The sequence below is a fragment of the Manis pentadactyla genome, chromosome X, assembly GCF_030020395.1.
Source record: "Manis pentadactyla isolate mManPen7 chromosome X, mManPen7.hap1, whole genome shotgun sequence".
Lineage (NCBI taxonomy): Eukaryota > Metazoa > Chordata > Mammalia > Pholidota > Manidae > Manis > Manis pentadactyla.
Window position 1 is genome coordinate 36,419,110 of NC_080038.1, and position 72,089 is coordinate 36,491,198.

The 72,089-nt window shown below is 37.2% G+C and overlaps 1 long non-coding RNA gene across 1 annotated transcript; it reads left to right on the forward strand.

Annotated features, from left to right (window-relative positions):
* Positions 1-7,567: 7,567 nt before the first annotated feature.
* On the forward strand, positions 7,568-37,398 carry LOC118917491 (uncharacterized). Its single transcript, XR_005026819.2, has 4 exons — positions 7,568-7,821; positions 24,218-24,450; positions 36,123-36,476; positions 37,110-37,398. It is a non-coding gene; the product is annotated as an uncharacterized LOC118917491 (long non-coding RNA).
* Positions 37,399-72,089: the final 34,691 nt, after the last annotated feature.

Below are 72,089 nucleotides of genomic sequence, written 5' to 3' on the forward strand. Positions count from 1 at the left end.
CCAGGCCAGGGTGTACCCCAGAACTCTAGTGCTCTGTGGAGCACATTTTGACCAGTCATTACTGGTTCCCAAGCCCCCAACTGGCTGGGTCAGTAAAGTTTGGAGAACACTGAACACAATTTGAATTTTTTAGTAAGGGCAGAGTCAGGGTCTTAGCAGGAAACAAGTGGCGCTCTTAGAGGGGTTTAACTGGAAGAGCTTATCTGGGTGGCAGTGGAAATGAGGCAACTGAAGGAGCAGGGAGCCACAAGCTGTCACTGCCCTGAGACTTCCCACTTTAAAGCGAATTCATCATTTTTCATGAAAATAGAATTAAACAACAAGGTTTCAAATGACACATTTGAAAGCTATACTAAAGTCAGGAACAATTCTGAGTTTCTTGAAAGGAACCAGGTCCAAAGGACAAATTTGAAAGTAAGCCTCCATGTTATCGTAGGCAAAGGAAATAATAATTATAAATAATTAACTATAGGCATGCATAGGCCAGCTTTAGAGAACAGAGAGAACCTTGTGGAAGTTTAACTATGTATGACTTTTTACCCTCATTCAATTCAGTCTTCATCTTGGGCAATAGAAACAACAAAGGGGAAAAGGAATTTCACAAGGATAGCCTGAGGGATCTAGATAAGTAGATCTAAGAGTCTGTACAAATTGAGGCCCTATCATTAATTGTAAGGTTCAAAGCAAGTAATGTGTTACTAATACTTAAAATGTAAATGTTTTGAGAATTATTTACTTGTGACTTTAAAACAGATTAAGGACATTCTTGTATTCTGATATGTTTTTTGAGTGAGAGAGACTGGATGTGAAAGAGCAGCTAGTTCAGGTCAGGAATGCAGTGCTCATGTGATCAGAATTCCATAAGGGTGCAGCTAGCTGCATGGATTTTTAAAATTAAACAGCAACAGTGAAGCACAGATTCATAGCTATATAAAAATGTGGATTCTGATATAAACACAAAAGCAGTCCAGAAGTAGTTTAATCAACTTTATTCATACACATTCATACATTTCTAGGTCAAGTGCTGGTCATTAATCAATTTTTGAGAAAGTTGATGTGAATCTTGACATTTTACAGATTGAATAGGATCTACATTTCTTTAGGAGAGCTTAATTAAAGTGCTTTCAGACTCATCTGTCACTTCTAGACGGTTGCTCCCTCCCCATCTCTTTTGAGGGTATATTATCCTCTCCTTTTTCCCTTGGAATCATCTGTTAACATTCTGTGTATCCTCTTCCTTATTTATTAAAGATGGTAGCCACTATGTCACAGTTCTCATCTCCAGTATTCTGTGGGTAAATGGAATGTCTCCTGGGGGACCCATTCAACACCCTGGCCATTCAGTTCTTTTACTTCTTCATATTCAATGACCTTGTCACACCCTCCCCTCAGCCACCTGATGCCACACACCATCATCATTGAAAACTACACCATGTCTATGTTTCCTCTTTGAATGTCTTGCTCGATTCACCACTTCCTCTTTCCAACTGATTGCTCAAATACATCCACTATAACAGTTCTTTAAGGTCCCTCAATCTGTTGACCTCTCCACTTTTCCCCCTCCGCCCAGTCTCACTTCCCTTGTTATCTAGTATAGATCAGCTAGTTCTCATCATCAAAATCATTCCCTTGTAAATACTTGTAAACACCATTTCCCCCTTCTGTCAGTCACCATCACCTGGCAAAACTATTTCCTGGGTGAACCCAATCATTTCCACCTCCATAAGGGTCAGTGTGAAATTCACCATTGTCAGAGCAGTTCCAAAAAAGGCTAAATTATCATGATAAACATGATCACCAGGCCCAACCAGGCCTGCAACACTGCCCAGCAAGCCTACTTGCTCAACTACCACCCTCTGAAATCACTATTTCACACCTTTTCTACTTCCTCAAACTTCTGATCATCTCTTCTACCCCCACTCTGCTGTCATTCTTAGTGGATGACTTTGCTTCCACTTCATATAGAACATGAACACCATTGGAAGGAAACACCCTTAACCTCTGGCCAATGGATTTCAAAATCTACTTGAATCTAACTCATTGCCTACTTTTCTTCCTTTTACAATAAGCAAAGCACTCTTCCTTATAGCAAAAGTCAAACCTCCCACTGTCTTCTGGATTCCATCATCCCTGCTTTCTGGGGGAACCTCATTTCATTATTTTTCTTTTATCTCTCTTCTGTCTTCAGTCTACTACTTCTTGGTCAGATTCTTGAACCTGATTTAGGCAATGCTATCGAAGCACACACAGACACAAAAAGACACATGCATTAAGACACATACCCCCCACCACCTGCCTGGGTGTCATATCCCTGTCTAGCTCTTATCTTACATCTCTGTTTTATAACTAAGCTTTCTAAAATGATGACCTCCACTCACTGTATCTGTTTCCTTATTTCCTATTTATTTTTTGTTGTAGATGTTATTAGAGGTCACTAGTATCTGGTTCTCCTTTTCCTCAGCACATGGAAAGCCTCATTTTCTAGTTTCTTTATAGTATGTGACCACGTGAGTAGTCTGGCCAATTGACCAAAACCTTTAAGAATGAGTATGTGAATCTCCATGCTTTGTTCTCCTGCCACAACTGCTGGGCCAGGTACATTTTATAGATGGTCCAACTTTAGGATGATGGAACCTCTGTCACCTTAGGTAACCTAGTGACTAGCAGAAGCCCCTCCTGATAAACATGTTACATAAGCAAAAAATACTTTTCTCTGTTAAACCAGTGAAATTTTGGAGTTTATTTTTACAACAACAATACTTACCTTAGAATGACTGATTTACTTCTTCAATTCATGCCTCTCTGGCATTTTGCCTGATGACCATCTACCAAAACTGCTTTTGACAAGGTCTCCAAGGTCCTCCATATTGCTAAACACAACAAATACTTTTCAGCCCTAGCAATTTTGACCTCTCAGTTGTATTCAATACAGTTTATCATTCTTCATTCTTGAAATATTCTACTTCCTTGGCTTTTATGATACCTGATTCTCCTTGGCCACTCCATCTTGGTCACTTTTCCTGGCTCTTCCTTTATTTTCCTATCTTTACATTTTGGAGTTCAAAACTCAGCCTTAAAAGTTTTCAGCCATACTGGCCTTTTCTCAGTTCTTTGAAAGAGCCACACTCCTTCTATCTCATGACCTTTGTACTCCTATTTGCCTTAGCAAGGAGCAAGGAGCTGAATGGAAGAGTTAAGGCAGACAGAAGGAAGGAGGAGAGTATTCTAGACAGACTTCTGCTTATACTTCAGATTTTACTTTAACTGCTAGTGTCTCAGGGAGTATGTCCCTCACCTCTCCAGACTAGGTTGGGTTCCCCCAATTATTTTCTGTCATCTTACTCTAGATATTTTCATCATAGCATTTATCATATATGATTGAAACTATAATTACCTGTGCAATTATTAAGTATCTGCCTCCCTTGTTAATATGTAAGCTTCTATGAAAATGGTTGTTTCTATTTCATCTACACCATATTTTCAGTGTAGTAGGTGATCAACAAATTTTTGTTGAATGAATGCATGACTGGTAATTCTCATTTTTGCTGTTATACTTTTATGAAATATAATGCATTTAAAAAAATTTTATGGAGCAAGAGTATGGCCACATGGTCAGAAATTTCAGTTTCATCCTTGAAATAATACATACCTTCAAATTCCAGGGAATGCAGCTCTTCTTAGGGGGCATAGTTCATGTCTAGCCTGCACAGTTCCTCTTGAAACTGAGCCACTCTTATAGGACAGATGCTTAATAATTCAGATACATTGTGAGGCTTGCCTCTCAAAGAAGGCTATAGAAACTTAAAGTATAATCCAAGGCATAAAAGTATATGAACCTCTTCTGAAATTGCTATTTTATTTCTATCTAACAGGTCTATAATTTGTAAAGCCTGCTAAACTACATTGAACTCAATGGCATCTATGCAAAATAAATGCAGTCTTAATGTCAATCTGCTCAATCAGTTTGAATGTAAAAACTTCTACTTCCCTGACTAAACAGCCAAATTAGCCCCCTCTGTACCCACCACTGTAGAACTTTTTGATATGAAAAACCTTATCATGGAATTAATTTGGATGGCTGGGTTATATATGTTTGTTGAAGACATTTGCTGAATGGCATATTTTCACTTATCTGTCAAATAGCTTTTCCATAAGGGCACTGATGTGAATAAATTAATAATTTTGATGAGCTCCTCCATCTTTTATGCAATGAAGTTTATTTGCAAATTTAATAGCATAAATCCTCCTTACAAATGTTGTAGTGGAAGCAGTGCCCAACTACCTTCTCTATTCACTCAAAAGAACAAATAAATAAATTTCCATTCATGTGATTACCTGAATAGATGGAGAAAAAGCATTATAGAATCCAACATCCATTCATGGTAAAAATTCTCAACAAAATGGAAATAGAAGGAAACTTCTTCAGCCAGAGAAAGAGGACATACAAAAACCCTACAGCTAACATCATACTTAATGTTGCAAGACTGAATGATTTCCCCTAAAGACTGGTAACAGGGCAAGTATTTCTTCTTTTACCACTCCTATGCAGCATGTTCTTGAAGTCTTAGTGCACTAAGGCACAAAAAAGAAATAAAAGTCATTCAAGTAGAAAAGGCAGAAGTAAAACTGTCTTATTAGCAGATGGTATGATTTGATATGTAGAAAGTACTAAGATGTTCACAAAAGCTACTGCTAGAACACAGAACTTTCAGCAAGGTCACCGCATATGCCATCAATATGAAAAATTAATTGTATTTTTATTTACTGACAATGAACATTCCACAAAAAAACACAATTAAAAGAACAATCCCATTCACGATAGCATAAAAACAAGAAAATACTGAGAAATAAATTTAACAGAACAAGAATTCTGCACTAAAAACTATAAAATATTGCTGACAGAAATGAAAGAGGATCTTAATAAATGGAGAGGCATTACATGTTTATGGATTGGAAGACTCAATATTATTAAGAAGGCAATTCTCCCCAAACTGAGCTATACATTCAATGCATCCCCATCAAAATTCCAGCTTGCTGAGAAATTGAGAAGCTGATCCAAAAATTTATATGGAAATGCAAGGGGCCTAAACAGGCAAAACACTCTTGAGAAAGAATAGAGTTGGAGAACTTCATAATTTCAAAACTTAGTGCAAAGTTAGAATAACTAAGACAGTACGGCACTGACATAAGGACAGACACAAAGGTCCAAGGAAAGGTATAGAGACAGCTGGATAGCCACATGCAGTAGAATGAATCTAGACCCTACTTCACATCATACATACAAATCAACTCACAGTGGATTGTAGACCTAACTGTAAGAGCTAAATGGATAAAACATCTAAAAGAAAACGTAGAGGAGTAAATATTTCTTTACAGGAGTAAATCTTTATTTAAATCTTCAGGGTGTGGCTTCCTCAAAGTAAAAACTTTTATGCTTTCAAAGACACCATTAAGAAAAATAAAAGGCAAGCAAGAGACTGGGAGACTATTTCTAAATCATATATCTAATAAAGGAATTTTATCTAGAATATATAAAGTACTGTTGCAACTCAATAATAAAAAATAAAAAATCACTCAATTTAAAAATGAGCAATGGATATGAAAAGAGATTTCTCCAAAGAAGTTACATAAATAACCAAGGAGCACATGGAAAACTGCTCATTATGATCAGCTATCAGGAAAACAACCCAAATGTCCATCAGCTGGTGAATGGGTAAATGAATATGCTATATCCATACAGGAGAATACTATGGGGCAATAAAAAGGAATATGTCAACACATGCTTCATCATGACTCAACTTCAAAAACTATGCTAAATGAAAGAAGCCAGATGTAAAAGACCACATAGTGTATGATCCCGTTTATGTGAACTGTCCAGAACTGGCAAATCCACAGAGACAGCAGATTAGGGTTGCCAGGGGTTAGAAGTGGGGTGGGTTGAGGAGTTGGGAGTGACTTCCAATTGGTATAGGGTTTCTTTTAGGATAATGAAATGTTCTGGAATTGGATAGTGCTGTGGGCTCTGCAACTTTGTGAATTTACTGGAAACTTTTGAATTGTACACTAAAAATAAATGAATTCTATGTTATTTATACTTCAATAAAGGCATTTAAAAACAATAAAAATAACATCCTAACAATTCCTTTATAAGTGCCATTTCTGTGGCAAGTGAACTCAGTTTTTCCATATTAGTTCAAACTTTAAAAATTCTTTACCTGTGGAATGTTAGTCTGTTGTTTATGTGAGCAAATTAACTAGGCAATGGCTTTATCTTTCTTGCTTTGCTGGTTATTGTTCCTCTAAAAGCTCAGGAGGAATCCTTTCCCAGGGTCAACTGGATCGCATTTGTCCTGTGATGGTTCAACCCTCAGGCTCTGGGGTTTGAGGAGCCTACCTTCATCACAGCTGTGTTAATTTGGGCCACAATCACTTAAGCTCTCAAATTCTCTCTCATCTTGAAAGTGGAGATAAGAATAGAAATTACTTCATATTTATTGAGAAGCATTAAATAGGCTTTTTACAGTGCCTGGCACAAAGTAAATGTTCAATCAAAATAAATGGATTCTATTCTATGAGGTGAATGCTGGACACTCTGATAAAAACCAATAAGCCACTTAACTAATTACAAGACTTGCTCATATTTTTCTAAGGCTGAGCCAGAACTAAGATAATCTGGCGCATTTATAGGGGCTGCCCTATCTGTTCCTCCTCTCCTCCAACGTGGCCTTGATTTTGAGTTTCCTGGACCTTTTGTGTGTATAAAAATGCCAGTACCAGCTGTTGCTAGCTGGGTGCTCCTCAGAGTCACTATCTTGCATGTCAGAATGTTTCCAAACCCTCAGAGACTCTGGGTGAAGCTAGAGTGGCTTTGCGGTTGGTCTCAGACCTGTGGTGTATATGCAACAGGAAGAGCTTTTGCTTTATTTTGGCAGTATCTGTCAAATTTTTCTTTTTAGGTAGCCATGGTGGGATTTTTCAGAGCTTCAAAATCAGACAGGAACTGTGCTTAAGGAGAAATTTATAGCTTGGGTATAAAATAAAGTGGCTATCAAAGGGGGCCAAGTGTCCTCTAAAAATAATGATATCAGAGGACAGGGAGTAATGGTCTTAGGAGTGACAGCTCTGAGAGATTCGTAACAGAATCCAGCTCATAGTTAAATTAGCAGTTTGTGGAGTAAAAGATCCTGTTCTAGCTATATGTACTTTCAGCATTTTACAAATTAATGTGGACCAGCATCCAGGTTAAAAGCAAACACTGACATTATGAAGGAGAATTTCTGCCACTTCCACCACTTTGGAAAAGAGTTGTTTCAAATATGTCCCCTCAAAAAATGTCAACTCACCCACTACATTTTTGCTGGGTCTTCACATCTTGTATTTCTCCCCACCTCTTCCCCTTCTTTTGGTTTGGTGATTTCTACCCGGCTCTCCTGCTCAACAAGGTAGGGAGTGAGGGGAGCCATGTGAGTGAATGCCGTGTAGCCTGCCTGATGATTTTTCTCAGTCCCAATCTTTTCTTGCTCATTTTAAGAAACAAAAAACCAGAAGCATTTCTTCCACAGTCCCCCCACCCCACAACTTTTGATTCTGCTTTGAAATAGCAGCTGATGTTACTAGGAGATCATTAGTCTTTTTTAACCTCAAGGGCAGGCAATTGAGTTTATCGCTCTTCCCAGTTCCCGGCATCTGTCCTGGTTATTCCTCATTTGCTATGCTGAACTCTTTCCCCAGCCCGCCACTGCATTCCTCCTTCTCTGTCTGCCTTGGGAAGTCAACTGCTGCAGACTCCATTACCCAGGCTCCTTTGCTGCTTGGTTTCTGGTAAGGTTTGCCTAAGGAGAGGCACTGGGAGGAGAATGGGGGTGAGGTGGGAGGGGTTGGGGTGTTTTCCTCTATGTGCTTGCTGCTTTGAGCAATGTCTGGCAATGGTTGCCTCCCTTCTCAATGCAGCACCTTTCTGACAGTGCCTGCATTCCAGCTCCCCTGGAGTTCCCTTGATACCATTTCCTTCCCCTGCTCCTTCAGCCATATGGATGCTAATGGCTTCCTGATACTGCTTTCTGGGGTCAACAGAGTAATGGTCCTCCAAATATGTCCACGTCCTAACCCCTGGAACCTGTGCATATGTTACCTTATGTGGTAAACAGAACTTTACAAAAGTGATTACGGTTATGAAACTTGAGGTGGGGAGACTACCCTAGATGATCTGGGTGGATCCAATCTAATAACATGGGTCCTTAAAAGGTCCTGTGGTCAGAGAGAGATGTGACAATGCAAGCATGGTCAGAAAGATATTAGATGTTGCTGGCTTTAAAGACAGAGAAAGGGGACAATGAGCCAGAGAATGTGGACAGCCTCTAGAAGCTGGAAAAGGCAAGGAAACAAGTTCTCCCCCGATTCTTCCAGAAGGAATGTTGCCCTGCTGACATTTTGATGTTGGCTGTTGAGATCTATGCCAGTCTTCCGACCTACAGAACTGTAAGATATGAAGTTTCTTTTGTTATAAGCCTCTACATTTGTGGTCATTTTTTTTTTCCTTTTAAACACCAACTTGCCCTATTTTTTTTTTGAGGGGGCATCTCTCATATTTATTGATCAAATGGTTGTTAACAACAATAAAATTCTGTATAGGGGACTCATTGCACAATCATTAATCAACCCCAAGCCTAATTCTCAACAGTCTCCAATCTTCTGAAGCATAACGAACAAGTTCTTACATGGTGAACAAATTCTTACATAGTGAATAAGTTCTTACATGGTGAACAGTGCAAGGGCAGTCATCACAGAAACTTTCAGTTTTGATCACGCATCATGAACTATAAACAATCAGGTCAAATGTGAATATTCGTTTGATTTTTATACTTGATTTATATGTGAATCCCACATTTCTCCCTTATTATTATTATTATTTTTAATAAAATGCTGAAGTGGTAGGTAGATGCAAGATAAAGGTATTTTTGTGGTTATTTTTTACAGCAGCAATAGAAAACCAATACACCTTCCCATTCTTTGTCTTTTCCTTCTACCTCCTCACACCATTGTCACTGGTCTCTTCATTAACACCTCTTCATTTAAACATTTGGAATGACGTCTGTTTTCTACCCTTACAAATGAGTTTTCTCTTCCTTCTTTCCTTCTACCATTTATCCTCTATGCCCACACTCATTATTCTCTCCCATTAGGCACCATCTTAAATGTTTAATACATGTCCTTATATATGTAACTAACCTAAAAGACACATGTGAATAGGTACATTTTAAACTTATAGAAACTATCTTCTATAATACATTGATTTTTTTCTTAGTTTTTAGATTTTATCCAATGCTATCCTTTGAAGAATGATCCATATGGTTGGTTTTAATCTAGTTCCTTGCTTTTCATTGTTGCATCCTTGAACCATGAGATCCAGTCATCAAAGGGACCAAGTGAAGCCAGGAGGGGCCTAAAGGATCCTGAGAAGAGAGCAAGGACCTTAGAGGGTGGGGTGAGGACAGACAGCAGGGAAATTGGAGGTGGAAGGAGAGGGAAGGTGAGGAGTTGTGGCTAGAGAGATACCCTTAGAAATCATTCAGTAAAAATTTGTAAAATGAGTGTGAAGGACATAATTTGTCAACAACCAGTAGCTTCCTAGCATGTCCCTTTGACCCAATCTCCCTAAATTCCTGTGCTTTTTTATTGGCTTACCTCAGACATTTCTCTCTGATCCCAGAAAGTAAAGCAAAACATAGTGTGTCTCAGCCAGGTCTTAAATCTTGGAGCTAACCAAGACCTTATTTATTGTTCTGACACCTTTGTGTGAATTTATAACCTCCTGAATTCAGAGCTATATGTAAATTTAACTCATGCAAATGACTTCTTGTTTGACCCAGGGTAGTATTTCTTTCCAAATAATTATATATTTTCTGCTTAGTGGGAGTAATTTTTAAAAAATTTTATTCCTGATTGTAAAGGCAATTCATGATTATTATACAAAAACATTATTATAATACACAAAAGTCTTATTATAATACAGAACAGAATGAAGATATAAACATTACTTATTATCTTATCATCTGATTTTAACATTTTTGGTGTCTCTTATTTCAGCCTTTCTTTCTCATTAATAGCATTCATTCAATAAATACTTACTATGCAATCTACTGTGCTGGAATTCAATGGAGAACAAAAATAGACACAGTTGCTGCCCTCTGGACCTTGTAATCTAGCGTGGGAGAATTATATTTAATTATATGATTATTTAATGTCTGCAATAGTTAGGATGCTTTTACTGATGTGTCAGCCAGCAATCGCCATAAAAATGCTCCATAACAGATTCCCCCAAAACTCAATGGCATCTAACAGAAAACACTTCTGAAGATCTTAGTTCTGCAGGTCAGCTGGGGCAGCTGTACTTTAGACTGTGGGTCCATGAACTGGCAGAGGCAGCTCTGCTTTAGGGTGTGGATTAAGCTTAGGCCTACTTTATACATATGGATTCTGGTACCAAGCTGAAAGGGAAAGCAGCTTCTCATGGTGGATCACTGGGGAGAACAAGAAAGCTGACCAAACCATGTGAATACATACTGTGCCTTTGCTTTCTTCATACCTGCTAACATCCCATTGGTCAAAACAAGTCACATGAACAAGCCCTAAATCAAGGGGCAGGAAAGACCCCTCTTCCCACCATGAGGACATGGCAAGGGTGCGGCTATCTATTACAGAGGAATGAAGAATTGGAATCCGTAATTCAACTTGCCACATAACCACACAACCAGAAGTATTATTTATATTCTCTTCTCATGGTCATAAAAGGTTGAAAGATTCGTAGGCATCATATCTTCTTACGATTGCATCCAAAGACAGGAAGACATGAGTCCTATCTTGTTCTTTCCCAGAAGGCCCACTCCCCATCTCTACATCCTTTTACTTCTCATTAGCAAGGGTTGCTTCACCTGCCCATTTCTGATTCAATGGCTGGTAGGGAGAATAGAATTGACATGATTGACCTATACTAGAAAAGCCACACCTTTGGGTTGGGGAATGGCTCCTGAAACACAGGTGCCCAGCATCTGAACAAAACGGGGTTTGTGTCAACATGAATGATGAGGTGAAATGGCAGTTAGGAAGATACCAATGTCTGTTTCAGTGTCTTACTACCTAAGGGTTCTAAATTATGAGAATTTATACAGGAGAGCTTTGTTTTGGAGAAGGAAGTCAGGGCAATGGGTATTAAGCTGAAATTTAAAGGATGAATAAGAGTTACATGTGCAAAGAGGACAGATAAGAAGAGCATTTTAGGCAGATGGGCATGCATTAAAGTTCTGTAGCAGAGTGAGCTTGGAGGGTGGGTATGAGTCTTGAGAAATGTAGTGACGAGAATGATGAGAAACAAGGCTATAGCGTATGAGAGCCATACCATTCAGGATCTTGCAGATCAAGTTGAAGTTTTATCCTTTAACCTAAGAGCAATGGAAAGCCACTAAAGGGTCTTAAGCACATGAGTAATTTAATGAAAATTGAGTTTAAGGAAGGCCATACTAAGTAGAGTTTGGAGACAAACTGAGGGGATTCAAGAATGTATGTAGGGAGACTGGTTAGGAATTTATTACATAGTTGCATAGTTCAGCTGAGAGCAGTAGTGGTAAAGATAAAAAGATGTGACTAAATTTGAGAAATATTTAGGAGGTAAAGTTAATGGAACTTAATGATGGATTAGATCTGCGGGTGGTGACAAATGAAGGGATCAAGGACTATTTTTAGATTTCAGGATTACATAGTTTAATCAATGTTGGTACCATTCACTGGGACAAGAAATACAGAAAGAGGTCCAGATTTGAGCAGGAAGACCACAAGTAAAGATGTTGAGCTTGAGATGGCTTTGAGATATTTAAAAGGATGGTTTGGATTTCTGGGTCTGAGATATTATGAGTAATCTGCACATAAATAGTAATTGATGCCAAGACATTAATCAGAGAGAATCTAAAGTAGAAGGAGTAAAAGGTCTAGGAATGCCTTGAGGAATGCTGATTGTAATGATTCCTTCCCCTGGATGAAGCTGTGCTTCACAGCCACGCAGACACAAGGGTCCCAGAATACCATGCTCTGTAGACAGGAAGTGTGGTGTGGAGGTTAAAGCAGGGCTCCAGACTGCCTGGGTTTGCATTCCAGTTGTTCTGCTCAGTAGCTCTGTGGCCTTAGGCAAGTTACCTAACCTGTCTATACCTTGGTTTCTTGGTCTGTACAATCAGGATAAGGGTAGTGCCCATTCGCATAAGGGTATGGTGAAGTTTTGGTGACTTAATAGGTTTAAAGCACTTAGAACAGTAACTGATATAGTAAGCAGTGAACAAATGTTATTATTATTATGATCCTGTCTTCCTCTATACAACTTCCCTGTGGCCCTGTGACATTTAGACTATAGTGTTGAATACAGCTATAAAAATGTCTGTAATTTGTCAATTGTCATTATAGAGAGGAAGCCCCAGGATCTCTTAAGGTTTCTTGCTCCAAACTAAATAGAGAAGCAGGATGGAGATGGAAGGTAAAGGAAGTGGAAAGCTTTTAACAGTGCATCAAGTATCAGTGCCAAAATCTCTCTCTCTCTCTAATGAAGAAAGACACTTTTTAATATAGTACACTAGATCTATTCCAGGCATTTGCAAGATAGCATTAAAACCTATTCATGATAACCACTGGATAGTGTGTTATTCAGGTATCTGTTGGCATATTGCTTTGTATAACTGAATAATATAGCATTCATTCAATTTGAAAAATGAAGCACTCATCCAGTTCGATTTGTACCTGCAGAGCAGTGTATTTAGGGATTAGCTTAATGTTTCATCAAGTGTTTCTTACAAAAAGGACAGATAATGGAAAGATTGCCCTGCCGTCTCATAGCAGAAACCTCTCAAGTGATAGCTGAGTGAGATACTAGCTGATCTGGAAATCCAGGTAATCTTCCTCTCCTTCCTTACCTTTCCTTTCTATGAGAATTTCTTCCATTTTCTTTGTGCTAGCTGTGAAGGAGAGGTGCAGAAAATTATCGTTCAGTGTGAAGTTATGATTTCTGGCCTGAATTACAGTCTCTCGAAATTAAACACCAGCCTTTAAGTAGAGAAGCAGCCCTCAGAACATCAAGCACTGACATTGTTCCTGTATCGAAGATGCTTTTCGGTAACACAGTGAGGCTGAAATCTAAAATATAATACAAAATGCTTTCTAATAACCTCAGTACTGAACTGAGAGGGGGAAATTCAAGAGCTGTCTTTTTTTCTTAAGGAAAATGCCAATTTCTTGGTGAATTGAAAAACAACCCTTAGAATTAATTAAGTACATTTTTTCAACTCATTGTACCTCAGATAAAATTTCTTTTGAAGACTCTACTTAGTGAGCATTTAGAACCAGATTTAAAATAGTAATGTCCTAGGATTGTATAGGTTGACCTGGTGTCTATTAGCTTACACCACTTGAGGGAATGTAACCTTATTGGCAAAGGCAGCACCAAATGTCTGAGACATGTAATTACAGGCTGAGTGGTACTCAAGTTCACCTTAATGCAAAGTCATTGCCAAGCCTGGCCTTTTTAACTCAGATGTGAAGAGGAAGATGTGGGCTTCTCTTTATGTTTTGGCTATTCCTTCAAGGGGCCCCTTGAGCATGTGGCCTCTTCCTTAATGGAGAATGAATCTTATCCCCAAATGGTTGTGAGGATAAAATGGACCAATTCGTGTGTGAGCCTATTGTTTACTGCTACACATATGTTAACTTCTCTAGTCACATTCTTCTTTTATTGTGGTAAAATCTACATAACATAAAATTTAGTGTTTTAACCATTTTCGTGTGTATAATTGAGTGATATTGACTATATTCATATTGTTGTGCAACCATCACCACCACCCATCTCAACAACTTTTTAATCATCCAAACAGAAACTCTGTACCCACTGAGCAATCACTCCACATATTCCCCTCTCCTCAGCCCCTGCCAAGCACAATTCTACTTTCTGTCTCTATGAATTTGCCTATTCAAGAAACTCCTGTAAATAGAATTATATAATATCTGTCCTTTTGTGTCTGGCTTCTTTCACTTAAAAATGTTTTCAAGATTCATCCATGTTGTAAACTGTGTCAGGATTTCCTTCCTGTTTAAGGCTATATAATATTCCACTGTCTGTGTACAGTGTATTTTGTTTATCCATTCATCTGTCAATGGGTATTTAGTTTATACTCTTAAAAGATTGCATACAAGTGACTGGGAAGCTTACATTGAGCCCCCAGGAGTAGAGCTCTCAATCTTGGTAGATTGTATTTGCTTACAATTCTTCCTTCCCTTCCTATGTTTATCATGGTACAATTGTGAATGGAGTATATTTCACCACCACATTTATGTTGTGCTAAGCCATGTCACTTGATTTGGCCAAGGAAATGTGGGAAGATGTTTTTAGTATGCCAGTTCTGAGCCAAGGCCTTACAGTTCTGAACTGCATGTTCCTGTTGGACTGTCTTGGGTTTCTGCCATCACCATGAGAAAAACATGATGTGTGTAACCACTGATCCCATAAGTAGGAAACACATGGAACAGACCTGAACCAACTCACAGCCTGGAGCCAAGGCTAGTCAATACCAGCAAAGTCCAACACATCCACAGATAATCCACAGACCTGTAAGTCAGAAATATATGAGTATTGTTTTAAACCACTGAGTCTGGGGTTACTTCTTACATAGCTTTATTTCAGCAGTAGGTGACTAAAACAGGCCTTTATGAGAGGAAGGGAAATCTTATCTCCCATGTTCCAGGGATTAATATAGGTTGTGGATGGGTAGAATTCTCACCAGGAAAATTTCTTACTTGATCTTGACACAGCTCAGGACAACCCTGGTTCTTCTCTGCCCTCAGAGGCAAATGGGACAGTTCAAGCTGAGATGGTACTAGGACCCTAGGTTATTTTCTTGCTGTTTTAATAAATGGAGCCCTAACTGGGGTGTTCTCAATTACTAAGGCTCTGGTGAAGATGATAATTGGTCTATTCAAGATGAGTAAATTTCAGGGAAGACCTTTTCATTTGCTTCCCCTCCTCTAAGTGCTTTACTTCTCCACTTACCTTACACTTCAATACCTTCCTGAAACTGAGTATTCATACCCGAGGCTCCTTCCAGCTTTCTTCTGCATCCTCCACCCTTCAGGTCATGGTCTTCAAGCTTGTCTTTTCTTTAAGGTGACATTGGCGGTGCATTGTTATGAGGCCTTCCCAGATAGGTGTTGGTAGTCCTATGCCATCCAAAGTCTCAACCAGGCCTGTTAAGGTGACCTGGCAGAGGCTGGGGTTGTCTTCTTTAACCATATGCTTTATGACCACTGCTTACATGGGGCTTTGTCATGATTCCCAGTTACGGATTGAACATGGGTGGGCCAAACTCATTGCTTGGAAAATGTTTCAGATAAACTAAACATAGGTAATTCAGAATATGAACTTTTTAGGCTATAGCTTATTTGTTATTACTCTTTTGGAGAAAATGAATTGCTAATACTATTTTTTAAATTGTCAAATATTTTCCTCATTCTTTTCCTAAGGCCTTTTCCTTCCTCTCCTTGCCACTTCTGACTACTTTTCTAGCCACATTGGCATACAGATGTATTGTTCCTGAAATATGGGCCACTGGAGACATGCATTATGATTGATTTGAGCAGTTGACAATATCATATTGAAAAACACAGTCATATATGTTAGCAAAAAGAGACACTGCTTATAACTAAAGAGTTTAGGAGTAAGGGTTGAGTTTTATCATAAATACAATTTCCTTTGGATTTTTACATGAGATTTCAGTTGATCCCTTTTTAACTAAAGTAAAAAGCTATATTTTAACATTGATGTTAGAAATAATCACTATAGTATTGTTTAAAAAAGAGTTGAAAATATGGATAATTTCTCAGGGGAGTAAGGAAGCCTATCCCTGCAAGTTTTATTTTATCCAGGGGTCTAATGACTTTATCTGGCAACTTCAGGTTGGCTAACATTGTATGTATAGAGATTGCCTGTCTGTGTGTTAAGGGTGAATTAAGTCCAATATTAGTATCCATTTTTCTTGACACAAGGGAGAGAAAAGAAAATGACATCACCTTTTGGTAACATCATGCAAAAACCAATCTTCATTTTGAATTGGTTCTTGAAAAAAATCTGCCAAAACTAAGAAGAATCTTTGGAAAAACTATGAGTAACGTATATAAAGCGGACTGAGAAATTCAGAATCAGAATCCCATGTTGCTCAATGTGCAAATGTAGTTTGTTTATAGGACTCTGCTATTTAGGAAACACACACACACACACACACACACACACACACACACACACACACACAGCACTGAGCTGCAATGTGTATGCTGCCTTCAGTATTTTGCAGCTTCTGACAGTTGATGCCTCAATTTTGCTGGAACTTCCAAGGGTTTAGTTTGGGGTAAATAATAATCATTTAGTACATTAATCTTATAATTTCAAAAATGTCATTTTGTTTCCTTAGGACCAGGATGTCAAATCAAATTTACTCATGGATCAATTTTCCCTTGTGAAAATCCTGATGGGCTGAACTAATATCTCTCACACACACACACACAAAATATGCCAACTGAAATAAAGTTGTTTACAATGAAGTTGTGCCATTGAATGATGACCTTCTGTAGGCTGGAGCTGGCCCACAGGCTCAGTGTTTGACATTTATACTCCAGGATATTTCAGGTTTACTTCTCCTAATAATCAAGGTAATGCTGTTTCAGAGGCTTTTAGGTATGGAAGGGATTTTGAGAGTTCATTTGTTGATGTAGGACTGAATCCCTTTCTCTTCAGTAGTACCTTTTGTGCATATGTGATGCAGATGACAATATGTATCCTGTTTGGCAACACTTTTGGAGAAATAGCAAGAGGAAATAAGTTTAAAGTGGAGAATAAGAAATTTAAGTTGGATACAAAGAGAGTTCCTGATAGAATAAGCAAAACACGTAAGAAAAAGCTGGCAATGCTGGCTCATGAATCTCTCATTTTGTGGTTGAATACATGTAGATAGTGTGTTAATGCATATTACACAATCATTTTTTTCTTATTATTCAGATTAAGTCAATTCATGGTGCCCTAGACTGAGGAGGCCTTAATGTTGATTAGAAACCGAACTTGGGGGAATGTAACTTGTTCCAGTGACTGGGTTTATCCCTTAGCCTTCTCAGCCAAGGTTTTAATACAAAAGAGTTGATTAAAAGTAAAGAAATGACAAGAGACAGTTGTATAATTGGAGTTCCAGTGTATTACATTCCAGTGGGAAATATTCCTCTGTGGTGAGCAGAATGATCCTATTCTCTACCCAAGGGGCCTACCTCCCAGAATCTGAAATGTTGGTCATCATCTTGGCATCCACCCTCTCCTTCTCAATTCCTAAATAAATCTCCATTTATCCAGGTGTCATTCACTCTCACACAAACCCATACACTTCAGGGGAATATGGTTGACCCCAGACTTTGGGGTTCTGATTAGTCTCATCTAATCATTTCTGCCCTAGTTTGCAGATAATCTGGCCTGAATTAATTTGGTCCAATGAGAAACAAAAAGAACTTTTCTGAGAGTCTTTGGAAATGCAACTTTCTTGTTATAAAGCATAGCTATAGGAAGTTGGCCTCTCAGTGGATATGAATGTGTAGCCATTAGCACCACCCAATGATGGCCCATCATCTTCAACACATGTAAATAATCCAGACGTGAACTGTAAAATAAGACATAGTTGTGTAAAATATTTGAAGCTTATTTATTAATATTCTGATAACTCTGGTGGGTTGGATTACTGTTTCCAACTTTTTGTTCCTACTCTGTAATCAAATGATACATTCATTTGCTTTGCCATATGATTTGTGGTACTCTCCATTTTAATATGCGGAGTGTGCTTTTCCCCACACTGTTGATTTTTGGACTTCACTGTGTGATTTGCTTTGACCAGTAGAAAGTTAGTAGATGTGGCATTATAGTGGGTTAAATAGTGTTTCCCCCAAATTCATGTCTACTTGGAACCTGCAAATATGACCTTATTGGAAGTAGGATCTTTGCAATGTAATCAAGTTAAGATGAGGTAAAAAAAAATTAGGGTGGGCCCTAAATACAATGACTGATGTCTTTACAAGAGAAAGGAGAAGGAGATTTGGCTATAGAAACACACACAAGGAAGAGGGCCATGTGATGATGGAGGCAGAGATTGGAGTGGTGTAGCTACCAGGCAAAGAACACCAAGCAGTGCTGGGAGCCACCAGAAACTGGAAGAAGATTGCAAGGATTCTTTCCTAGAGCCTTCAGAGGAAACTTGCCCTGCCAGCACCTTGATTTTGGACTTCTAGCCTCAAGAACTAAGAGAGAATATATTTCTGTTGTTTTAAGTCACTTAGTTTGTGGTATTTTATTATGGCAGCCCAAACAAGCTAATACATACATGCACAGAAACTTGAAATGTGCTTGTGTGTTTGGCTTGGTCTCTTACATTTCTGCCATCTGCCATAAGAAGAACAATGATTTGAGTAGGCGCTGCTCCTAGAATGAGGAGACTAGAAGAGTGTACCCAAACCCAACTCACAGTTTGGAGAAAAGCCCAGAAAATCCCATCTTATCCTAGCTGAGCCGTAGCCCACCCACAGATGGTGAGCAAGATATAAATGCATGTGGATTTATTGTATTTGGGGCTTGTTTGTTACACAGAATTATTGTAGCCTTAGCTGACTCATATAGTGCTGGATTGGCAATGAAAGCTGAAGGACAGGAAGCAGTTTGTTAGAACCTTAAAAAGTTACAGATTACCCCCATCTGATTCATTATCTCTAGGAATGCATGCAGTCCCAGTACACTGGGGCAGTCGGGGGAGAAAGCATGTTTCAATTTCAGAGAGTGTTTTCCTTTTTGAGGAGAAGGAGAAAATATGACTACTTTGGAGTCACCTATCAAGTTTTCTAGATATCCATTTGGATGAACAAGCAATGAGATAGATAGAGTGGAAGGAAGAGAAGGAAAAACTGGGGAGGCCCCTGAGCTCTTTCTGTCTTTGCTAAAGGAGCTAACAACCCAAACAGGAAGGAGTCATCTTTAGAAATGACATATGGTTAGGTAAGTTTTGAAAAATTAAAAATGTAAAAGAGTTTCCAGTGTTTTTAGCTTATTAAGGCATAAAAATGAGAACCAGTTTGCAAAGATGTAGGCAGCAGCAGAATGAATAGTGGAGGTTGATTAGGTATGTTTGCCTGGGGCAACTCATTAAAAAAAGCACCCTCCTATAGTGCTGAACCCCTATAATTTCCACTGCCTCCTTCCATTACCACTTTATAAGCTTCAGAAGGAAAGTAAGTTTATTCTTCAAAAAGTCCCACTCTTGAAATGTGTTTGCTCTCAAAGGCCTTCTCTTTCTTATAGAAACACACTGGAATCATTCAATTGTCCTTGGATGGAGGTGCACGGCAATACCTCTCCTTATCATTGAGGCAAGAGATTAAAGATTGACATTGTGCTTCTGTTTCTGATACTTTGCCTTCATCTCTCTTCTAGTCAACATCCTACCATTACAAACAAAGTAAGATACCATGTGCTAATTCTCTGTGTGCATTTAAAATGTGGATTCAGCAAGTTCATCTCTTCTCTTTGTTTTGACAGTGCAGAAGGGAAGGCTGCTTTGATCTTTGAAAATTATGACTATAAATAATGCCTATCCCAATATTGGCTCAAGATTAAAACAGTGATTGCTTTTGAGTTGATTTTAGAATCTTTCACTTCTAAAACTCCCTTTCCTCCTTTGGTGTGCTAGACGCTGATCAAATTCAGATTTCTACATTACATCTATGTATTTGAAGTGTATTTAACACACAACTGCTGTACTGCATTTCACATAAATATTTTATGTCTTAGGCTTTTTTCTTATCAGGAAAGGAATGCATGCTCATTATAAAGGCGTACTGTATACAGCAAAAGTAAATAAGGAAAAAATTAAAAACCTGTAAACACACCACTAAGAAATACTGCTAACATCTATATTTTCATAAGCATGTGTATATGTAAATCTTATGTATGTATATGTTTTCCTTATAAATTATTCATAATATTGGTTATATAGTTTTGAATTTTCCTCTTTTTAATAAGCTGTCATCCTGTGAACTAGATAGTTCTCAACTCAGTGTATCTGTAGTATTTGTGGTGAGATTTTTTATTTTTCCTATTGGTACTTTGTTTAGGTAACTTTTAACAGTCTGATATTTTCACCCTGGTTTCACAGTGTGTGGAGACAGACTGTCCCAGGTGCATGAGTAAAGATCTTTCGTTTGCTACTCTTTCCAGAGGGAATGGTGAATCTCTTTTGTGGTTTTAGATTTAACTCCAAGATTGCTATGTATTGGCCATAAACTTAAATGCTAAGTAGTCAGGCTTCCAACATGTATTAATCCCATGCCACACGCAGAATATAACGCTAATTGTTTTAGAGCTTCTTGTGGATGTAGGGAGACATCAGTCCTCAAGTGACCGACAGTTCATGAGATAATTGCTGAAGAGAGAATGGGTTCTGGTGGAGTTTGGCACTGACTGGTTTTGTGAGGAGGTGAATGGAATGGATTGGCCAAACCCTAGGGTTCACCCCTAGAACAAGAAATGCTAAACCCATACACCAGAGGAAGAAAAAGTCTTTGCAAATATAAAGAATGGCAAACAGCTTAGCTCGGCAACAGCTAAGCTAACAGAGGAACCATGCAGGGAAGAATAGACTGAAGGATGATTTGTTTGGCGGGGGGGCCTGGATACAGGGTAGGCAAGCCTGAATTCAACAACAAAGATGGGAAGGATCCCAAGTAGGTGTCTCAGCAGGTGGTGACATAAAGACAAGAACATTCAAAGCAGATTATTTTATTGCCTGTGTATCTGCAGCTCCCATTATGTAGTGTGATAATTCTAAGTGCATGCCTGCTAGGCTTCTGCCCCGTGGGACTCTGGCCACTGCAGTTGTATGCAGCTTGTGCAGCTAGTATCACTTCCTGTCCCACTGGGAAGGTGTGAGGTGGGCCAATTCCGGCCCCTTGAAATAATTAGTTCCCATTGCTCTCTGTGTACAGGAGCAATTTATTGGCATTGTGGGTAATTCCCAGAGACTGCCAACAGGAAGTATTAAGCTAACTGGATTGTAGGAGAGGACAAGGAAGATTATTTTCTGACTATAAACCTAATTTGAGAGGGAGAACTTGTTTTCCTTTGATCTCTAAAATTAGCACAAATTTTACCACACAAAGCACATGCTCTTGCTCTCATACATTGCTGGTGGAGATGCAAAATGTACCTGTGAAGGCGAATTTGGTCATTTCTAACAAAATGACATGTGCGTTTACCCTTTGAATTACTAATCCCACTTTACAAATCCATCCCCAAAATATAATGGTAAAAGCTATAGGAAGACATATATGTAAGGTTATTTATTATAATACATTACAGCAGAAGACTGGAAGCAACCCAAGTTCCATCAATGGGAGACTGAAAAATTGTGATATGCTTACACCACAGAGTGCTATGTAGCTATAGTAAGGAAAGAGTTCCATCTCTATATACTTTTAGGAGTGGTTTCCAGCATATATTTTCACGTGGGAAAAGCAAGGTGTACAGAAGTGTATATGTTATCATTTATTTAAGAAAGGGGGTTATGAATATACATATTCATATATGTATATTTACTTCCATTAAAAAGGAAGGATAAGCCTAAAGCTAAAAATTCTAAGAAAGATTATCAATGGGAAAGGGGAGCAGGAAACAAGACAACAAGATAACAGGGGAGGGGTAGAAGTAGGGCTTCTATGAATATACCTTGTTTTATAGATATGAATCTGGAAGCATGTAATTGTTTCACATAATTATAATGCAAAATTAAATTTAAAAAGCAATCCCTAAAAATAAAAAGGCAATGTGAAACAGCTGAACCAAACTATGTAACAAGTTTTTGGCATAACTGTACAGAGAGGAACTGTTCCATATGATTGCAATTAAACATGATAATTTGACTTTCCATTCCTAGAGGGATAGATGCTAAGGACAGAAAGAACTGTAAAAATATCTTGGTCGTGTTGGGTTGTAATTTTGGTGATGTTGTGTGTGAGTGTGAGATGAAGCAAATGAGTATTTATGTTGATGGTGTTTGAAATCAGGATTTTTGGCATGGAAAAAAGGAGATATAATATAGATGAGGTTAAGTAAAAACCTTGTATTCTTGAATTTGAAATGGAAATATCAGCAAAAACCCTTGCTGTTTTTCATTTTGAAAAAAACACACAACTATTTTCTAGCTTTGAAGACTGAAAAGATCTAAAAAGCATTGATCAACCCAGTAATGTTGAACATCCCTGATGTTCAGGTTGTGGTCTTCAAGCACCATTTTCCATTAAAAGGAACCTGAGCTTCTTAGGAAAATAGCCCACATCAGAGCTCAGGCAGCATATGTACAAAATAAGCCTGCAACATCCTTTTATACTAGGAATCAAGGAAGCTTTCAGACTACTATGAGCTTCTCTAAAGGAAACAAATGTCTCTTGAGGAGGGACAATTTGATCATGAATAAGAACAATTGCAATGGATCAAACATTTTTATATATTTAATCCATATGATCATTCTGACTTAAAAAAATAAAGCTGATTGGTCACCCTCAGATCTCTTTTAGATGTATTAGAGAACCAACAGATGTTCTGAAAACTAAAATATAATGGGGAAAAATCCTGTTTTTGTCTTGTCTTTTCTACATGAAAGGCACATCATGTTAATCAAATAATTGATAAGGGGAAGCTCCTCCTTGGAGAAGTGTATTAGGTAGTAACTGAAAGAGGGATGTTAGAATTATAACACTACTATTTTGCAACCTCTAATGAAATACTGGGTCCTGACAATGACCATCAGTGACTACTTACAACACAAAAAGAGAGAGCACCAGTCCTTTTTGTCTTCTAATGGATGCTCACCACCACCTATCAGGAATTTTTGCCCAAATTTTCAAACTGAGTATGATCAAAATTTTAGCTTTAATTACCAATTTACAGGAAACACAGGGGACAGTTAAATAGCTTCATGAGATACAGTTAGCAAAATCTCAACTGTGGACAATATTGTGGAACATACAGTCTAGGTTGCTCAACAAAAAATTGCAAGATAAAAAGACACAGGGGATCTCAAAGATTTAAAATAAGTAAACCAATTGCTGCATATTGATCTTACTTGGATTCTGATTCAATAAACATACTGCAAAAATACAAATAGGAGACAATCAGGGAAGTTTGAATATATTTGATGATGCTAAGAAATTATTGTGTCTTTTTATACATAATATTGGTATTGTCATTAATTTTTGAGGTGAACACTTAGATATTTGCAGATGGCATGATAAAAAATCTTGGATTTGCTTCTAAATCAAAGAGTAGCATGGGATGGGGGAGCACAGTAAGGCAGTGCATGAAATAAGAGTGGCCACGAATTATTAGTTGAAGCTGGGTGCTGTGATGACTACAGGCATCACCAAATTGTGATAAGAAGGCTTAATTCTTCAAACAAACATGAGGAATAGAACACAGAGGAAAAACACAATGTCTTCATTTCTTCAAAGTTTACCAACTTGCTTCCAAGTTCATGAGTAATATTTAAGGATTCTAAGACTGTATTAATGATTTTTTAAAATACAGTTTATTTCATTTCTTAACTCTCAAAATCATCAATTAGGATTGAGGACATCTATACAAATTCAAATTTTAACTCAGTATTTAGTGATGAATTATGCAATCCTAAATGTATGGGTTTGTTACAAAAGGTGACATTTCCAATTGTAATATTTATGCATGAGTCATATCTCATATTAGAGTTCACTGTGGATAGTAGCCTAGGCTTTAGATCAGTTGTACATGTTGCAGACTGTGTGCTTTATTTCTTGGTAAGTCTGGATGGGTGTTAGTACAAACATCACTCATTTGTCTTTTACTAAGCAAAATTTTGCTGTGCAGATGGCACACAAGGCTACTGTTTTACCCCTGACCTTCCTGGGATCTCTGTCCCCACCAGCAATCTCTTCCTTGATTGTCTCACTGTCATCTCAAACAGAATCTACCAGTCCCCTTATTTCTAAAGTGCCTCTCTCTTGACAAAGCCTAGCTTGACAAAGGACTAGATGATTCCAGTCCCAGGAAATGCTCTTTGTGTTTGTCTTTCTTTGCCCATGACTGCAGGTCATCTGGGGGACATTTACAGTTTCAAATATCACCAGCTACTACTGAAAAGGAAGAAAAGTAAAACTCTCTTGCATTTGAACTCTGTGGAGAGGCAGATATTTTAAACTCTGGAAGGGAGGGCCTCATGGAAACCTTTACCTTCACTGTCACAAGGATTTCTACTCTACTCCTTGTTTCTGGGTGGCCACTGAGTTGATTTCAGTGGTGTCCAATTAGGAATATATTTTCTGGTAAGTACTAAGTGTATGACTTCTTTTTAGAATTTTATTAAAAGGATGACTAAAAATCACCAAAGCATATTGAGGGGTTAGATAGTTTTGAATTCAATGTGATAATTTATGCAATCAATAGATAAATCTGTGCCACCCTCCCAACAGTGATTAACTGAATTAATTTAGGTAACCTTATTGCTCAGACTTCTCTTCATTATGTGCAGGCATATTAATAATAGACATTAATAATGCCTTGGATTTGTAAAGCATTACTGTATTCAAACAGTTTACAATGGTGTTATCTCGTCTTCTAAGGTAGGCAAAGAATGTATTTGAGAAATTAAGAAATTTTGATCCAAGGATGTCAGAAGATTTACCAAAGTCTTGACAGAAACCAGAGTCAAGGAATACTCTTTTTACATCTCCCTCCCTCTCCATTTCTACCTCTGCCCCCTCCCCACAAAACAGTGTATAGGGCTTGGTCCCCACCTCACTTTTTAAAGAATCAGCTCTTGGTTTCATTGATTGTTTTGGCTTAGGAAAACACCTGTTTATTTAATCTCAGTGTATTCGGAGTCTGGGCAAACTTGACTGAACACTCTGCTTCACAAGGCTGCAATCAAGGGGTCAGCTGGCGCTGTGGTCTTATCTGGTGCTTGGGAATCTGTTACAAGCTCACTCAAGCTTACAGACAGAATTTAGTTCCTTGCAGCTGTAGAACTCATGGAAGCTTTCATCTTCTTGGAGGCCAGTAGGAGTCTTTCTCTGTGGTACATCATCCTCTTTTACTATCTCCCCTAATGTAGTCAGGCCCACCCAAAATAATCTCCCTGTTTATTAATTCTAAATCAGCTGATTAGTAATCTACTTCAGGAGTGAAATCCCATATTCAAAGGGAAGGCCTGTATACCAGGAAGTGCTTTTTCTGGGGCCATCTCAGAACTCTGCCGAGTACAGCCTCTACACTGAAAACATCAAAACATTGCTGTGCGAAACTAAAGAACTAAATAAATGGAGACACATACCGTGTTCTTGGGTTGGAAGGCTCGATATTGGTAAGATATCAATTCTTTCCAAATTGATTTACAGATTTAATGCAATCCAAATTAAATTTTAGGCTTTTTGTATAAGATGATTCTCAAATTCAAACAGAAAAGGAAAGGACCTAGAATAACCAAAAGAGCTTTGCAAAAGATCAAAGTTGGAGCACTAACACTACCTAATAATTCCAAGGCTTATCATAATGCTACAGTCATCAAGTCAGTGTGATGCTGGCATCAAGATAGACAAACAGATCAATGGAACAGAAAAGAGATTCAAGAAATGGACCCACATATGTATGGACAACTGCTTTTTACCTTCATTTATTCCTTTTCTAATGTTCTTCCTTTCTCTATGTAGATAACTGCTTTCTGAAGAATTTCTTTTATATTTTTTGTAAGGGTTTCATTGATTTTTCTCTATTCTTCTGTTTCAATTTCATTGATTTCTGACCTCAGGTTTATTGTTTCCTTCCTTCTGTTTGCTTTGGACTTAATTCTCCCTTTTGTTTCTTAAACTTGAAGCTTGGATCATGATTTGAGACATCTTTTTTTTTCTATATAAACATTTCATGGTATACATTTCCTTTCTAAACACTGCTTCAACTGTGTGCCACACATTTTTATTTTTCACATTTTTATTTTCTTTCAATTCAAAATGTTTTCAGTCCATGGGTTACTTAGAAGTATGTCATATTTGCTCTACCATCTCCTGCCAGATTCTAGGCAAAACACAAGCCTCTTAAACAAATCATAGCAGCCCTGTATCTATTAGGAGGTAGGATTAACAGACCCTTCATTGCCTCAGCCCTTTGCAGCCTCAAGGACAAGGAGGTAATCTTGCCAGCCTGTGGCTTCAAATTCCCACAAAGAGAAACACTGGGACTTCAAGTTCCCCTTCTACCCGCCACCCTATTCCTACTTTCTCCTTGTGGGTTCTGGGTGGCTGGGTGTTACCTAACTGTAAGTTAGCTATTCTAGGTCTGTTGCCAGTGCTGTTGCCATGCCCATGTGTGGTGACATCCATAGCAGTTATAACTTTCAGAGTTTGCTCAACTTGCCATGGCTTTGGAGGAAGAGAGCTTCTCTTCCTGGTAGTGTTTACAATTCATTCTGGAGACTCCCAAGGCTGACTTTTTGAATATTTTCCAAGTATATTCTCTGAAGAAAGCTGGGATAAATACTCTCCATTTTAGGTTGAAAACTGTGGAAGTCATTAGTTGCTTGCTGCTTACCAAATACTTCTAGTTCTCCAGTGTGTCAGCACTTAATAGGGTTGTCCTCTTGGCCCTCCTGTGCTTGGGCCAGGCCACATGATTAACTCTGGCTTATAAATTGAGTTGGAGTTAATGAGTATCACTTCCAAGCTGAAACATTAAGTTGCCAATGCAAGACCTTCTGGAGTCCCTTTCTCTCTGTCAAAATGATCAGTAATGTTCCACCGTATCTCCTGTATCAGTCTAGGTCTCAAGAGGGAGAGCCACATGGAATAGACCCACCTAAAAACCTACAGTGGCCATGCAGCATGAGTAAGCATGAGTGAAAAATAAACTTTTGTTGTTTTAAGCTGATGAAATCTGGGGGTTATTTGTTAATGAAACATTACCCAACTCAGCCTAACTGATACAGAAAGCATATAGGAGGCATTATCTAGCATCATACTAAAAAGCATTCTTTCTTATCCATGTCACATAAGGGTCTCAGGGAAGAGGCTAGTCAGCCTGACTTGGTCCTAGCTAATTATGAATTCTCTTGTCCATCCGGGCACTCTTCTGAGAACCTGAAGCAATCTCTGTCTTGTCTCTATCTTGCAGGAGTTTAAATCTTGGTTTCCAGGACCTGACTTTCAGTCTTGACATTTATACCCAACATTAATTCCATGAGACCAAGTAGAACTTTTGTGCAACCAGAACAACAGGGAGCCTGCCATTGGAACCCAGGAGTCAAGAGCTGGACTATAACTTAGACACCCCTCCATTGCACACTATAGTTGTTTACCTCTTTTTCCTTCCTTTACTCTGGTCATTTCCTATATTCTTTCTCCCTTTTACAATTTTCTCCTTTATCCCCTTTTTTATAATATCCCACAGTGAAAACATCTGGTTACTTATTGTTATACTCCTATACCCTTCTTTCTCATAGTGAACTACCCTTTTCCTTAGATTAAACTTGGTGTTCTCAGTTTCAAGCCCTTTAACACTTTTATTGAAGTTGATTCTGTCTGTGGCCCTTGTTTAATTCCTGCATCCTTGGCCTAAAGAAACAATATAATAAGTCTCCTGGAATAAGAAATATATAGAGTGCTACATAGTGATATTAGCTAACCCTTACATAGCACTTATGTACCAGGCACTTTCCTAAACTCATTAAAATCTGTTAACTCATTTACAGCTCACAAAAGCTCCGTACACATACATGTATATTATAATCTCTATTTCACAGATGAATAATGGTAACAGACACAGAGTGTTACATGACTTGTTCAAGGTCCACAGCTTTTAAGTGGCAGAGACAAAATTAGAAACCATGCTATCTGGCTCCAGAGCCCATGGTTTAGCCATTAAATTCTATTACTTCTCCATATACATAGAGGGTTTTAAGCCACGGGCCCCAAAACTCTGGTCCTCAGGCCACATATGTCTTGCTGCATGTTTGTGTAAATAAAGTTTTACTGGAACACAGCCACATTCCTTTCTTTAATTTTGTGTAAGATAGTTTTCAGGCTACAAGGGCAAAGTTGAGTAGTTGTAACACAGATTGCATGGCCCACAAAGCCTAAAATATTTACTACTTGACCTCAGTGTCAATGCTTACTCATGCTGCATGGCCACTGTAGGTTTTTAGGTGGGTCTATTCTATGTGGCTCTTCCTCTTGAGTAAGGGATAAATAGGGATGCTTCAGACAAAGTGTTCATGGCAAAGGAGGGAATGACATGACATGCAAAAAAGCACAGGAGTTTTTCTTCACCTGCACCATCAATTTTTTAAGGGAAGAGTCTTCATCTTCTTACCATGGTGAGAACAGTACAAGTGCTCAGTAAATGCTTGTTGAAAATATTTATCCAGTTGACTCACATTGTTACACAATTCATAAATGTATTAATGACTGTTGCACTTATTTTTTATGTTTCCGGACATTATTGACTCTGATCCTATGGGGCAGGAATAAGGAGGCAGAATGAGTAGCCCAGTGAACTGAGTAATTATGGATTCACATTATGGTAATTTAAATTACATTACATTTATGCATCAAAGTACTTATTGAAGTCATGCTCAAATGTGGTTTATAATAGAAAATAATCCTAGAGAATATGATGAAATGCTAAAATGAAATATTTGGTCATGAATTTCTGGTGATGGTGGTAAGGGAGTTAGAAAACACACACACACACTCACACCTACAAAACCTCATCCTCCCTAACAAACACATCCACAAACACATTTTAATAATTGGTGTTTTATTTAAGCCCATTTCAAGGATGAAGATTTTACTGAAAATAATTTAAAATAGAAACAGGATCAAATGGCTCTGCCATAATATCTTTCTTGCCTTAGAACTGGAGGATGGGGGGAACCGTTAGAAGGAGGCACAAAGCTTATTCAGTTCTTATGGTTGTTTAGTGTTTGCAGCAGTAGAAAGGAATAGTTTTGTGTCATAATAACTTCAGAAGGTGTCAACACTTAGTAAAAGAAGAAACTGTTGCCTGGAAGAATTTTTTAATATAGGGGAAATGATTGCATGTAGTAAAACTTTTTGAAATGTGTATGTTAGATTGAAGATTACAGGTGGAGAAGTGTTTGATCTCTCTGATAGGTCATGCTTGTTTTCTTTATCTACTGAATAAAATAATGCTTTCCTTTGTACTTATTTCTGCTGATTACCTAAGATAGGTGATTCTTTATATAAAATTTTATGGTAATGAAAATTAGATAGATAATTCCATAATTCTTTAATTACTATCTACTTACAACACTCTTACTTAGGCACAAGGATATCCTTTTGTTTATGTGATATGAGAAATATATTATAAAATATGTATGAAAATATGAAAAATGAATGAATATATATGAATAGGAAAACAACCTACTAATTGAAAAAAATTATTTTTAATATCCTAAGATCTGATAACTTCTTTTTGTGTTTCAACACTATTGGACTGTTCTCAACAGTATCATCTAATAATCTGAGGCTTCCTGCACAAGCAGCTTCATCATTTTCAGAAGCATGTGATACTTCAAACTGTATTTTGCTTGATCATAATGTAATATTTTGCAAACATTTAAATGGGCCATCTGTAAGAAACACTATGATCTGTCCCTCAGCCATTGAATTCTTGCTTACTAAGTATAGCTCAATTCATTTAATATGCTAGGTCTGTCTAATTTTTAAGACAGACATCTTTTGTAGGTTACTATTAAACAATTTAATGAGATATACAGTTTTCTCTTTGATAGAAGATAGAAGCTGGAGAACCTAAAATTGGGTTGGTATTCTTTAGGGAACTATTTACTCAATCACTCTCTACATTAATTTACTAAACACCTACTATTTGTACTGGCATTGTGATAGGCCTGGGGTTAGAGTGATAAAAGGCCCAGGTCCTGTCTTCAAGGAGCTTACTGCCTACTTAGAAGACAGATAGATATCTGCACGGCTGTAATACAACATGATAAATGCTATCAAAGAGGTACTATGCCTATCATAGGTCCTCAGGCTAGGAGGTCTACTATACAATTAAGGAATAATATATAAGATAGAATGAAATAACTAGTAAAACATTAAATAATTGGAAATTAGAGAACTCCTTCCTAAATAATTCATGAGTCAAAGAAAAACATCAAAATTAAAATTAGAAAACATAAAAGAGCTGAAAGATAATGAAGGTACTCAATAGTATGAGATCCAGTCTTTAGTAGTACTAAGAAAATTTATACCCTTAAATTCTTAAGTTAGTAAGGTAAGATTGAAGATTCATGAATCATGTATCCAACTCAAGAAGTTTTTAAAAATCATAATAGTCTAAGTTTAAAAGAAATACAAATAAGGGAATAAAAGAAATGAGAATAAACCTTTTCAAAATTGAAAACAAAGATATAAGAGTAAGCATTACCAACCAATAGCTGGTTCTTTGAAAAGGCTGGTAAAATAGAGAAATCTCTGTCGATACTTGTCAAGCAAAAAGAAGGCACAAGGAAATAACTAAGAAGGAATAAAAGGGCATATCCATGAATAAGGCAGAGACTAAAATAAAAAAGAAATTATGAAAATATTTATGCCAATGATTATGAAAAATTAGCATGGGAAATTTCTAAGAAAATATAACTTAACAAGACTAATTCAATACACAATTTAAAAACCCAATAAAGATTATAAAACTAAGGGAATTGAATCAGTAGGTAAAACCTACTCCTTCTCTTGATACATACAAATATCACACCAAGATTATTTTACAGACTAATTTCTACAAAATACTTAAAGACCATGTAATCCTGTTTTATACAAATGAAACTAGGATATATAAAAAGAAGAAACATACTCCACAATTTTTTTTCATGAGGTTAATTTAACCAAATTAAACAAACCCAACTTGGCCGAGTTAACCTCATGAAATGGTGGAATGAAAGGAGAACTTAATACTAGCAACTCTATTAATGTATTAGGTTGAGTCATCTGAAATTGATCTTTTCATCATTAAAGCAATCATGTATCTGCAATTTCACATGGTTCAACCTAACAATTCACCACCTTAGTGGACTACAGAAGAAAGACAACTTGTTTATCTCAGTAGATAAACAAAACGTGCTTACACTGAACATCAAACTTAGTGGTGAAGCATCAGAAGCATTCCCTTGGAAATCTAGAAAAGGACAAACAGCCATCACAACTTCTATTCAGCATCATACTGATATATATGGATTGGAAAGAAAGAAATGAAAGAAACAAATTGCACAATGTATATTTTTCTATATAAATAACCCAAAAGAATCTACAAATTATGCAAGAATTAAAAGAATTCAGTAATGTTGCTTCAAATAAGACCATCATACAAGAATTGTTTCTACACACCCAAAAAACCTACAAAGCAGCAATGAAAAACATAGAAGAATAGGGAAAAAGCTAACAAAAATATGTAGTATTTTTGGAGAAAAATTATAAAACTTTTAATGAGAAACAGTTAAGATGACCAAAATAAATGTAGAGCTATAAATAATACTACTTGGAATTTTAAAAATGTGAATTCTTTCTAAGCTATTTGATAAATTCAAATGCCATTTAAATAGAATGGAGGATTTTCATGGAAATTTACAACGTAGTTGTCAAAGTTACATAGAAGAAAACAAAGAGGCCAAGGATAGTCAAACTATGTTAGTTAACAAGAAATAGTTGAGAGAACCTGCTTTATCAGAGAGCATGATTTATTAAAAGTTAAAGTAATTAAGGTAACATGGTATTATATTGGAAATAGATGCATAGGCCAGTGAAACAAACTCAAAAAGTGCAGAAATAGTGCTCATGTACATGGGGACTTGATGCATAACAGGTGGTGCTACAGATCAGTGGCACTGTATTATTTTCCTAGGGCTCCTGTAAAAAAAACAAAAACAAAAACACAAACTTGCGGTGGTTTAAAATAACAGAAAATTAATCTCATAGTTCTGGAGTCCAGCAGTTGGAAAGTGAGGTGTTGGCAGCGTCATGCCCCCTATGAAGTCTCCAGAAAAGGATCCTTCCTCATCTCTTCTAGCTTCTGGTGGCTCTAGGTCTTTGGCTTGTGACTGCATTGCCCCAGTCTCTGCCTCCATCTTCATGTGACCTTCCCCTTGTGTACCTGTGTCTTCTCCTCTTCTTAGAAGGATCCTTGTCATTGGATGTAGGGCCTGCCAGCTTAATCCATGATGACCTCATCTCCAGATCCTTCACTTATTTATATATGCAAAGATCTTTTTGCAAAACAAGGTCACATTCACAGGTGCTGGAGGTTAGGACAGGGATATATACTTTTTTGTGGGGGGTGAAAGTTGACCTACCATGGGGGGTAAAGGATAGCCAGTTCAATAAATGTTGCTAAGGCAGTTGGCTATTTGTGTAGAAAAAAGTTTACATCCCTAAATCACACCAAATCTAAACCAAACCTCCATGTGGGTAACATAACCAAATGTGAAAAGGCAGATTTTAATTTTGGAAGAAAGTATGTAGTATATTATTATGATCTGCACTGGAAATAATTTTTTAAACAAGACCCTAAAGCACAGGCATAATAGGAAAAAATTGGTAAATGCTACTACATTGAAATTTAAAACTTCCAAATGTAAAGTTACCATAAATAATGAAAATACAAGTCATATTAAAAGAATATATTTTTAGTGTATGTAACTGATATTATGAAAAACAGAAAACAAAACAAAATTTTAAAACACAGTAAAAAAGGGACCATGGTATTCAGAGAAGAGGAAACTCAGATGGCTAATAAATCTATGAAAAGATGCTCCAACTCACTGCCAATCTGAAAAGTAGAATTCCAAGGAGGAATGAGATTCCATTTACAAACATTAGACTTGCAAAAAATGAAAAGCCTGAGATTACCAACACTTGGTAGTATTAACTGGTATACCCAAGTTTGGAGGACAAATTAGCACTGTCCAGTAAATGTGAAAGTGCCTATACCTAGAACCCAAAAATTCCCCTGGAGACATGTACATTCCAGCTTTGGGTCATCAGTGAAAGAAGGAATAATTTACAGTATATTCATGCAATGTAATAGATGGCAGCAGTTGAAATAAATGAATTAGTTGTATCTCTGTCAACTCGGATGAATCTTTAAGATATGTTAAGACAAAAGCAAATTTCAGAGAAGTAGATATAGTGTGATTCCATTTATATGAAGTTTCAAAACATGAAAATCAGTATTACATATCACTTAGTGACACCCACATTTGTAGCAAAAGTATGAAGATATCATGAGAATGCCAATCAAACTCTGGATATTGGTTCCTCTGTGGCAGAGGTCAGGAAAGTTAGTGGAAAAAGGTGACATATAGGGAATACATTTTACTTGCTATGTTTGAATTAGGCTGGCTCATGAGTACATGAGCATTCATTATAGTATTTTCTGGACTTTTGTATTTCTGAAATCTTTCAAAAATCTTTCATAATTTCAAATGAGAAAGATAAGGAATGATAGCATTATTACAAGGAGAATATTGTTCTCATGATTGAGTCTTCTCAAATTTAAAATAAGATGTGAAGTTGCAACTAAAATTATAGCAAGATGAGATTTAGATACAAGAAAGAATGAGTGAAGAAAGAACATGGGAAGTCTGTAGGCCTGGGGCTCAGTTTCGATTCTGTCATTTATTAGCTCTGGGACCATGGACAAATCCCTTAACTTATCCAGACCTTTGTAAAATTGAGTTAGAGCCTAGTCTTGATCAAATATAGGTAAAATCCCTTATGTTTGCAAAATTTACAAAAACATGGTGATGTGAATTTACAGAGTAGAGGGCTGCACTAAAATAGATAGGCAAAGCTAGACCTTTGTTGATTAAAGTTCCAGAATACTATGAGTCTTTGAAGTTAAGGCTGTGGAATGAGGAAGACTAGAAGCCAGTTAAATTTGGGGCTATGTGGTAGAATTAAAAGAGCACATGCACCAGAATCCAGCAACTCTGGAGACATGTACAAAAATGTTTATCGCAGCTTTGAAAGAAAATAAAGAAGAAATAGGAATATGACAAAGAATATTCTTCTAGTACAGACGATCAAAGATTGTTCAAGATAAATTGAGAAGGATCTTTGTGTGGTGTTTCTCATTTTGCCAATCATGTTACATCTCAAATAACATTTGTACTGACACTTGGGAAACTGTAACACAAGACACTGTAGAGTAAGCATTAACTGCAAACTCCTTTAAAGGATTGGGCTGACGGGTTTGCTGGCTGCAGGCGGACTCCCAAGGATCCTTAAAGGGTGACATTGAGCAGAACAGACCAGAGACTGCCTCTCAGTCAGTAGAAAATTCTTCTAATCATCAAATGGGTAAAACTGAAGCTGAGATTTTGGATCTTATTAATCCCTAATCAAAAATGGAAGTTCTCTCCATGCAAGAGATTTTCTCTAACAATCCTAAAAATAAATAAAATAAATTATTAAGTTGTAAGCTAAAACTTTTCTAAACTATTAATAATAAATTTTTTTGAACAGCTATTTTTGGAAACTGAACTGTCTTTCTATTGCCTCTACTAAAATGATGCAACAAAATAATTATCACATGAAAAGGCAATCAAAACATATGTATCAAAAAAAGTGGAAAAAAGTCTTATAGAGGTTGTCAGGTTCTCAATTAGCAAAAACATTATGTTAATTTTCTGGACTTTGTTTTACTTCTGGAATTTTTCAGCTATTGAAAATGTGTACTTTATTGTGATTTTTCTTATTCTAAATAAATATTTCTCTTTATGTAAATTTTTATTCTTAATTTTGTATTCTTTTTCTAAAAGGTGGCCCCCAAATTGCATAAGCCACAAAACCTGTATTTTTCTAGAGTTTAAGAGATTGTAAAACCGAAATGCCAATTTACCATATACATTACAAGTATACCTCATTTTACTGTGCTTCACTTTATTGCTCTTTGCAGGTATTGTGTTTATAAATTGAAGGTTTGTGGCAACGCTGTGTTGAGCAAGTTTATCAGACCATTCTTCTAGTGGTATTGGCTCACTTTCATCTCTGTGTTATATTTTGGTAATTTTTTCAATATTTTATTTTTCATTATTATTATATTTGTTATGTGACCTGTGATCCGTGATTATGACTTGCTGAAAGCTCAGATGGTGATCAGCATTTTTAGTACTATTTTTAAATTAAGTTATGTACAGTGTTGTTTTAGACATAATGCTATTATACACTTTAATAGACTACAGTATAGTGTAAACATAACTTTTATAAATGCTGGGATATCAAAAAATTCATTTGACTTACTTTATTGTGATTTTCATTTTATTGCAGTGTTCTAGAACTGAACATGACATATCTCCTAGGCATGTCTATATGGGTCCTGCACCATGAATTATGATATTTGAAGTCCTTGTGACTAACCTGTTAGATGCTGGTATCAGACTTACTAGAATGATAAATATTATCTGGAAATGGGAAAAATCTCTTACAAAAATTGTAGTAGCTGAAATCCATATGACATGGGCAAGAATCTATGTTGGTAGAGCTGAAGAGAAACAATAATTATAAACATAATAATAATATCTAACTTCTGTGGAGCATGTGCTATGTGCAGAGCTCATAGTGTGTCCTTTACATTTATTCTGTTAATCTTTGATTTAACTTTATTAAGCAGCAGTCATGTAAATAATGGCAAATGCTCAGACAACACACATGGTAAGATCTGCAGGATCAGTGATGACTGGGAAAATCTCATGGAATGGAGATCAGTAGCAGCTGTGCAGGTCGTCTCTTGCTTATTCATTCTAGGGAAGTGCATGGTGATCCAGCACAGCCAGGCATTCAATTCCAAGAGAAGTGTGTTGACTTTTGACTGTGGGGTTTTAGGCTTCCTGATTAGTGAGAAGACTTTGTAATGTGTCAACTTGACTAGGCTAAACTACCTTTCCCAGAATTCCTTTTTTGTATATTTCCAGTTCAAGTGGGCCACAAGGGAGATTCTGGAGAGATTTAGAAGACTAAAGAGGAGGAAGCCACCATTTTGTAGCAGACGCATGTTGTTGCTGATCTGATTATTCACTTCATTGATGTGAAGCATCAGCTGGGCTAGGTGTGTGTTTTGGCTCTTTGATGAAGGGCCCTGCTTTCTCCAGAGGTAACAGGAATAGATATGAATTTAGTCGATCCTTGTCAGTTTCCAGCTTGTGTTCATGGCATTCCAGACTGCTTATGTTCTATCTTTCCTGACTGCTTGCCCTGCGGACTTCAAGATCCAGCGTCAGACATGGAGACTGCCTTACAGAGACTGCTTAATCAGTTCCCACAATTGTGTAAGCAAATCCTCTGTAATAAATTCGTATCTCTATCTATCCATCTGTCATCTCCTACTGGTTTTGCTTTTATGGTGAAATCCTGGCTAATAGAATTAGAGAAGCACTGGTCTCTCCCCTGGTAAGATAAGGATGCTGGGGTCCAACATTTATAGTTATAGGTGTATGACATGGCAAAGTAGTGCTAAGATTTGCCACTTCACCATTCATGGTTAGGAAAGAATTTGTCCTTTCCCTGGCATAATTGTGAAGCTGGAGACCAGGCCTACAATTGAGCAGGGTTAATCGTGCTTATTACTGGAACATGGCTGGTTTTCATGGAGATTTGCTAGAGGCTAACTTCTTTCCTGAGAGGCCAATTTGCAGGGAATTAGTCTTTGACAAGTGTGGCAGATTGTATTTTCCAAAGATGGCTATGTTAATATATACCACATCCCACATACTCTTCCCAATGCAATGCTACTACTCCTCCATTGAGAGATGGGGATCTATGTTCTCTCCCTTTGAACTTGGGAAAACTTTTGTAATTTCCTTCACTAACAGAATGCAGCAGAAGTGATACTGTGTGACCAGCCTCCAAGGTTAGATTATAAAAGGCAATATGGTTTCCATCTTATTCTTTGTCATTCTCAGGACTCCAGCTCATAGTACCCAGCCACCATTCATAAAGAAGGCTCAACAAGCCCATGCAGGGAGATCATGTGGAGCAGCCCATTTGGAGAGGAGCTTGAATCCTCAACTGATACCTGGCATTAACCACCAGACATGGGACTGAATGAGGCCTTGGAAGTTTCCAGCCCCCAGCTTTTGAGTCTTCCAGCTGAAGCCTTGGACATTATGGAGAAGAGTGGAACAGAGATAAGATGTCCCCATAAAACCTTCCCCAAATTGAATATTTGTGAACAGAATAAATATTGTTGTTTGTCACCACAAATTTTGGAGTAACTTGTTATTTGGCATTGATTATTGGAAAAGACAAGTTAGCCTTTTATAATAGTTATTTGATGCTGCATAACAAATTACTCTAAAACTTAATGATTTGAAAGTATAATATTTATTATTTCTTGCAGATTCTAAGGGTCAAGAATTCGGGAGCTGCTTAGCTTGGTAGCTTTGGCTGTCAGACTTTCCCTGAGGTTGAAGTCAGGATGTTGGTCAGGGCTGTAGTCATTTGAAGGTTTGACTAGGCTAGAGGATCATCTTCCAAGATGGCTTCCTCACATGGTTATTGGCAGGAAGCCTTAGTTCCTTGTTTGATGTTGGCAACAGGCTGCAGTTCCTTGCCATGTGGACCTCCGGCCAGTAATTTAGAAGGGCTATGTAACTATCCAAGGGTGCAGATCCTGTTTGCCTGATGCACTTAGGGGAATGCAATTTGTAAGAAGGATCTGGGAGACATGCGTTGTCTAATCTGGAAAGTATAATAAGACTGGCACCTGCTGCAGTATGGAGGTTGAGAAAATATTAATCAGAATTTGCAGAATTGCTCTTGAGTCTATTCCAACGACTTGGGAAGCTGTGTCATTCTGGGGGAAGAAACAGCTCTTCTGAATTCTGAATCTGCATTGGATTCTAGGAGCCATTGTTGATCAATTCAGTGATAGGGAATGGGTGTTTTAACTTACTGGAGTTTGCAAGAGGCTGGGAGATATACCAGTACCAAGGTAGTGTTGTTAGGAGAAACTAGAATGGCCTCCATTCTCAACTTCCCAATGTCCCCACTACATTTGGTATGAACGGAAGAACCATTAGCAGATTAGATTAAAAGGATTATTTGAGAAAAGGGTCACATAGACTGCAGTTCTTCTGGAGTCTAGGATGGCTAATGTACACTGCCCTCTGAGTCTTGCAATTTCTGGTGATCCATTACAACTGGTTAAGGCACTTTTTCTTCTGGAAGTATCTATTCCACCTGGCTCATAACCAGGGTGATAATCTCAGTGGAAACCCTAAAGTTGTCCAGTCACTGCTACATTTAAAAAAATTTACTATTAATAGTCACATCTTGCTTTTTCTTATTCACATAATATAAAATTAACCATTTTCAAGTATACAATTACACTTGGTATTTAGTACATTCACAATATTGTGCAACCAGCACCTCTATCAAATTCCAAAACATTTACATCATTCTAAAATAAAACCCTTATCCATTAAGCAGTCACTTCCCATTCTCCCTCCCTATAGACTCTGGCAACCCATTCTGCTTTCTGTCTCTGAATTTACCTATTCTAGATTTTTCAAACAAATGAAATCATATAATATAAGACCTTTTTGGTCTGGCTTTTTTCACTTAGCGTAATGTTTTCAAAGTTCATTCATGTTGTAGCATGTGTTGGTACTTCATTCCTTTTCGTGGCTGAATCATATTCTATTGTATATATACACCACATCTGTTGATGGACATTTAGTCTGTTTTCACCTTTTGGCTACAGTGAATAGTGTTACTATGAATATTGGTGATGTATTTGTTTGAGTACCTGTTTTCAACTTTTTTGGGTATTTATGTAGGAGAGGAATTGCTAGGTCATTTGGTAATTAATTCTATGTTTGACATTCTGAGGGACCACCAGAAGATTTTCCAGTGAAACCATAATTTCACATTCTCACCAGCCACATAGAAGGGTTCCAATTTCTCGACATCATCTCTAATAGCAGCTTAATGGGTGTGAAGTGATAGCTCATTTTAGAATTTCATTAGGGATAGCATTGATTGTGTAGATGGTTTTGGGAAATATTGCCATCTTAACAGTATTAAATCTTCTAACCCATGAATACAGTTTATCATTCTGTGTATTTACATGTTTCTTTGTTTTGTTCAGCTATTTTTTATAGTTTTCAGTGTATATAAATCTTTTACAGACTTGGTTAAATTAATTCTAAGTATTTTATTCTTTAGGATGCTATCAAAAATGGGATTGCTTTCAGATTGTTCATTGCCGTGTATAGCAACACAATGATTTTTATATGTTGAACTTATAGCCTACAGTTTTGATAAATTTATTAGCTCTAATTTTTTGTGTTTTTAGATACTTTAGGATTTTCCATATATAGTCACATTATCTGCCAAAAGAGATAGTTTTGCTTCTTTCTTTGTAATATAAATACATTTTTTTCTTTCCTAATTGCTCTGGCTAGAACTTCTAGTACCATATTGAATAGAAATGGCAAAAGTCAGTATCCTTGATTTATTCCAGATCTTATAGGGTAAGACTAAGTCTTTCATGATTAATTATGATGTTAGTTCTGGGTTTTCCATAAATTCCCTTTATCAGGTTGAGGAATTTCCCTTAAGTTCCTAGTTTAAGTGTTTCTATCATGAAAGAGTGTTGGATTTTGTCAAGTGCTTTTTCTACAACAATTGAAATGATTGTGTGTGTGTGTTTTCCCCCTTCATTCTATTAATGTGGTGTATTATACTGGTTTTCATATGTTGGACCACCCTTACACTCCTGGGATAAATCCCATTTGGTCATGGTATATAATTATTTTAATATGCTGCTGGATTTGGTTTGCTGATATTTTGTTGAGCTTTTGGAATCTATATTCATAAAGAATACTGGCTTGTAGTTTTACTGTCTGTGGTATCAGAAATTGAGTTGTAAAGTATTCTCTCCTCTTCTATTTTTTTTTGAAGAATTTGAGAATTGCTGGGAATTCTTCTCTAAATGATTGGTAGAATTTATCAGTGAAGTCCTGAGTATTTCTTTGTTGATAGGATTTTGACTACTGATTTCACTACTGATTAATTCTTATCCTCCTTTTAAAAAAAAATATTCTGTAGGTTGGCAGCAATGTTCTCACTTTCATTTAGTAATTTCAGTCTTCTCTTTTTTTCCCAGTCAATCTAGCTGAAGATTTGTCAATTTTATTCATCTTTTCAAAGAACCAACTTTTGTTTTCATTAATTTTCTGTATTTTGTGTTCTTTTCTTATTTAATTTCACTCCAATCCTTATTAATTCCTTCCTTTTGTTGGCTTTGGTTTTAGTTTTCTCTTGTTTTGTAGTTCCTTAAGGTGTAAGGTCAGGTCATTGATTTCTTTCTCCTTTTTAAGTGTGAATGTTTATGGCTGTAAATTTCCTTCTGAGCACTACTTTCTTTGCATCCCATAATTTTTGGTATGTTGTACTTTCATTTTCACTCATCTCAAAGTATTTTTTAACTTCCCTTTTGTTTGAGGAAGATATTTTGTATGATTTAAGTTTATTGAGACTTGGTTTTTTTTGGCCTAAAATGTGGTCTGTCTTGGAGAATGTGTCATGTGCACTTAAGAAAAATGTGTATTATGCTGTTTTTGGGTGTAGTGTTCTGTTTGCCTTTTAGGTTGAGTTGGTTTATATATTGTTCAAGTCCTCTATTTCCTTATTCATCTGTTTTGTTCTATCCATTATTGAAATTGGGATTTTGAAGTACCCAACCATTATTGTAGAATTCTCACTCCCTTCAGTTCTATCACATTTTTCCCCATATAGTTCTGTTGTTAGGTGCATGTAGGTTTATAATTGTATCTTCCTGAAGAACTGGCCCTCTTATCAATACATAAAGTTCTTTGTCTTTAGTAACAGTGTTTTACTTAAAGTGTATTTTGTCTGATATTTGTATAGCCACTCCATTCCTCTTTTGGTTACTGCAGGCATATAATATTTTTCCCATCTTTTCACTTTCACCTTATTTGTGTCTTTGCATCTAAAGTGAGTCTCTTGTAGATAACATACAGTTGAATCATATTTTTAATCTATTCTTCTAATCTTTGCCTTTTAATTGGATATTTAATCTCTTATCTAACAAAAAAGAGGGACTTAGTTCTAATATTTTGCTATTTGTTTCCTATAGTCTTACATCCTTTTTGTTCCTCAATTCCTCCATTGCTACATTGTTTTGTGTTTGACTTTTTGCAGTATACAATTTTGGTTCCTTTTCATTTCCTTTTATTGATATATATAGTTTCATTATTTTCTGAGTGGTAATCCTGAGGACTACTGTTAACCTCTTAAATTCGTAACAACATATTTTGAGTTATTGCCTTATCTTCAATAGTATACACAACTCTACTCCTATACAGCTATCTCTCCTACTTTATGTTGTTGTCATAAATTACATCTTTATATATTCTGTGTCCAATAACATAGATTTATAATTATTGTGGTGAGCATTTGTTTCTTAAATCATATAGGAAAAAAAGAGGGGTTACACACCAAAAATACAACAATAATGGCTTTTGCATTTACCTTTATAGTTACTTTTACTAGTGTTCCTTATTTCCTTATATGGTTTTGAGTAACTGTCTAATATCCTTTCCTTTCTTCCCAAAGGACTCCTTTTAGAATTTCTTTTATGACAAGTCTGCTAATGGTGAATTCCTTCAGTTTTCATTTATCTGTGAATGTCTTAATTTCTCCTTCATTTGTGAAGTACTTTGCTGGATATAGAATTCTGTTTTTTTCTTATAGCACTTTAAATATGTCATTCATGTTTTCTGCTGAGTAATCAGCTCTTCATCTTAGTAATGAACCCTTGTACATAACAAGTCACTTCTCTCTTGATGCTTTCAAGATTATCTCTTTGTCTTTTAACAGTTTGATTATAATGTGTCTTGTCAATCTCCTTCCATTTATCCTATTTGCAATTTGTTGGGCTTCTTAGATGTGTAGATTTAACACTTATATCAAATTTAGGAGGATTTGGGCTGTTATTTCCTCAAACATTTGGCACCTCTCTCTCCCTTTCTTCTGGGAATCCCATTTGCATATGTCTGCTTGATGATGACCCATAGATCTCTTAGACTCTATTCATTTTCTTCATTTACTTCCCTTCTCTGCTCCTCAGACTGGATCCTTTCAATTGACCTATGTTGAAGTTCACTGATTCTTCTTCTGCCTGTTCAAATTATAGTTGAGATCCTCCAGTGAGTTTTTCATTTGTTATTGTATTTTTCAGCTCTAGAATTTGTTTGTTTCTTTTTATAATTTCCATCTATCTTTTTGTTGATATTGTCTAAGTAGAGAATGCTATTCATACATCATTCTCTTGGTTTCCTTTACCTCTGAGAATATCTTAATTAGTTGATTTAAAGTCTTTGTCTAGTAGTCCAATGTCTTTCTCCCTCTAGAACAATTTTTGTTAATTTCTCTGGTGAATGGGCCATACTTTGTTGTTTCTTTGCTTTTTAAAAAATTTTTGGTGGAAACTCAACACTTTGAGTATTACAGTGTGGTAACTCTGGAAATGAGATTCTTCCCCCTCCTCAGGGATTGTTTGTTGTTTGCTCTGGGTTGTATTTGCTTCTTTGTTTTGTGACTTTCCTAACTATTTTTTAAAGGACATCTTCTTTTGCTTTTTTAGTCTCTGAAGTCTCTGTTATTTTAACCTGTGCTTTGACAGAGATTTCCTTGAATGCCTGGAGTAAAAATAAAAGGATAAAAAGAACCTCTCTTAGTCTTTGAAGACTGGCTCTATTGGAGTATCCCTTCATTGCTTACCTACCCTAGGTTGTTTATAACTCTGCTTTATCCTTTACTTCTTGCTTGTGCTGAGCCTAAAGATAAACCTTAGGTGAATACTTAAGAAATTCCCAGGTCTTTTCTGAACAACAGTTCTACCCTGGGAATGTGTGACTTTCTAAATTCTCCAGTATTCATAGGCATTTTTCAGTGTTTTAATTCTTCAAGAATCTCACTCTCCAGCTTTCCCCACCAGGCTTTTTTTGTATCTAATGTTTACTTCAGCTGTAATCTTTTGCCCAAGGCAGCAGTGGGTTGTTCATTTGCCATTTGGCATTTTTAATGAATACCCTCTGTGTAGCCTCTTTTTAGCCCTGAGAAAGTTCTGAGTTAGGCTAAACAAAGGTAACTGTCTTGTGTCAGTCACCCTACAGGTCAGACGGACAAAAACAGTTTTTTGAGAATAAACTCTGCTGTTTTCTGCTGTAATAAGAGACCAGGGTCCCGCATTGGGGTCATGTGCTGCTGTCTTCAAGACTGTCACCAAGCCAGGTAGGGGATGGGGCAAGGGCAAGTGAAAAACACTGCAAAGGTCTCCTACCATTTAAAAATTGTCTTTCTTGATTCAGCATTTGCTTGGCTGTTGTAAACTTTTGACTGTTTTCTAGAGTTCCTACAATATTAATTCTGGTCAGTTTTACTCATCTCTTAGGCATTTCTGTGGAGGGACAGGACTTTGGATCTACCTACTCTTCCTTTTTGCTGGCATCATGCCTTCACAATTTGTTTTTAATTCAACTAGTATTTGTTAAGCATTTGCTATATACCAGGCAATGAGTTAAGTGTTTTACTTTTATTTAACCCTCACAGTAATTGTGTGAGGGCAGCACTTTTATCTCTATTTCACAAAAGAAGACATAAAGACTCAGAGATGAATTATCCAGGGAGATACAAATAGGATCAGATGTGTTTGATTTCCAACCCTAGGCTTTTAACCACTAAGTTAAAACAATATGCTAAGATCATCAGACAAGCATAATCAAAGATGTTAGGTGTCCTGATTCTAAAGACAATTTTTATGCTCAAGGATTGATTGTAATTTGTTTATATGAAAGGTAGTTTTCATTTCCTATCTCTCATTCATGCTTTGCATTTGAATGGTATAACTGTGTGCGAAGGTTCTCAATAGTAGTAAGAGAAAGAAAACACATCCCAGATGATGCCCCAATAGTCAGACAGAGTAGATGAACAGGCTTTGACTTTGTCTATAATAATTTTTAATCTCTTTCTTTTTAGATTTGAGCTAGGAGGATGGTCAAAATAAATGGAAATGGTGCTAAGGCATACTTGACACATGATTGTCCTATTCTTGTGTATATCTCACAGTTGTTCCTAATTCTTTAGATGGGGCATTATTAGGGAGATGTAAGAGCTCTGTATCCAGATTCCAATTTTAATTCCAGTTTAAAGTCTAGCCCTATTATTGGCTATCTCTGTGGCCTTGGGTATATTAATTAATCTATCTGTGCTTCAGTTTCCCCTCTATGAGGTATGGGGATAATGGTACATACCTCATAGGGTGCTTGAAGATTAGACTAGCTAGTAAAGTGAAAAGCATTAAGAACTGTGAGTGGCACAGAGTAACCATTTAAAAGGTTTTTGTTTTTATTACTATTTTATTCTGTTACTGTTATTGTAAAACTAAGTAGAAAAAAACATTTTTTTTCCCAACACGATTTTAATGGTAACATTCATTACCATCTCCCTTTGCCTACTTGCTTATCCTGGTGAACCGTTACAGGGCACATGTTAACTTCAGAGGCTTCTCTTGTTTTGCATTTGACCTTGTTAGGGTGACCATGAATCAAAGGGGAAAAAGAAAATTGAGTGGGTCTCCTATCTTAAATTTCCTTATCCTAAATTGAGGTCTCTTCCTCACAATTTCCTCAATTCTCCTTGATCTCAAAGAGGATGAAAAATCACAGAAAAGTGATTTTTTTTCTAACTGGAATTGTGTAGACAGCCCTTACACTTGTACTGAAAGTTCCATTTTCATTTAGCATTTATTTCCTTCTATGTAATTTTAAGTTTAAAAAAATCTTAGATAACATCTCAACAAAATTTTATTAATGGTGTTACTTCTGGTACACCAAGATGATGAGGCTAAAATATAAATAGGTGGAAGAGTTTTTCTTTGGATTCCTATTTGAAAGTGATTTTGGGATCTGTTGGACATGAGGATTTATATTGTTTTCCCACTGTGATACATATGAAGAATGACGTTGATGAGAGCAACATGGTCCCATGGACTCACCAAAGAATTTCTTGTGTGTGATGACTGATTGTAATCTTCTTCCTTTAAAAAATCATAGAAGAATGCCAGCATATAAGTGTGGCATTATTTTAACAAATACATTTGAACCTTTTCTCTTAGTTACATAAAAAGTAATATTCTTACCTTGTAAAAAGCAAATCTTTTTTTGAACATGTTGGAACTATAATTAATGATGACTACTGACAATAAACCTCAGAACTGACTCTGCATCATCATGGATGGACACCAAGATTAAGAATAAGCTAAATTGCCAAAGCTCTCGTCTTACAAAATAGAGGAGAGATCAGTTGTTCAAGGTTACACAGTAGTGAGTGACTCCAGGTCATTTAGCTCCAGGCTCAGTCATTAAGTTCTTTTGAGCTTCTTCTGTGTCCCAGGCCCCTGGCCCAATATAATGGTGCATAAGACACTGTCTACTTCAAGAATTTGGGAAAGTGGAGAGTGGAATGAGAGCAACTGATGAATAAAGCACCAATTACAAAATAGTTTGAGAAGGTACAGAGACTGGTGCAAGCACAGATCGGGGACACCAAACTAGACTTGGGAGTGGGGTTGAGGAAAGCTGCCCACATGAGATGATATCTAATATAGGCCCAAAGAATGGGTGAGAGACAAGTCATTTTGACCAACTGATAATTGGTATTAAGATAAGAATATGTCCAAAATTGGCATCCCAGATAGAAAACCAGCCGTCCTACATACCTACTCTTGGAGCCTTAGCCAGACTTAGAACCTGAGCTAGGTAATGAAAATAACAGTACTCATTGGTTTATTATTGTTAGTTTTTTAAAGCTTATCTGTAATAGAATTTCATGTAGTTCTGAGAGTCCATGAGTGAGAAAGCTTGGGTATAATCAACCTCTCAAAGAATGACCTAAAATGAATTTAGAAGTAAATAAGGTGAAATTACAGTGCCTGTGACCCCTTTGATATTTTCTCTGCAATATGAAAGAAACTCTAATTGCTCAGACACATACTGTCCATCTTATGGAGTAGAATTTTGTCCATTGGAGAAGTGGAAAATGCCCTACCAGTCATGTCAGTCAGTGTTCCTCCCATGATCACCTTACAATCTAATTGAACTACCCCACCCACAGCCTTTGACCCTAGATCCCTGGAATTTTCCTGTCTTCCAACTTCCCCACCCCCTGGATCACAGTGGTAGACTGGAATTGGATACTTTGATCCTGACCCTGTAAAGTAGAACTAGGCCAATCAGATTTTCTTCATAGAAGATTCAGTTATTAGCCCCATTTCTTTCACACGTCCTTGCATGATATCCTTATCATGGTCTCTTTATGGCAGAGAGTACTTTCTGTGATTTTGGGCTTGCTTTGTAACTTGTGTTGGCCAATGGCACATAGGTGAAAGTGTCAGTGTGCCATTATGAGCCTAGGCTTTAGAGGCCTTGTGTGTTTCTGCTCACCCTTTTCTCTTTGGCAGGGATCATCCCACGAGAAGAACATCTTCTGCATGGCTACCCCTGTAGCCTGGGTCTTAGAATGTACACATGTGCAACATAGCCACCCAAATGAGCCAGTTAAGGTCAGCTAACTCCCAGCTGACATACAGATTCATGAGAATCAGTGGTTCATATTCTGCCACCGATGTTTGTGACCAACTTGACTGAAGACCAGTGGTTGGTACGTACTTGAGCTGAAAGGTTGTACAGACCTTGTGGCTTAGTCTGCCATTTGGGGACTTACAAATGAGTAAGTAAGGGAAGCCAGTCTACAACGCTAGGTAGGGAGTAGAATATACAAGTGACAGAGATAATCACTCTGGCTTTCAGCAACTCTATAGATTTAGCTTCTATAAGATAGGACACTGTGAGAGGAAGGAGCAGGGCCTTGGCCTCTGGACTGTGTTTCCTCATTGTCATTCCTATCTGTGCAAAGACTGGTTATCATTGCCCTGTCTTGAAGAAACTGGGATAGTGTGTCGTTTCTTCAAATTAGGCAGAATTACTAGCAGTAGGACTGAGGAGGAATGTCAGAATATGGTTTGGGCAAGGTTGCCTTAAAACTGAAGCACTTGAAAGCAAGAACAGTCCAAAAGTCTAAGGAGTGGCTGGGCCTGCCTTGGGGATCAAGAGATGAATAAAGGAGGTTCAAAGGGAAGTTGTTATTTTATCTATCCAGTTCCCTTTCCCATGTTTCCTTTGAAATGCTCCTGTGAGAAACATATGGTCTTGTCTAACTACCCTACCCAGCTTAAATTGTACCATACTCCTGGAATTGTACCAGTCTCACCAGTAGTCAGCCCTAATACCACATCCCTTTTCCTTCCCTCTCTCCTCATGACAAAGTGGATTGAATCAAGGGTGTACTCTTACCTGGTCCAAGGGAAACCAGCCCATGTGGCTTGAGTGGAGCTAACCCTGACCACAGGGATGTGCAGGTGCTGGAGTCCTGGCAGCAGGACCAGTCCATCTCCTTGGCTACAGTGATTTGGTCAATCTCAATTCAGGGCCCCAAGCCAGGGCAATGAGAGTCCTTCCTGGGATTTTTCTTCAAGAAGCTTGAGGAGAAGCTACTATTTCTGTTCTGGTGGCTGAGCTGGTAGCATCTGAGCATAGAGTGGTTGGTGGCTATTTTGATACTATCAATAAGAACCTGAAGATGATTCCTGACAATGCAAGAAGTATGGTGAAGAAGCAAGAAGGAGAGAGAAAAGGAAGAAGATATGGGAGTGGGAGAGAGAGATAATGTGAATATGAATATGAGAATGAGAAAAAGACCTGAAAATATTTTCTGAACTTCTGAATGTAGCCCTGCTAAAGCTAACTCTCCCTCTGGATTTGCCAGGTACTAGACCAATACATCCTTCTTCCTGACTTTGTTAAACTAGTTTGAGTCAGGTTTCTATCACCTTTTACCGACAGAGTTTTGACCAGTCCACCAGGGCCCCTGAGGGAGAGAAGAGGCAGGCCATTGTGGGGACCAGGTTGGCTTTGCTGGTAAAGAGCTCAGCATCTTAAAATACAAGCAAGAAAAGCTGCATAGATTCCAATGAAAGCAGGGAGAATTTGGGAAAATTGTAAATGAGACCAAAGCAAAAATAATCAGGCCTAACTGAATTTATACTCTAATTATTATTGGAGGTTTGTATAAGGCTTTCAAGACTTGCTACGCTTTTGTAACATCAGTAGTGATTCATGAAGGGCTCAGGTAGGAGATATTACTTGAGGTCTCTCTAGCAGCTGCAGTCAAATGTTGTGTGCGGCTGCCGTCTGAAGTCTTGAAAGGGCTGGATGTCCGAGAGGGCATGCTCACATGGATGGTGGTTGATGTGGTTGTTGGCTGGGAGCGCCATTGAGGCCATCAACTGGGGCATTTATACATAGCCTATTCATGTAGCTTGGTTTCCTCACAGTGTGGCTGCCTCAGGAGAGTTGGACTTTTTATGTGGGGGCTCAGGACTCCAGGCAGGACTGTTGTAGTGAACAAGGTAGGAGGAGTTGCCTTTCCTTTTCTGACCAAGTCTCAGGAGTCACACATCACTTTTACTGTATTCTGTGGGGTACAGGTGAGTGACAGACCTGCCTCTGTTCAAGGAGAGAGTATAGAGATCCAGCGTTTTGATACGCAGAGTATCAAAAAAGGTGTAGCCATCAAAAATAAGACTTCCACAATGACCTCTATATTTTTTAGTTCTATCTGTGTAAATAGACCCCACAATGGTGAGACTTTCTGCTGGTCCTTTCCCAGGTTATCTGATATCCTTCAGGGCATGAGTCATTGAGGGACCACCTGTTCTGTTTAGACCCTGGGCATGCACATGGTTCCATTGCTTATTTCTAGCTCAAGCCCCTAGTGAGATATTCATCTTGCCTCTGTGTGGTATGGTCCTTACTTTTTGCTCCATTCTCTCTTCTCTCAGTTTCCTTGCAAGTGAGGCTATACCCTTTGAGGCAGCTGTTCCAGAGTGAGGCTGTTCCCAGCCCATTGTCCCATCAGCACCCCCACTGAGAGTTCCACTCAGCTCAGCACAACGCACACCAATTTGATGCTATTCTCAGTTCTATGGTGTACAGCCCAAGGGGTCTTCAGATTAGATCACTTTGATTTAGGAAAATCTCCTTCCTCATTTCTCTTTAACAGAGGGTGAACAAGTGAGCATAGGTGTGATCTATGGCACACACAGGCATGAGAGAAAGCCCTGAGAAAGTCTGCTACTTTTCCTGCAGAAAAGTTCCTACTTCCTAGGGAATATTACGTAACTGGCCAATGATCTCTGAAAACAATGCTGATTCCTACTCTGGTGTTTTTTTCCAGGAACCATCTAGAAATAAAACACAGCACTGAGACTTTACTGCAGTAAAACTTTTAAGGCAACTCAAAACACAAGGGATACAATATGTAGACGGAGGCAGTTAAGTCTCTGCACTGATATATTTACTATTTTCTATTTTTGAAGGGGTTTGATCCACTGCCAAATCCAAAATACTAGAATCTCATTTGTTATTAAGAACCAATTAGGTGGGAAGTTGTCAGTTTGTAAACTAATTGTGGACTTCTAAGGAGAAATAAGCCTAATTATTTTAAGGGACCACAAGCTTCTCTAACACTTGTAAATGGAATTAAGCGACAGCCAATGTAGATAATGCTGCTCAAAATGCAACTTTAAGATAAGACTAAACAAGAACTTTTAAGCCCCAAGGAAAATATTTACAAACAGTCTAAAAGAGAAACAACAGTAATTCACAAGGTAGATTGGGAAATGAGATGCAAAGGAATATTATGTTTAAACTATATATTATGGTCACAGTGTCCCTGAAGCTTATAAAGCAAAAAAGGAAGAAAAAATCTGGAACTTAGGGAACTACTCCTTAGTCCTTAGGAGTTGAAAGATGTGGTAATTATCCTGGTTGTGGTTAAGGGTACAGGTAATTTTCATTTTGGGTAACACACCACTGTATTTTCCTTCCTGAGATCTCACAGGAAAGCAATTTAAATACAATGAAAAACACCGAGCTGAAAAAAACAGTAGATGTGGGTTTTTTCATCAACCTCATGGACCAAATCAAAAAGTCTGTACAACTGATTGCCCTGATTATGAAGAAATATATTGGCCAAGAAAAATGAGCCTTGCCAAAGTTAATTCCGAAGCAAACCCTACAATTCATGGATATTTTTATTAATTCTTTTTCATTTGAGAATGGACAGTTTTTGTTGCTCAGATTAGAAAAAAAAGAGAGAGAATTTGGGAATCATGACTGAACTGCTGGGATGGTGCAGAGACACATTATTAGGAGGTTTGATAGGATCCAGGTGGGTCACTGAAAGACAGGAGACCTGGTGTAAGATATTTGGGAGGTCTGTGCTGTGTGTCCTGTTGCCCTGGAGAGTAAGAGATGCATTATGCCTTGCGGTGGGAAGGCCTATAGTTTTTCTAACTCTGGCTTTCTGCTTTGTGTTTGCAAAAAGTTACTTTGGGGGTCTTTGCTACAAGATTTGACATTCTTATTAAGAACTTCCGAAGTTAGAGGCTTCCCATAATGTTGGATTCAGAGGGAGAAAAATGTTACCACATGGGTGGTGAAAAATCTGGTTCTTTTCTTTTTTGAAGATGTAAATTCAAGAGATTATAGGTGCTGCCTTAACATGACCTTTATTGATCCACTTGCAGGCGGAGCCATGTGTTAATGAAGGCTGCTCAAAGGGCTGGAGTGTCAGGCCACTACTGCATGTTGAAGGTTGCCAGGCTGACCCATGCCACTTCCCCCTGCCTGCTCCTGCCACCTCTCTGACAGGCCCAGTGTAGGGGCCATGTGGTAGCTCTGGGCTCTGCAGGACCTTAGAGAAGTGTACGGTGAGCACAAAAGAACCTCCCAGAGCCCAGATCCTTTAAGGGAAAGAGCAGAGTATTTCCAATGGCATCTTAAATGCTGGTTTTAGCTTCTAATTAATTTTAAAATTTATTTACATAGGAAGTTCCTTAAATAACCAACATCCAACTAATAAGAATCCTTGCTTGCAACAATCCTTGCTTACAGAAATGGCTGTTAGCTCACTTTGCTCCACCTCTTGTATAAGACCCCCTTTCATTTAAAAGAAACTTAAAGCTTAATTTTGGAGGGTTTGTGAGTTCCCAGGTGAAGGAAGGATGGAAGCTGTAAACGAGGGTGGATTCTATGGCACAGGTGGGCAGCATGTCTATCTTAATATCTTTCTTTCTTCTATCTCTCTCTGCTTATTTTGACTTTTCAGTTTTTGACTTCAGTTGAAGTTGGCAGGTAAGTGGTTTGAGAGGCAGGCACTTTGCTGGTCTGTACCCCAGACTTCTCTGGACTTCAGATCTATAGACCCAACTCCCCTCCAAGACCTCTACTTGGATGGCAAAAAGACACATCACACTCAACATGTCCAGTGCAGAAATTATAATGTATCCCTTCCCTACCATCCACTCCTACTTTTCTTCGAACTGAGTCTTTCTGTAGCAACCAAAGTCAGTCTTTAAATGTGTAAATCAAATCCTGCCCCTTGTCTGCCTAAAATCCTTAGACTGCTTTCAATGACTGTTAGAATAAAGACCCAGATGACTGTTAGAATAAAGACCCAGATCTTTTTTTTTTTTTTTGTGAGGGCAAGTCTCATATTTATTGATCAAATGGTTGTTAACAACAATGAAATTCTGTATAGGGGACTCAATGCTCAATGCACAATCATTAATCCACCCCAAGCCTAATTTTCGTCAGTCTCCAATCTTCTGAAGCATAACTAACAAGTTCTTACATGGAGAACAAATTCTTACATAGTGAATAAGTTACATGGTGAACAGTACAAGGGCAGTCATCACAGAAACTTTCGGTTTTGCTCATGCATTATGAACTATAAACAGTCAGTTCAAATATGAATACTCATTTGATTTTTATACTTGATTTATATGTGGATACCACATTTCTCTCTTTATTATTATTATTTTTAATAAAATGCTGAAGTGGTAGGTAGATACAAGATAAAGGTAGAAAACATAGTTTAGTGTTGTAAGAGAGCAAATGTAGATGATCAGGTGTGTGCCTGTAGACTATGTGTTAATCCAAGCTAGACAAGGGCAATAAAATATCCACGTATGCAGAAGATTTCTCTCAGAACAGGGGGAGTGAGGTTCTAAGCCTCACCTCTGTTGATCCCCAATTTCTCACCTGATGGCCCCCCTGTGACTGTGCCTGTCTTAGGTTGTTCCTCCCTTGAGGAAACTTACCCGTCTCTGGCTAACCAGTCATCTTCCAGGGCCATATAGGGAAATGTAAAGTTGGAAAGTGAGAGAGAAGCCTTATTGTTTGAAATGGTTAGCTTTTTACTTCTTTGCATATTTATTCCCTGTAGCTTCTATGCCCAGCATTTGTCTTGAGGTATCTTTACCACTTGGAAGAATTATGATACTCGGTAAATTTGATATGAGGCACGAATTCTATTTAAGGGTTGTAATTAGGAAGGAAGAAGAAAAGCTATAGAAGTAGCAGGCGGCAGAAAACCTGGGAAGATTGATTATTTCTTTGACATAACTTCTTGTAGAGTAACTTCAGCATGGATAGGTTTTAAGCTACTACTTAAATTGTGCACACACATTAACATAACAGGAGTATAGTTACATAACCAAAGCATACCTGTAATTACCAGCCATCTCCAGTGAAACCAAGAAAACCAGTTAGGCACCTTAGGCATTTGTGAAGACTTATCTATAATATGGTGGATATTGTCCAACTGAACTTGAACAGTCTGAGAGAAATCAGACAAATTAAAACAACCCATTCCTGGGGAATGTTCACATCCCATATGTTCTTTTAACAGTAAATAGTCTGTAGTTGTAAGATTTTGGAGCGCTACAGTTTGCACTTCTCCTAATTCTTGTTTGAGTTCCAACAGTATAGATCCAGTCAAATTTGTTGTTTTATTGTATGCACAGGCCAGCTTAGATATCTCCTTCTTCATTCCCATGGTAAGTCCAGGAACCGGTGGGATGAGTGCATCTACAGCTGTAGCAGTGCGTGGATCTTTGTTGGGGTTTTTTGATGATCATCTTCTGGCATGAGGACCCAGATCTTTTTAACAAAGACTTGCTTTCACCTGGATTCTACTGACCTCTCCAGGCTCATCTCATACCTTCCTCCCTCTGGATTTTTCAGGAGCAGACACTGAGACAGACTTTGCGGTACACAATTTTTACAAATAAACGCCAATGTCTGTGAAAGGAAAAGGGCAGGAAGCAGGACAGGGCAGAGGAAGAAATCAGACTCCAGTGCAGGCCAAGAAAGCCTCAGGCAATCCAGTGGGGAGCTCCAAAGTGAGTTTTCCTCATCAGAATTGTCAAACCTCTGAGCCTTTAAGTACCTAGAATTCCTTGGGCATGACATTGGGCATGAACCCTGCCAAAGTGGGTCTCTGCAACCCTGGCAGATCCTGGAGGAGCTGACCATTTGGGCAAGTTCTTCCCTGAAAGGGATTCTGGGTGACTCCTTCCCATTTATACCATACCCATACTCCAGCCATACTTGATTTTTCTACTTCCTGAAACATCTTTCCTGCCTCTTACCGTTGTATCTGCTGTTCCTGCTCTTAAAGCACTCACCCTTCCCGTTATACACCTAATTATTTGTCATTGCATGTCTCATACTTTGTAATGTGTATTTTTTAGGGGAGTAGACTATTTGACTAATTATTCTGCATAAATATTTGTATATTGCTTATCTCACCTACCATATACACTATAAGCTCCCTGAGAGCAGGATTGCATATAGTTTATCTTCAGAGACTAGTGGGGTGCCTAGCATATAATAAATACTCCATAACCACTCATTGAATGAGTAAATAGACATATGATCAAAAAGGCAACCTGGAGGCTCTGAGGTCCTACTGAGAGAAGTACCAGAGGTAGGAGAAAGGTATTGGTGGAAAGATGGAATCATGTTCAACTAGTATATAGAGCTGGCTCTTCAGCACCAAAGCTTACATTTTACATTCAGAAATTTAAAATGCAAGTCATTATACTCTTAGAAGATCACCATTTCCCTAAGGTTGTTGAACTGAACATAAATTTGGTACATGGTAAGCCATTTCTGTGGCAAAAAGTCCAGGCCAAAATTCTTCTTTCTTAGTACTACACCTCATGGGAATTTTGTCCAGATTTATGACATTATGACTATCAGAAAGTTCAAAAGTCTCTAATCCTCCTTTCAGGAACTTTTGTATATTCAGAGGTCTAATATCTAGTCTGACTAACCTTGAAATAAGCCAGATTTGGGTCCTTACTCCAGCCCCACAAAAGGATCTTAAACATCTTACCTAGACCCTAAACCCATGCACCCAGTCTGCCATCTCATTCAGATGTGTTCCATGGGCAGGCAGAGTGGAAACCAATGGTCATTCCCATGTGGGAATTGTTTTCTAACATTTCCCAAGAAACACTGATTTTCCAAATCTGGAATCTTCAGATCAATCAGAAGAGATATCAGGTAAATAAAATGTATAATTGCAAGAATTAAAGTTTAACAATCAGCAGAGAGATGTTACTGTTTTGAAGGAATCCACACTGACATCAAATAGAAGGCAAAAGCAGGAAACATTGACATGCTGAGTAGGACGTGTTTGTGTGCATGACATTATCAGGGCAGGACCATGTAGAAAAGTGGTCACGATCTGATTTAATCAGCCTCATTGTAGCTGTTGTCACCTAATAAGTGTGTGTTTGTGGCCTTATCTGCTGCCGGTGGTGAGTCATGCTTACAAATAAAATAAATATTAGTCAGTTTGTATGCTTATTATATTTTAAACAAAATCTATGAAATGTGGTCCAAGAAATAACAAGTTTGAGGAGCAAAATAAATCCTTAATTTGGCAATTTTAGCATATGATTCTATGTAGCACTGTGAACCTAGCTAGGAGATATAAATATTACCTTTGAATACTACCCAAAAATGTTAGATGGCATTTCCCAGTTTCAGTATCTGACATTGTCTACAGTCCTTTGTAAATGTTCCAAAACTTAATATTCCTTGTGTATTAAATATTTTTCAGATATTAGCAATAATAAATAAAGAGTATGAGGGATGCTGGAAGTATTTTAAAAACAGCTTATGATTTCGAGAACTCTTGAAAATACCTGAGAATTCTGGTTTCCATTGCTGAACCCTAAAGATTAGTAACTGTTAGGAATTCAGAACCACTAGTCTGGCATGAACCCCAAGCACCCTTGGTCTCACTCAGCTGCAGCCCTCCTTGTGCAAGCCTCAGGTGGGTGGCTGAGTTTCTGGCTCAATTATTGACTTAGAAGCTTCTTTCCAGTTTCCTTGACTGAGGCTTTTGCCCCTGCCCAGTTCCTGCTGAGTCCAACCCCTCTATCTTTGGCAGTGGACATCAGTCTCCACATCCCATGTAAAGACACCTGGAGATTTGCGTGCCTGTCCATCTGTGGCTTCCCTCTGACCCCGGTCCATTCTCTGCTGCATGCCTGCCCTGTTCTGGGTTGCTGGAGGCTGACTCTGGGGGACTGCTTCACCTGGGCTCCCTTGGGATTAGATTTTGGCTCACAGGCCAAATTCAGTCCACTGCCTGTTTTTACAGATAAAGCCTCATGAAACACAGCCATGCTCATTCATTTATGCATTGTCTGTAGCTATTTTCATGCTAACAGCCACAGAATTGAATAGTTGTAACAAAGACTGTATGGCTCACAAAGCCTAAAATATTTACTATCTGGCCCTTGACAGGAAATGATTGCTGACCCTGGGTTAGGCCAATGGAGGCTCTGGCATTCTATCAGAGCTCAATAGGTGCACCAGTAGCATCTCTCTTGGCCTATAGCTCCTGTCAGGCGGCCTCACCTCCAGGGTTTCAGCTCTCCTCAGCTGGAGGCCTAAGGATAGTAATGGCTTCCATCTGTTGCTATGCTCTGGTGACTCAGTGTCCCTTGTTTGTTTCCTTAATTCTCACAATTTTGTAAGTAGAGCCTAATTAAAGTCTTCTCATTTGAGCCACCAAGGGTGAATTTTTCCTGCTAGGATCTGACTAATGCAACATGTCTACATGTCTTACCTTGCCACATACTTGAGCAGACCCCACTGGTCCTAGGGACACTAGTCTACATTGAGCCTGCAGTTGCTCCCCTGCCATGGGTAAGGCAGTTTGCCTGTTGGTTAGCCCAGTAGTTTTCACAGCTGAGTTAGTGTCCCCAGTCCAGGCTGTGCTCTTAAAAATAGTTTATTCCTTTCCAGTGTTGAACCATCTTCAAATTCCCAGCATGCTCAGTGACCAAGTCTTAAATTATACAAGAAGCCAGTGATTCTCCTTCTTCCTTTCTCTAGTAAAATGTGGTACGTTTAGGAATCTCATGAGTTAAGCTAGTTTTAACTTCTGTGCTGGTGTGTAGATGAATTGCTTCTGACAGGGAATTGAAATAGTTTCTTCTTTCACATCTTATATGATCAGAAGCACAAGTGAGGCTTTGTCTAGATTTATAGGCTTTTGGTTGGGATGGGGATGCTATGACATCAACTCTAAATTTGTCTTTTTATAGTTTTTATTTGATGAAGTGCCTTACAAATCTCCTGTCTTACTATCCAGATAATCTGCACTTGTTGGCATTTCTTTCTCTGGAAATTAAAGAAGAAACTCATTTCTTGCAATGTCAACTATAACCCAGTTCCTTCAAAGTTTTCCCAAGAATAAAAATATAATTTTCGCCATTTCAGTTAGACTTGCTATCTGAAGTAGTAACTGTGGAATATAAACTTGATCAAGGAAGGTTACGGAAGGCAAAACATTTTAAAATGAGAAATCCCCAAGTATGAAACTCATATATGGTGCTCTTGACTGAAGTAACCTTGTTTCCCATTGTCCTTCTGCCTCTCTGTTGGACTTTTGAAAATTCTCTATACAATAATTAGCTAAGTAATGTCCTGTACTCCCATTCAAGAAATGTTATGTAAAAACTTTTGGAATGTAAATGCTGTATCTACAAGTTGTTGTTTCTTAGATTGTTACATAAAGCACAATGCCATGAAGATAGTAAGTACTAAGCAAATGTAATAACCAATGCTTATTTAAGTCTTTATAGTTTACAAAATATTTTTTCATGCATTGTCTCATTGACCCTCATAATAACCTTATTAGGTCAATATTATTTACCCCTACTTTACAAATGAATAAATTGACAGTAACATATTTGCTCAATGTAATATACCTAGCAAGCTCTCATATTGTTAGTGGGCTCTAGCCTAGTGAGGAATTGGCGGGGTGGAGGGGAGCATTGATTGCTGGGACCTCCAACAGGAAGAAATGGAAGTTGAGCAAACTAAACTAGCTGCACAGAATAGCCCCAGCAAGAACACCAGGTTAGGCTGATCCCAGAAACCGACAGGCAGAGCAAGTTTGGGCATGCTTTAGGCAGTCAGCAGCAGCAAGAGATTTTCTTGGCTATTGAGTACTTGAAATGTGACTACTCTTAAGTAAGATGTACCTGAAATGTAAAATAACACTGGGTTTTGAAGCCTTAGTATCAATAAGAAAATTATAATCTCATTAATTTTTTTCTATTGAGTGCATGTTGAAATAATACTATTTTGCAGGTAAATCACAGCAATGGAAATAGACACTGAGCTATTCTGGAATGTTCAGAAGAGAATTCCAGATAGAAGCTCAGAACCCTGGACTGGGCCAACATGGGAGGCAGAGAAACGCCTATCACTACTGTTAATTCTAAGTTCCACCCATTGGGAGGCTTGAGAGTCCTGCCATATACCCTGCCTCTGTTCCATTGACTGGCTCTATGGGCGGGTAATTTCAGTGGCAGAACAAGGATACCGAGGGCAAAAGACACTAGGCAGGGATGAGCCTGGAGGGGCAATTCCTAGCCCTTTTCCTTCATAGCCTGTGCATGTTTCACTGTGCCTCACTACCTGTCATGAATGGGGCAGGGCACGAAAATGAAGAAGAGGTAAAGAGACAAAGGTCAAGTCACCCATTTACATGTAAAGAGAGGGGCCTAATCGGGAAGACTTCATGGTGCAAGTGAATTTTTAGCTTATTCTCAAAGGCAACAAGGATGTATGGTTGCCTTTGAGACATATGGTTTGCCACTATTTGTTGTGACCCTTAATAAGGTTAAATGATTACATTAATACACTGAAGCTCAATCATATATTTTATCATCTTCTTCAGGCAAGTCAGTTTCATCAACTTTTTTTCAATTTTCCTTCTCTTCTAAATACCTATTCTTAGTTCCAAAGTCTGATGGAAGCAAATGATCCTGCTTCACATTTCCCAGGGATGTAAAAACTCTTTAGGACTGCACTGTTCAATGTGGTAGCCATTACTTACATGTGGCTATTGAGTACTTGAAATGTGACTACTTTTAAGTAAGATGTACCAGAAATGTAAAATATACACTGGGTTTTGAAGCCTTAGTATGAAAAGAAAAGTATAATCTCATTAGTATTTTTTCTATTGAGTGCATATCAAAATGATACTATTTGGGGTATATTGAATGAAATAAAATATATTATTAAAATCAATCCTACCTGTTTCTTTTTACTTTTTTAGTGTGACTACATTTAAAATGACCTATGTGGCTAATGTTATATTTCTATTTACAATGCTTCTTAGGGAGAAGCACCAGGTTTTTAAAGGGTTGCTCCCTTTCAGCTTCTACCAGATGATTCTCTCCCCTCTAGGCCAGTACTAGCAAGTCAAATAATGCAGATTTCATAATTGGAAGGAAGGCTGCAAGTCATTTGGAAATTAGGTGATGAAACTGCAATAGGATCATAACTGCTGCATGACAATTTGCTTTTCTGAGCCTTTCTTATTCCAAATGGAGTAGTCACCGCTCTGTTCTCTCCTCTGGCTAATTTACATCTTATTTTCTTTCTGTCACAAGTGTCATTTCCTGTGATTGATGAAACCATCTTGGCTAAGTGCAAAAACAAGGCCACCATGTTATTCAAACTGGATTCACCACAAATATTTTCATCCTCTGGATTGAGAAGAATTCATACGGTTGCTTAGAAACCCTTTTAAAAATTGCAATGTTTGGTTACTTTCAAAAATTGAAAGCAAGATTACAAGAACAAAAAATATCATTACCCTTGCGAATATGAAAAAGAAAAATCGAGACACTGTCTGGCAGAACAATTTTTCTTCAATCCTAGGTCATGTCTATACACGGACTCTGAATTTGTCATTTTTTGACTCAAGGGTTTTAGGTCATCTTAATGATGGATTTCTATGCAATTAATTAGATTGACTATGTGATAGATTTAATTCACTTAGAGTTGATTCAGTTTTTAGAGATGATTTTAACAAGCCTGTGGCCTTCATTTTATGAATATATCTAAGTCAGTAACAGCAATGTTAGAACTGTATAATTATTATTACTTGAAAATAAGGATGACACGTTAAACAAAAGGAAACAGACCTTTTCTCGTTAAGGGGCAACTGAGACCAACTATAGTTTTATATACTCCCGTGATGCCTTTTCTTGTTTTGCTTGGGTTTCTTCTCAAATTATCTTTATTGAATTTGTTAAAATATCAGTAGCTAACACTGTTTATTATTTTGTATTATTATTTTAAGTTACATACACATTTTAAGTTACATACATTTGTCTTAAAATTTACGCATGCATAGATTTTTTTGACCACAACTAATAAACAGGATATAGGACAGCACTCTTCCAAATTCCCTCCTTTTATGTCTTTGCAGTCAAAGTGCCCTCCTACCCACCATCCCTGGCAACCATGCACAGGCTCTCCATCCTTATAATTTTGCCTTTTAGAGAATACCACATGAATGCAGTCATATAGTGTGTAACCTTTGAGACTGGTTTCATTTAATAAGCATAATGTATTTGAGATTCATTCATGTTGTTGTAGTTATCAATAGGTCGTTCCTTTTTTTTTGCTGACTACAATATGTTTATCCACTTACTTAATGAGGGATATTTGGGTTGTTTCCAGATCTTGGTAACTACAAATAATGCTGCTATATAAATGTTCATATACAGGTTTTTGTGTGAGTGTAAGTTTCACTTCTCTAGGGTGAATACCTTGGAGTGGGACTGCTGCATCATATGGTAAGTGCGTGCTTTAATTTATAAGAAATCGCCAAAGTGGTTTTCTGAGTGGCTGTGGCATTTTGCGTTCCCACCAGCAACATATGAGAGTTCCAGTTGCTTTGCACGCTCACTGGCCTTAGGTATTATGAGTATTTTTTATTTTAGCCATTCTAGTAGGGGTATAATGGCATCTCATTGTAGATTTAATTTGCATATTCTTGATAATTAATGATATTGAGCATCTTTTCATGTGTTTGTTTGCTATCCATGTATCTGGTGAAATGTCTATTCAAATCTTTCACCCAGTTTTTAAAATCAGGTTGCTTATTTCCTTACAGAGTTTTGGGATATATGTCTTTTGTTGGATATGTGACTCTCAGTCTGTGGCTTATGTTTTCATTTACTTTACAGTGTCCTTTACAGAGTGAAATTTTTAAATTTCGAAGATTCCCACTTCTTCAATTTTTTTCTTTTATGGATTGTGGTTTGGGGTATCATATCTAAGAAATCTTTGTGTAACATAAGGTCACAAGGAGTTTCTCCTGTTTTCTTCCAAGAGTTTAGGGTTTTGATCCATTGTAAAGTTGTCTTGTTGTTGTTATTGTTATACAGTGTGAAGTACAGGTCAAAGCTCATTTTTGTATGGATGTGCAACTGGTCCAACACCATTTGTTGAAGACTCTCCTTTCCTCTACTGAATTACATTTTTATCTTTGTCAAAAGTTAACTGACACATTTATATGGGTCTATTTCAGGATTCACCATTCTTTACCATTGGTATATATGTCTGTCCTTTTGGTCAATATCAGTCTGTCTTGATTAATATAGCTTTAGGCATCTTTTAATATTGAGTAGTGTGAGTCCAACATTGTTGTTGTTTTTTTTTTTCAAAATTGTTTTGGCTATTCTGTTTTGGCCATCCTATTTTTTTTAAGTTTTTCATAAAATTTTTTGAATCAGCTTGTCTATAGGTATAAAGAACCATTGTGGGATCTTCATTAGGATTTCTTAAAATATATAGAACAGTCTGGGAGTATTGACATTTTAACTTTATTGACTCAGTGAATACATCAACATGGTAGGTCTCTCCGTTGATTTAGATCTTCTTTGAGTTCTTTCATTTAGTGATTTGTAGTTTTCCACATAAAGATGGCATGACTTTTTTTTACAGCTTTATACCTAAGTATTTAATATTTTTTAGTGTTATAGCAAATGGTATCCTTTAAATTTCAAATTACAGCTGCTCATTGCTGGCATATGGAACAACAATTGTCTTTTGCATATTAACCTTCTCTCCTGTGACTTTGCTATGCTTGGTTATTACCTCCAGGAGACCTTTTTGTAGCCTCTTTGGGATTTTATACATAATCAGTTCATATATTTAAAAAGTCTTCCTTTTCAATCTGTGTACATTTATTTCTTATTTTGTATTATTGTATTACCTAGGAGTTCCAGTAGGATGTTGAATATGAGTGGTGAGACAGGACATCCTTGCCTTGCTCCTGATCTTGGGGAAAAGCATCAGTACCTAAGTTCCATTTCAAATATGATGGTAGCTGGAGATATTTTTGTAAATAATCTTTATCAAGGTGACAAATTTCCCCTCTATTTATAGTTTGCTGAGAGTTTTTATGATAAATGAGTGCTAGATTTGTCAAATGCTGTTTCTGCATCTGTTGATATGATCATATGATCTTCCATCTTTAGCCTACTGATGTGATATACTAAATTGATTTTTGAGTGTTGAATCAGCTTTGTATACTTGGAATAAATCTCATTTGGTCATGGTGTATGTTTTTTTTATACACTGTTAGATTCAGTTTCTTTATATTATATTGAGGATTTTTGTCTCTATGTTCATGAGAGATACTGGTCTGTAGCTTTCCTTTCTTGTGGGGTCTTTATTTGCTTTTGGAATTAAGGTAATGCTGGCTTCATAGAATGAATTAGGAAGTATTCCCTCTGCTTCAATTTTCTGGAAGATATTGTGGAGAGTTGATACCATTTCTTTCATAAATATTTGGTAGAATTTACTAGTGAAATTACCTGGGACTGATGTTTTCTTTTAGAAGGTAATTAATTGTTTATTTCATTTTTAAAATAGGGTTATTCAGCATATCTATTTCTCCTTTCATGAGTTTTTGTAGTTTACATCTTTCAAGGAGTTGGTCCATTTCATCTAACTTATCAAATATGTGGGCATAGAGTTTTTCATAGTATTCCCTAATTGTCCTTTTAATGTCCATGGGATCAGTAATGCTGGCCCATCTTTATTCTTGATATTACCAATTTTTGTTTTCCCTTTTTATTCTTGGTTAACCTGGCTAGAGGTTTATCAATTTTATTGATCTTATTCAAGAACCAGCTTTTGGTTTTGTTGACTTCCCTATTAATTTGCTTTCAATTTTTGTTTCTAAGTTTTATTATTCCTTCCCTTTTCCTTGCTTTATTCTTAAGTTGCTCTTCTTTCTTTAGTTTCCTAACGTGGATTCTTAGGCAATTGATTATAGGTCTCTATTCTTTTCTAATATATGTATTTAATTCTACAAATTTCCCTCTACACAGTGCTTTTGCTGCATCCCACAAATTTTGATAAGTTGTATTTTTATTTTTATTTAGTTCTACATCCAGATCCTAAACACATGTTTTTAGATTTATACCTAAGTATTTCATGGGGGGCCTATTGTAAATGGTATTCTTTTAAAATTTTGATTTCCAATTATTCATTGTTAGTTTATAGAAATATAATCAGTTGAAGGTTGTTGTTGTACCTGTGATGACTTTGTCAAACTCACTTAGTAACTTTAAGTAATTTTAATATTAATGGAGACTTTCTTTGTAGACAATCATGTCATGAGAGAATATGGATTGTTTTATTTATTCCTTTCCAATCTGTATACCTTTCCTTTCTTTTTCTTGATTCATTGCACTTTCTAGTACTTCCAGTGTGACACTGAGTAGGAATGATGAGAGTGGGCATCCTTGCCTTCATCCTAATCATAGGGAGAAAGCATTCAATCATTTGTCATTAGGTATGATGTTAGCTATAGGGTTTTTATAGATGCATTTTTATCAGATTGAGAATTTCCCTTCTGTCTTGCTTGCTGAGAGTTTTTGAATGGGTGTTGAATTTTGTCAAATTATTTTCTGCATTTTTAAAATATAATTATGTTTTTTTTTCCTTTAGTACCTTAAATCCACTGTTTCCAGTGGATTACACTGATTGACTTTCCAATGATGAACCATGCTTGTATTTCTGGGCATAAATCCCACTTGGTGATGATGTATTGTTCTTTTAATATATTGCTGGGTTAAATAGCTAAGATTCTGTTGAGGATCTTTATATCTATTTCATGAGGGATATCAGTCCACAGTTCTTTTCCTTGTCTGGTTCTGATAGAGTGATGGAGGTTCATCAAAAGAATTCTAAGTGTTCTCTTTTAAATCCTTAGTAGAATTCTACAGTGAAATTAGCTGGGTATGGAGTTTTCTTTTTTGGGAGAATTTTAACTATGAAATCAATTTCTTTAATGGATGTAAGGCCTATTCAAGTTATTTATTTTTTTGTATAGTGAATTTTGATAGGTTTTTGTCTTTCAAGGAATTGGCCCATTTTATCTAACCTGTCATATTTATGTGCATAGCATTATTTTTAGCATTCCTTCATTTTCCTTTAATGTCTGTGAGTCAGTGGTATTTAATTCCTAATATTTATCATATGTGTCTTCTCTTTACTTGATCATCAAACTAGAGATTTATCAGTTTTGTTGATTTTTTTCATAGTTTCAGTTTCTTGTTTAATTTATTTTTTTCTCTTTCATTGTCCCTATTTAATTAATTTCTTCTCTCTGTTATTTCCTTCCTTTTGCTTGCTTTCAGTTTAGTTGTCTTCTCTTTTTGATTTCTGAATGTGGAAGCTTAAACTGTTGATTTGAGACCTTTCTTTTCTAATATAAGCATTTAATGCAATAAAATTTTCTATTAGGACTACTTGGGGTACAGCTCACAAATTGTGAAACATTTTTTTCTATTTTTATTCAGTTCAAAATATTTTCTAACTTTCTTGAGACTTCCTCTTTGAACCATGGTTTATGTACCAGTGTGTTGTTTAATTTCCAAATATTTGGAGATTTTCCAGACATTCTTCTGTTATCAATTTCTAGTTTAATTGTATTATGGTCAGAAAATACATTTCAAGTAATTTTAATTCTCCTAAGTTTCACAAAGTTTGTTCTATTACCTAAGATGTGGTTTAACTTGGTGAATGTTTTCAAGTACTTGAAAAAGTGTATTCTGCTGTTTGGGGGTAGAGGATTGTATCGATGCCAATTAGATCCAGTTAGTTGATAATGTTCAGCCTTCAATATCCTTGCTGATTTTCTGACTCCTTGTTCTATCAGTTGCTTAGAAAGGAATGTGGACAAGCCCAAATATAATTGTGAATTTATTTCTCCTTTTAGTTCTCTCAGTTTTTGCTTCACTTATTTTGAAGCTTTGTTGTCATGTGCATACACATTTAGAATATTTTTGTCTTCTTGATGAATCATTATGCAGTGTCCCACTTTGTCCCTGGTAAATTTCCTTGTTCTGAGGTCTACTTAGTCTAGTACTAATATGCCCATTTCAGCTTTTTTCTTTTGATGAGTATTTATATGTTAAATCCTTTTATAGCCCTTCATTTTTAATCTATTTGTATCATTATGTTTCAATTAGGTTTCTTATAGAAAGCATACTGTGTGCCTGTGTTTTGTTTGTTTTTAAATCCAACCTAAGTATCACTATTTTTAATTTGTTTGTTTAATCCATTAACATTGAATGTAATTACTAATATGATTGTATTTGAGTGTAGTATTTTACTTATAGCTTCTGCTTTACTTTTATGTTTTTCACTCTTCTGTTTTCCTTTACTTGCATTGTGTGAGTTATTCAAATAATTTTTTAGAATTCCATTAAAATCTCTCTACTGGGATTTTGACTATATCTCCTTGATTATTTCTTCAGTGATTGCTGAAGGGAATATAATACACACCAAACTTTACACAATATAATTAACATTAATACATTACCATGTCACAAAAAATAAAGAAAACTTATAAGTATACAGTCATTTTAGCCTTCCCACTTCAGAAAGTTTTCTTATGTGTTATGTCTTTCTATACTGAAAGTCCCATCAGACAGCATTATGATTTTTGCTTTTGACCAACATTATATTGTTAAACCAGGTTAAAGAACAAAAAGTGATCTGTTTTATTTACATAGATATCTACTATTTTTGTTGCTATTCAGTCATTGCTGATGTTCCAGGTTTCCTTTAGTTGTTATTTCCTTTTTACTTGAAGAATTTCTTTAAAGGATGTTTAGTAGTGATGCATTCCCTTTGGTTTCCTTCAACTGAGAATGTATTTATTTTCCCTTTATTGTTGAAGGATATTTTTACAGGACATGGAATTCTGGGTTTACAGGCCAGTCTTTTCTTTCAGTGTTTCAAAAATGTTGTTCCAATTTTTGTCTCCGTGGTTTCTGATGGAAAATCTACACTCTCTTAGATCTTTGTTCTCTATATGTAATATGTTGTTTTTCTTGGGCTGCTTTTCAGATTTTATCTTAATCATTGATTTCAGCAGTTTGTTTATGTGTATAAACATGGCTTTCTTTGAATTATTTCTCTTTGGGGTTCACCAAGCTTCTTAGATTTGGTAAGTTTTGTCTTCCTCAAAATTTGGATAATTTTCAGCTATTATATATTCAAATAATTTCTGCACATATCTCTTTCTTCTGTCCTTCTGGAAATTTGATAATATGAATACTAGACCTTTTGATATTGTCCATAGGCCTCTGAAGCTGAGTTTTTTTTAAATCTCTACTTTTCAGATTGTTTAATTTTTATTAATATCTCATCAAATTCATTAATTCTTTCCCGTGTCATCCCCATTCTTCTATTAAGTCCTCCAAATTTTTAATTCCTGTTATTGTAGCTTTTAGTCTTAGAATCTCCATTTAGTTCATTTTTATAGCTTCTGTTTTTCAAATGAGAACTTGTATCTTTCCATTTCTTTCAAGATTGTCCACCCTTACTTCTTGTAGCATGGTCATAATAGCTTCTCTAAAATCGTGTTTGGTAATTGCAACATTTGGCTGTCTCCAGGTTACCAACTTTTGATTGCCTTGTCCCTTGACAACTCTTCAGATTCGTCTGATTCCTCATATGTTGAGTAGTTTAGATTGCATTTGGACATTCTGAAACTACATCATAAGACTCTGATTCCTAAGAAAATTTTCCAAAGAATGTTATCTTAAAATATTGTTTCATCAGGTAGTCAGTCCTATTGCATCCAGACTACAAGTTCTGAACCAGCTTTTGTGGGCTACGGTTCTGATGTCAGTTTAGTTTTCAAGGCCAGTGCAATGCCCTTCTGGTGTGCACCCCCTTGCACATCGTTGGTTCCAGTCTGGGACATGAGCAGTGATCTGTGGTGTAGCTGAGTTTATTACAGCTATGTTCATTACAGCTGCTTTCACATATGAGCAGTTTGGGACAGCGCTATTACTTCATTTGGGGATTTAAAAATCCCTTTTTTTAGCTTCATCATCCCAGTAGTTCTTTCTTATTCCCAGGGGTTCTTTTCCCAGTAGTCTGACTAGAAAGCCAGAGCTTTAATGTCCCTGAATTTTCATGTACTTCTTGTAACTGGACCTAACTTGGGGCAAAGTAGTGAGAGAAAACAGCCTATGAAGCTGCCACTGCTGCCCACACTGCACCACTTTTTCTCAGTGTAGTGCAGGGAGAATCAAAAAGGGCTCCTCCACTCCACAGGGGCAACCTCTGCCAAACCAGTGGGGGATGGCTCTGCCTTTTCTTTGCTAGAACTCCAAATGGCTTAGGGACATATGGGGAGCCAGGGACCCTGTTTTGTTGCTTATGCTGGAGTGTTAAAAGAGGTTTGTCCCACACTGATCCCCATTTCTGCTTCTCTAGATAGAAAGAGTGCCTAGATCTGACTTTATTTGTGCCTGTTAATGGTTTTGCTTTGGGGCTGCTACAGAGCTTAAGTCAGGATATCGAAGGCAGGAAATAAACCCAGGTAACTCATTGCTGGGTTGTCCTTCGATTACTGAATTCTATATCTGTCCACCTGCTCTTATTTTTTCATAATCTTCTGATAGCTTCTTTATGTATTTTGTACAAGCTTCCTAGTTATAATCAACTGGGAAGATAGGATAGACTATATTTACTCAATTTTACTAGACCCAAGATCATCTTCTTTGCTTTAAACAAACACACAGTATTTATGTTATGAAAAAAAATCTGCGTGGGGGAGGGATTGACTTTTAAAATGCAGATTACCAGGCCATATCCCTAGGCAAAATAAACCAGAATATGTTGGAGGTGGGGACTGAGAATCTGTATTTGCAAAATATCCTCAGGGGATTCTGATGGGACAGTCAAGTAACAGATCTACTATTTCTTATCCGATTTGTAGATGAGATAATGGAAGTCTAGATGGTACTCTAGCTACAGTTCATCCTTTATTGCCTATGGTTTTCACCCTGTGTGTCATATTTTGTGCCAGTAGGGAAAATTTTACCACTGCACTAGAGGTCAAGCTCATGAGTGTAACCTTGGATGTTTAAATCACAAGGCAATGGAAGGGAAAAAAATGAGTAGAAATGGCTACTTGTGACAGTTGCATCTGGTTTCTTGAAAATATTTTCTACTGGAAAAGCTTCACAGACAATAAGCAGAGAAAAATAAGTTTATAGAAATGCACAGAACTGAAAACTTCGAGGGGAAATTGTCCAACTGAGGGAAGCCAAATTGAAAGAATGGACAGGGAAGGAGCTAGAAGAGAAATTTTCAGGTTTGGGCAGAGAAAATAAGGGAAAGATGGGGAAGAAGGACTGATAAAGCAATGCCTAAATATAGCCTAAGGATTAAGGATAGAATAGGACTGGCTGAACTACCTCTGAAGTTACTAACAAAGTAAAGGAAGACCATGATTAATAAGTGGAAGCTATGTCAATCTAGTTTAATTTAATGGGACTGTACTTGTTTGTTTCTTCAGATATACTGTCTTATACACCATGGATGGCTGTGCAGATTGCATACTGCACAACTCCACAAGGCACCTTCTCATGTATATATCCTCCCTGGTCCGTGTACAACTGTATGTGGTAGCCTTTCCTATACCCCTGAGATTTTTTCATTAAGCAGGAAAATGGCACCTCTTCTAGATGACTCAGTGTATACTATGCTTGAAGGTTTCTAGAGGAGGGCTAGTGGTGGAAAATAAAGTGCAAGGGCCTTAGTGTAAATTGATTTTAAGATGTATGGGGATCCAGAAATGGGGAGAACACAACTCTGGACTCTTGCAATTCTCTACTACCACAGCCAACTTTCCTCCCTTCATCATCAACCCCATCACCCCAGAGAACAGATTCCAAAGAGAAATATTTGACCAGAGGACAAGTCTCAGCAAACATATATTCTTTATTACTATGATTCCAAAATAACTTCTGGTGAGCCAAGCTGAGTGAAATGGAAGATCCTTTTTTCTAGGCCAAACCCCTAAAGCCATTTTTTCTCATCTTTCTGTGCTAACACCTAAATCTTTCAAACCGTACCATGTCAGTTGCCTATTCTTGTAAAAAGTAGACTGAAAGCAGGAAAGATGGATGGTGTATTGGAAATTAGGGATGCTGTGAAGTGGTGCAAAAAATCTTAAATAAAGCTTGTTTCTCAAAATGCAATCCTCTATAAGTATTATGGTCACCCCAGGATTTTGCCAAAAAGGGTATATGCTTAGCAAGTAGTGTCATTATATATCATGTTGCTACCTACCACAACAAAGGTGTATTCTTGGGGGACTGTCTCTGTCTTGAAAAATAATTTAAAAGGATGTTTTGGTTTTGCCAAAAGAAACATTTGCAAGTTACTTGGGGGAACCCAGAACATTAATTCATATATTATGAAATATGCTGCTATTTACACTTTGACCTAGGAATTCCACTCTTAAGTATTTACCCAAGAGAAATGGAGCACATGTTCACACACAAAAATTTGTAAGAATGTTCATAGAAGACTTATTTATAATACCTAAAGACTTGAAACAGTTCAAGTGTCCAACTTTAACAGAGTAGATAAATAGATATGGTATATTCATATAATGGAATTCTAGTCGGAAAAAAAAGAGGCATGAACTACTGGTATACACATCATCATGGATATCTCACAAATATCATGCTGAGTGAAAAATCCCAGTCACAAAAAGTAGTAAGAGCATATACTGCATGATTGTATTTATGAAGTTCTGTAATAGGCTAAACTAATCTGTGGTGTGAAAATAATGAATGTCTTTGGGTTGGGGGTGTAAATTGGCTGGGAAAGGACATCTCAGAACTTTCTGAGATGATGAAAATGTTCTATATCTGGATAGAGAATGTAGGTTACATATACATATTGTCATATATATATAAGAATATATATTTGTCCAAATTAAACAGTTAAGATTTTTGCTTTCCAATATATGTAAATTTTACCTCTATAAAGAACTGTATATAAATAATAATTGAATGGGGAATAAAGAGAAGTGTAAAATGAACCAAGGATGGCAGAATGTTGTAGTTATGATGGCTACGTGAGGTTTGTTATACTATTTATTGAACATTTTGCATGATAAAAAGTTAAACACTGGTCTGGAAGTCTCAGAATCTGATCAGATATTTGTTTTTTTGTCTTCATGATTTTTCGGTTGGTCTGCTTAAAATGTTTCAATATGAATTTGAGAACAAAAAAATATTAAATCATAAATACCGAAGTAATTGGTGCTCTGAGGTTTATAAGCTCCATCAATGTTAGGTTTATATACTAGTCTTCAGTTTTTATTAGTTACATGCTTACATAAAATTGATTTTAAGAACCAAATCAAGGAATGCTATAAAGATTCTGAGGATGTTGTTAAAGTTTCCATTAGGAGTGGGTGGACAATTCTTGCTCTTAATAACAGCCAGACTCTTTAATATCTATGCTTTGCAACCAGTCAGGACTATTATGTTGATCACTCAGACAGTTAGACAATTATAGTCATCAGTTTGCATCAGGGTATAATGTCTTCAAGTTCACCATAATGTCTGCCCATTGTAGCCAATCAAATACTTGTTGACTAAAGCGCTATTAGACAAGAGGAATGCTTAGACACTGTGTATAGTATAGTTCAATATACATGCATTAAAGAAGGCTTTTGTGATCAAACATGGTGATCTAACTAGTGCATATAATGTTGTATTTGTCAATAAATGCACCAAGGTCTAATAATTGGCTTATATAAAACACACAGAAACATAAAGTGTCAGATTCCTTGGGCTGCTGTGACAAGTACCACAGTCAATTTTATTGGTTGGAAATTGAGATGCCAGTGGGACTGGGCCTCTTCTGGAGGCTCTAGGGAGACTGCATTTCTTATCTCTTCCAGCCTCTAATGCCTGCTGGCCCTCCATGGCTTGTGGCCTCATCACTCCCTACTCTGCCTTTGTGGTCCCACTGCCTTCTTCTCCACGTGTGTCAAATTTCCCTCTGGCTCCCTCTTACGAGGATACTTTAGGATCATCAGGGTAATCTCCCCTTCTCAAAGTCTATAACTCACTCACGTCTGCAGACTCTGTGCCATATAATGTAACATTCACTGGTCCCGGAGACTAGGATGTGGACTTATCTTTTGGAATCGTTATTTAGCCTACCACATGTAGCTGACTTAAATTAAGATTGGGTAATACATGTATCCCACTTGACTTTTCCTCATTAAAGGGAGCTCATGACACTAAGAATTAGTTACCATGTAAATATCAATTGACTGGACAATGTAAAGGAAACATGAAATGTCATTATTCAATAAAATGATATTAATCACTCCACAACAAGTTTCTGAGACAGATCAGTGTGATCAGTTTTAACCATTTGTAAACAATGAAAGGAATTGCATGACATCTTGGTACCTCTGGGAACACTTTGGCCATTAAAAAAGACAGCAAACAATAAACCAGTAGAAATTTACAAAGTTTTGGGAAAAAAACATCATTATATACTGGTTACCCATGTTCTCTCTGGTTGAAATTCAAGCACAACAGACGTATGTTAAATTATCACATTTAGCATAACACAGTTTATAAAAATGTCTTTTGTCAGTTTGATGCAAACTTGACTGGGGGAAATAAAACAGTAAAATCCAGAATTAATGTTCCAGTTGCAGTTGCTGGAAGCAGGGAAGGACAGCGAAAATCCTCAAATAGAAATGACACTTAAAAACAAATCCTTGAGTGACTTCCAGTCTGTCTGATATCTATTTCCCAAAGCACAGAGCATTTGTTGTCTCTCATCTGAAATAGATGGTTGTGTCTTGCTGGAGCTTACAGGTATGTACATTTGTTTATTCTCTGAAGGTGATTCTTCATCATAAGGTATCAGAAACAGGTTCTCTATGGAAAACATCTGTTCAGCTATAATGCTAGCGTCTGCCAAGGTAGGTGTGCTAACAAAAAAGAACTTGATCATAGTGGTTCAGGGAGCTCAAATCCACAAGCTAATGTAACATCACAGACAGACAGGCTGAGTCTTTCCTCCATCACTCATACACATAGCCTGGCTCTGGCTATGCCAGACATAGAATACACAGTGAGATGGCATTGGGCCTGGGTCAGTACTGGAGGCAGAAGACATGTGGTCCACTTATCAAAAGGACCTAAGACGTAACTAGACACTGGCTGTGCTGTAGCATTTCCTTAGGGCTTT